Here is a 60,062-nt window from a genome sequence, read left to right on the forward strand (position 1 = left end):
GTATTTTGTAATAACCTATAAGGGAAAAGAAACTGAAAAAAATATATATATGTATGTATAACGGAATCATTTTGCTGTACATCTGAAACTAACACAATATTGTAAATCAACTATACTCCAATAAAAAGTTGTTTGTTTTGAAAAAAAAAAAAAAACCCACTCCCACGTAGTATCAAAGCAAATAATGCTGTTTGAGGTATTCTTGTCTTAAAATAGTTCTCCATAGTGGTGAAGTAAGTTCTGGAGAAAGGACTTCAGACAGATGGTCAGAAAAGCAACTAAATAATGAACAGGATGTGCAAAATATCTTCATCTTGATTACTTTCCTCCAACTAGGGCTGTATTTCATGTCTTCCTAAGTTTCACTAAGTTCAAGTATTAGGACTGTTGAACTGGTTTATTTGGGGAGTGCCTCTTTTGGAATGACACATTTGAGAAACATTTGGCAGATCAGATTTATTGTTTAAGCACCTAGGAGGAGTGGGTGTCATTGAGGAAACACAACGCTATTCCTCAGTGAGTGCATTTTCAGCATTCCTCACCTCGAAAAAGAATTGCATAAGGACAGAGGTTTCATGAGGTTTCATAAGGTTTCGTGAGATCATGCGGCTTTTAGTCTGTGTTTGGGCATGGTTTACCTAACTTATACCTGAAGAAGACCACTGTGGAACAGCCCTCTTTCTCTCCCCAAAGGTTCCACATTTAAGAAAAGAAAATTGTTTGTTTGGAACAGATGCCTAAATACCAACTAATATCAGGAAACTATACTAAGAGTATGTAATAAATGTGAACCCCCCCAAAACAATTATTTCTAAAATCTCAGCTACTCCTTTAGTTGAAAGTAGCCTTATCTGAGTGCCTTTCTGTTCTTGATGGGATGAATGGGGTGTGGCTTGGTGCCTGGTGGACAGAGAGACACTCAGTAACGTTTCAGTCATGTCGGGACTTTGCAATTAACCTTAAATTCCACCTGCAGTTGTTTGAGATAATTTCCATTCCTCTCCTTTTTCTAAATATCATTCATCTTTTTCCCCCTTAATATACCCATTAATTTTCATCACTAAAGTCGAATATTCTATGCTTTTGCTGTTATCTACATGCCTTGAACCCTTTGAAGGAGAGAGATAACATAATTAGTTGAATAAACACACAGTGCATGGCAGAGTAAACCTCGTTTGATAATTCAGTCTAATTGTTTTCTCTTTTAATATGCTGCATAAATGAGGGAAATAACCAGTTCTTTATGTATTGTAAACCCCTGTGAGTTTCAAGTTAGATGTTAAGGGTTTGAGCAGGCAGGCAAATTGGATTGAGAGTAATTACCCACATTTACCTCAGGGTTCAGGGAACACCAGGGAACAATTCTGGTTAATTTCCCTGTTCCTCTGGTTTGTCCTTTGTGGACACCTGTGTTTGTAAGCCACAGGAGGTAGGCTCCATTTAGTCAAGCAGTTCTTGGCTGAAGTGTATTTCTGTGATTGAACTGGATTGGCTTCTGCTGTGGTTGTGCCAAATGTGACTGCAGGCAAAGATGGCAATCTGGCTGCTGTGACTCCCAGTGCATGCTGTGCTTGGGGTGGATCCTGGGTCAGTTTTTCCCCTTTTGTTGCAAGGGTCAGAGGTGAATAGTGATGCAATACCTGCCCCGCATATGGGCTTATTCATTCAACAAATATGTGTTAGATGCCTGCTATGTGCTGAAGATCTCACTTTGGTCCAGAGGAGCCAGCAGGGTCACCACCTTCGAGTGTGTTTCTGTTTTCACTGATTGAGGAGGTGACAATCTTTCAGACTCAGTTGTTTTGGCTTTTCTATCTTCCTGGGCACTGAAAATATCTGTGCCTCAAAGGAAATTTATGGATCCCTGGCCTAGTTATACTGTGGCTTTTCCTACTATTAAATTAGGTACACAAGGAGGACATTAGACTGAGATGGTCCTAATACCTTAGCAGCCTTTGTAAGCAAACCAAAATTTAGATGTGTAAATGCCTCATGGTTAAGAAATAAAAACCTGAGGACAACGCATCAGAAACAGCCAAATAAGCTTTCCCAAACAAGGCAGACACGTAAGCTATAGCCATTCGAATAATTTCCTTCCTTTGCTTCAGCCTTTTCCCTCAAGTCTTTCTCCTTAGCTGCTGTCAGTGGAGCATGCCTAATTCCTTCCAGTTTGGACCTGCCCAAGTGAAATCGATTTTGCTTAAATAAACTCTTAAAATTTTTAATATGCCTCAGTTCGTCTTTTAGCAGTTCTTACTTCGAATCTATGAATTTTGCAGGTGGAAGAATTTGTTCATTCATTCATAAAACAAATATCTATTAAGGGCTGCCATATGCCAGCCTCTGTGCCAAATACTGAGTATACAGCAGTGATCAAAAAAATAAATATCCTGCTCTCACGGAGCACAGTTGGGTGGGGGGGGGTACCAACATTACAAAACAAACAAATACATTTATGGTTATAAATTGTGGTAAGATTTACAAGGTAATGAACAGGGTGATTTCAGAGAGACAATAAAAGGTATTTCCTTAAGATTGAAAGAAGTCTTTGAGAAGCTGAATATGCATGATGGTTGTGTACTGGTGGTTTTCACAATTCCAAAGATAGGAAAGGTGCCCACTGGAGCTGGGCAATATGGAAAAATATGATGCTAAAACCTGGAGGAAAGGAGCAAGCCATGTGAAAATCCAGTGGAAAAAGATTCTATGTAGAGAGAAGAACATGGTAACCCCCACATGAGGACAAGTTCAGGGTACTGGAAATCCGAAAGAAAGTCACTGAGCATGGGATAGTGGACAGAAGGAAGCCAATGGGAGAAGAGATTGATAAGGCAGCAAAGGCCTGACCATTCTGGGCCTTGTAGGTCGTAGTAAAGTTTTGATTTTATTTCAAGTGCAATGAGAAACAATGGAAGAGGTGTTTTTTTGTTTGTTTTTTTTTAAAGGGTGATAAGGTCTTAGGTCTCTCAGTTGTAGTGGGGATAATGACAGACTAGAGACAATTAGAGGTTTATGGACCTAATCTACACAAAAGATGATGAGGGATTAGATTTAGGTGGTGGATTAAAGAAATATTTTTCTTAGTAGAATTGGGAGAATTTACTTACGGGCTGTATATGATGGGCGAGGGAGATTAAGATGTCATGATATAACTTATTAACATTTTAAAAATTTATTTATTTTCTTTAATGTTTTGGCTGTGTTGGGTCTTAGTTGAGGCATGCAGGATCTTTCGTTGTGGCACGGGCTCTTCATTGCAGCACGTGGGCTTCTCTCTAGTTGTGGTGCTTGGGCTCCCAAGTGCGTGGGCTCTGTAGTTTGCAGTACGCAGGCTCTCTCTTTGAGGCGTGTGAGCTCAGTAGTTGTGGCATTTGGGCTTAGTTGCCCCGTGACATGTGGGATCTTAGTTCCCTGACCAGGGATCGAGCCCGTGTCCCCTGCATTGGAAGGCAGATTCTTTACTGCTGGACCACCAGAGGAGTCCCAATTATTAACATTTTAAATTTAAAACCTTAATAAACCAAAGCTTTCATAACTAGTATTCCAAATAATTTTACGTATTTGGCACTTAGTGTTGAACGATGGCAAAATTATTTCCCAAATTACCCTGGGCATGATATGTCCTGGTACTCAGTAAAGGCTCAGTGCTTAAACGATTAAATGATTAGGTAAAATAGGTAGTGTTTCTACTATTCCAGTAACTTATAAAAGTAAATTAACAAATTTTAAAAAAATGCTTCCTCTTTTCTCAAATATTAGTAGAATAATAAAAATTATAATTTCAAACGTTTATGTGAAATGCCTTGGCAAGTCAGTTGCTATCAAATCCAGAACATTTGTTTCTATTGGACTAGAGGAACAGTTTCCACTAGGCTGGGTAGCTGGTGCAATGTGACCCAGGCCTGCTGCTGGTCACCTCTGACCCAACATGGGGAAGAGAGAGAAACAATTTTTAATGAAGTCTTTGAAGCCCTGGGTCCAGGTCCATGAGCTCTACAAATTCCCAAAGGCATGAGATGGTAAGTTTCCCTTTTGTATTTTAAGCTAGTTTGACAGGATTTCTGTCATTTTTCACAGAACATATTTGGACCAAACAAGAACGTCAGTCTTAAACTGGAGGCTGTAACTTAACGAGAAAATAAAAATGAAACCACCATGAAGAAATATATATATATATATATATATATATAATTTATATTAAAAATATATATAAAATGGAAGAGACAGGACACTTGAGACCTAGTTTTGGCTCCCATACTCTTAGCTCTTCTGATCACAGTTTCCTTATCTGGAAAACTAGTGCCCATTCTAGTTCAGTTGATTATACTTATAGGTCAGCAATTATTTTCAACCAATCTGCAAAGTTTTCACCTACTTTACTTGCAAAAACCCCAGTAGCATTATTTAATGTATTTGATGGATATGAACATCAATAGTTTTAAGCAGAGTTAGATGCTTTAGCCTATAATGAGAGCAAACTGACTGTGACCCCTGTCCCTCCATCATCTCCATGATTGCCATGACTGAACTTGCTGGCCATGAGGGGAGCCCTTTCCACCACAGTTTCCATCCCAAAGTTATTTGCTCAGCTGAACAAGATGCCCTTCTAAGAGATGAGCAGTGTGCATGAGTATCTATATTTTATTCATCAAATTAAAATCCTTTCCCATCTATTACTTTCTAACCTGTCATTTTCTTTCATTCCTCAGCCTATGCAATGGAGGTTTCTAATCTATGTCCATAGACTTCTAGGTTGCTCATGAGTGAATTTTACAGGATCCATAGTCTTTTCATATACTATGCAAATTTTTAGGTGAAAGTGTAATGTCTATTATTCTAATGGAAGGTATCCACAGTGTTCATCAGATTCTTATAGGGTTATTTGAACCCAAATGATTAAAGCCACTGTTAACAATTCATGTTAAATTCAGTGGCTCAGATAATCCTGGTATTTCACAGAATTACCTCCAGCACAGGAAACAGTTGAACTGTGAACTGCTAATTCCTTATGATATGATTTATCTTTATTTATTTGTATGTGTGGATCTTGCATGACTTTCCTCTGATCTTTCTACTGAAAAGCCTTTCAGGCTCTGAAAGATTTATTCAATATAAACCACTATCACACCACCAGGGTGAATCCTTGTACACAACCATGTGATCTGGACCCTGGGAGCTGGGATTGATGGTCACCCACCCTTCCATGCCTCCACACATCTTAAGAAATATATTATTTTTTAATAGACCTTTATTGGAGTATAATTGCTTCACAATACTGTGTTAGTTTCTGTTGTACACCAAAGTGAATCAGCCATATGCATACATATGTCCCCATATCCCCTCCCTCTTGAGCCTCCCTCCCATCCTCCCCATCCTACCCCTCTAGGTCATTGCAAAGCACTAAGCTGATCTCCCTGTGCTATGCTGCTGCTTCCCACTAGCTATCTATTTTACATTCAGTAGTGTATATGTCGATGCTACTCTCATTTCGCCCTAGCTTCTCCCTGACACCCATTTTCTTCAAGTCCATTCTCTATGTCTATGTCTTTATTCCTGCCCTGCAACTAGGTTCATCAGTACCATTTTTTAAAATATCTAATCATGAAGATCACTAAAATATTAGCCGTACATTTCCTTTTAATTTTCACTTACATTTGGAATATTAAAAAAAAAGTCAATCTCATTAGAAGCAGAGAGTAGAAAGTGATTACCAAGTGCAGGGAGTGGTACAATTAGGGAGAGTTGGTAAAAAGATACAAACCTTCAGCTGTAAGATGAATAAGGTCTTAGAATCTAATGCATTACATGGTGGATATAGTTGATAACACTGTATTGTATAACTGAAGTTTGCTAAGAGAGTAAAACTTAAATGTTCTTGCACATACAAGAAAAATGGTGTTAACCTGATGGGGGAGAATCCTTTCACAATATCTATGTCTATGTATGTCAAATCATCATATTGTACACTTTAAATATCTTACAATTTTATTTGTCATTTATACCTAAAGGAAGCTGAAAAAATAAAAATTCCTGATGTTGCAGAAATAAACTGTAATATATTACTATTTCACTCATATTTAAATAAAACCCAGAAAATTAAAAATAAAACCCAAACTGAAACAAAGCAAAAATTTTAAAATGGTGAACATCTTACATAATGAAATATGCATCTCAGCATTAACAGTTAAATAGAGAATGAACTGCTTTAATTTAAAAAAATCCTACAAAAGAAAAATGTATAAATGATTTAAATCTAAAACTGCTGTTTGTTCAAAAAACGACAAATGTTATAATGATTGTCACCTCTGAAGAGCTAGATTCAGTGTCAGTGAACCTGTTTCTGCCAAATCTTATTGGAAAACAAGATGCCACATTGTCACCTGGAGTTGCTTGTTCATATCTGGCCCTGAGGATGTCATTTCTGTCTCTGAATGGCATAGAGGTAGTCCCTCCGGGCCAGAGTCAAGACTCATTTGTAGGTGATATGTGCAGAAAACCACACCTGCCCCGACCACCTGCAAAGATGGCTGGAGAGTAGATGACTTAGGCAGGCCTTAGAAAGGACTTCAGAGAGGCCACAAAACCCTGTAGGACACATTCAGTGGATGACTGCTGAGTACCATTGTTCCATTTGTACTACTGCATGGAAGTATCCCAAACTCAGTGGTTCAAAACAACTCTTTTTTCAAGCTCAAGGATTCCATGGGTCAGTAATTTAGGAAGGACTTGTCTAGATAGTTCTCCCCGGGGATTTCTCATGCAGTTGTGCTCAAGTATTGGGCTTGGGCTTTAGTATCTGAAGGATTGACTGGGCCAGACGTGGCTGTTAGTTGATGCTATTGGGTGGTGCTCTCCTGGGACTGTCATATTTGTCTATACCTGGCCTCTCCATGTGGTTTGAGTGTCTAAACTTGGCCTCTCTATGTGGCTTGGCTTCCTCACAGAATGGGAGGCTCAGGGAAGCTGGACTACTTAGGCTGTAGCTCAGGACTCCAAAATCCAGTAAGCAAAGGAAACTGTATTGCCTTGGAAGTCATACAGCACTGCTTTTCTGGATTTTGTTGATTATGAGTTAAGTCACTAAGGCCAGTTCACATTCAGGGAGGAAGGACAAAGATCCCATCTCTTGGTGGGGGAGTTTTAAAGAGTGTGTAGACATGTAAAGCTGCTGCAACCAGTCTCAATGATAGCCCTCTCTATTGATTGGAAGCCTAGTTCTTGCTACCTGAAATGGAGACCTAATATTTTCTTATTTCTTTATTTAGTTATTTATTTTAAAAACTTGTTTCCAAATTTGTCAATAAGAGAGCCACACTGGCTGGAATGTTAACAACATTCCCAGGGATATCAGAAGTCTCCACAGAGCTACTGATATAGTTTTACAGCTTGTCAATGATCCTAGTCTTTTTTTTTTTTTTGCGGTACGCGGGCCTCTCACCGCCGTGGCCTCTGCCGCCGCGGAGCACAGGCTCCGGACGCGCAGGCTCAGCGGCCATGGCCCACGGGCCCAGCTGCTCCGCAGCATGTGGGATCCTCCCGGACCGGGGCACGAACCCGTGTCCCCTGACATCGGCAGGCGGACTCCCAACCACTGCGCCACCAGGGAAGCCCAGGTCTTAGTCTTTAAATGACATTTTGTGGATCTGGTCAGAGTGATAATTCTCTGGGGACAATTCCTTTCTAATATATTGATTGACACTAGTTTCAATGTGCATCTTCTTAACGTATCTCTTTTCTTTCCAAAGAGAATTCCAACTTGACCAGAGGGATTTCAATTAGTGATCAAGCTGGTGGTGGAAGCGGAAAATTGCAGCACAAAGTGACTGAGGAGAAAGCGGGAGGAGGGTGGAAAAGTAACTGATGAGAGGCCAGATAGAATAATGAAGATGTAAAAGAGGAAAATCAGGATGGGAAATTGCTCAGGGCAGGTGGTTTGGCCTTTATGATAGTTTCTACATCCTATTTTCATATTTATAAAGCTTATAGATTTTGTGACTCTGCAGCAATCCAAAATGTCATCAAAACTCCTAACATCAGCTCTTGTGAGACATATGGGATGAAATCACTAAGAATGATATGGTCTGATAAAGTCACATATATTCCTCAGCAATTCTATTCCCCACATATTAGTATTAATGCCTCCGTTTGTGAAAGGGAAGAGAAAATGACTCACAATGACTGAAATGCATCAAACAATAAGGAGAATTTTGTCTGCTGCTGAAACTAAGACAAAACAGGGTGGAACTGCAATCGTGTCCTTCTCATATAGCTACGTCTTACCTGTGAGATCTGACATTGACAGCATTTTTCAAGTGGTAGGCTAAAAGTTACTACTAATGAAACCCCTCAAATCTGATCATCACCAAGTCTTTCTTCACTCTGCAAATATTTATTTCCCTTTCTCAATGTCTTATTACATTGCTGCCATGCCAATGGTTAACTCAACTCCTCCACTATCCAGCAAGTTAGCCTTAGCCCAAACTCACCCAGATTCAAAATGGTCATTTCCATTTACTCTCAGCATTCCTAAAGCATTGCAACAAACAAAAGGACGGCATTTTTTTTCTCTCAGATATTCGCCAAATATCCTGAGAACTGCAATTGCTAATTTTGAATCCCCTAGCACCGCAAATTCTCCTGACTGCAAAATTTTCTTAGAGATTTAACGGGTTCCTGCCCACGGAGAGACTGATAAAGTACTTTCGAACCTTTGAGAATGACGCTAAAGGGAGCTGGATGAAGGGGGGTGGGGGCATGGCTGGAAGTCGGCACCAGCGCACAGGCAGGATTGGCTGCAGACTGAGAGCAATTCTGGGTATAGAATTCACTGGAATACAATGTTCCAAGACCAACTGTAGCAAATTATACAGGTGGAAATATGACAGATTGATGAAATACTGCTGGGAGGAGGGTGGGAAAGGGATGGTAGGGAGCCTCAGCTTCGATCACTTAGAAAAAGAAATACATTTTTGTCTCATTGTTTTCTATGTTGCTTTATGTACCTGATTTGTTGGCCTCGTTTTCTAGCATACGTAATGTTTTTCAAATGTCCATATTCTCCAGTGTGGACCAGTTGCCTGAGGTAAGACAGAGAAGTCAGATGCCAGCAACACTTAAAAAGCTGTAAGTTCAAGGCAAGTTCTTCAAATTGCAGAGCGTGTATCCCCTTCTCTAATAGGGGCACATTTTACAGTACTTGCCTCATGAGGTTATAGGAAATTCGTCTCTATTCACACAATGGTTACACTCGGTGGCTAGGGAAAGGGTTTGGGGGATTGGAAGCTTCATTGCTTATATGGAGGGAACAAGAGAAGTATCATCAGCCTGTGGCCTTGTGGCGCATGAAGGGCCCCCACGCATGTCATGCAGAGGTGGGTGGGAAGGGCTTAGTCTGAGAATCAACTTTCTCTAAGTTGCCTCTTTCCTATCAGCATCTTTGCTCTCAACCCTTAAAGAAGCCCAGAATTTGACCCCCATCCTCACGCACCCCCACTGTAGACACCATGGGTGAAAATGTAAAATGTAGATGTCTCCTGGCATCCAGGCCTCAGAGTGGAAGACAGCAGTTGCATGCAGGGGCAGGAACAAGTCAGGGAGGATGCTTTCCAGACCAGAGGCCATACGTGGGAAGCGGGATCCCTGGGTCCAGCTGATGGATCTGCACCGGAGCCCTGCACCAGCTGCTCCCCGCTGCCATCAGAACTGGGGTGTGGCCTAGGCTTCTCGCACAGCTGAGAGGCTAGGCACTTGGCTTTCTTTCTGGCGGTATGAGCTGCTGTTTATCCTTATGCTTAAACATTCCTATCACTAAAATTATGAAAATGTTCTACAAAAAAATTTCTGAAATTTTGCAGAAAAATTGATTTACTTCTTGGTCTTTGTGCCTAATTCTAGTTACCAGTATATGTATATTCTCTGTAAATATTCTCACTTGAAGAACTTTCAAATATGGATATATGTTTAATTTTTAAACTATAGCAAACACAGATTTTTCTATTTAGGAATTTTTTATTTTTGAAGAAAGCACTAGAGCAGTGTTTGTCACTTTTTCTTTTTCTGGGTAGCTCTCTGCACCAGTTCTACTGAAGTTTTATAGAGAATCCATATCTTGTAAACCGAACCTGTGATTTATGCTTCTGAATGAATAAAATACAACTAATGGAGTTACTTTCTTCTCAGGCAAAGTATGAAGAAACTGCAAGAAAGAGAGGTATACTTTTTATTTAAAGAAAGTTGTAAGAAAATTAGTTATAAGTGGTAGCCTTAATAACAAATGTAACACTACCTGCATCTATGGAATATGATTTGGAATTATGTAGCTTTCCCAAGCCTACCAGATCAAAGTGTATTAGAAAAAAATATGGTATTTTCCACCATATGTGGTCCATGTTGGCTATGTACAGCTCTGGATTTTTGTGGACCTAGGGAAGGGATGGACGGTTAAAAAATAAAGCAGACTCTCAGTATTTGGGCCTGTGGAGAATCATGGGAAAGCAAAATACTTTTAATAGATTTGATTTTTAAAAGAACAAAAATAAGAATAGGAAAAGTACCATAGTGTTAATTAAAATTAATGTCTAAGGCAAGGTGAAGAATGAGACATAAATGTGGAAGCAAGATGTGGAAGCTTCTGGAAGAAAAAGAAATGCTTTGTTTCAGGGTTGGCTTGCTGCGTTTCCAGTCGGTCTGCAATTCATGAAGTGAAGCGTGGCTTAGTTTTGTGTGATCTAGATAATATAACATGACTCCTATTTCCCTCAGTAACTTCCTTTTAACATTTATGATTTTATGCATTTCAGGCCCCTCACTGGGTTATAAGATTGGAATGTAACTGTTAATTTTAGTTCGATGTCTTTGTGAAATGCATTCGGCTATCCACACAACATTTCTTATTTCTTGTTCCTTCAGCTTGGTATACGCATAAAACACACCATAGTGGAATTGCCTGTTGAATGCCAGCACATTCATCTGTACCTGGGGAAGGAAAGAAAAAACATGGACCATCAACTCTTCTGGAACATACTACTTTAATTAAATAATATTAAGCTACAGACTGGTTTGTGCTTGTGCAGTGCTTATCTGTATTTAAATAGACAATTTCTAAATTGTGTCAAAGAAAGGAAAGCAGTAGGAAATTCAGCAAGTCTAAAGGGAGAGCGTCACTCTGCAGAGAAAGGCAGACAACAGTAGTGTAAAAAGTAAGTTTGTAAAATCATAAGACAAGCTCCAAATCTCAGCAGCACTGCTAGCACCAAGATTCCTAGGAGGACTTTGGAGTGTGTGTGTGTGTGACTTTGTAGTGATATTTATTTGGCTTCTAGCTAGTAGGCTGGTCTCATTTAGATAAAGTATTTTTCCTTGGCCACAATTTTTTAAATTTTAAGGTGGTTTTTAGGCTATTGAACTCCCTTTCAGGGTAATGGCACAGGCCTCTGGAATTTGGACCAGGTGATATTATGAGTTTCCTTAGGATGCTCTGCAGCAACTTAACATGCAGTTGAATAGTGTTTTTCTGCAGAAGGCAGATCAGTAAAAGAAAATTTTCAAAAAACATTTTTTTAACTGGGGTACAGTCTAAAATGGAACAATTCCTTTATTCTTTTCCATTTAGAAAAAAGGAGAAGAGGTACTGAGTCCCACACGTAATTCTGAAAACCTCAAGCAAAGCAGTCAGGTAGGGGAGGCCCCCTGCTCTTAGAAACCGTCACACATTTTTCCTGGCAAGGGCAGCTCCTTTAACAGCTGTCTTTGCAGCAGAAGGGCAATAGTGTAGAATTTTAAAATACCCCTACTATATGGGAATACTTGCATTGCTTTTACTTCTTTCTAGAGAATTGTTGGAAAATGCCTAGAGTAGGACTTACAGGAAGACCCCCATACTGCTTTCTCAAGCCAGTTTAACCCTAAAGTGTGGGTGAATTTCAGGGTTCTCTGTTAATTCCAATCAGACTGAGATGGAAGGACCAGTGGTTTTAGGGAAATGGATAAAGTACACTAGAAAAAAGTCTCCAGATTTGGGGGACTTTACCTGGCTACACTTCCCTGAAGTCCTCTTGTTGCACACTTCAGTAGCTCAGGAATTGGCTATAAATGGATCAAGTATTCTTCTGCCTTTTCAGGGAAAGAGAATAATCTAGACGGGATGGATTTCCATGCAAATAATTCCTAAGTGTTCTAATTGTGCGCAGGAGTGATAAATCCTTCTTGAAAAAGGGATAGATTCGAGTGGGATGCACTTAACAGGGTGTGCTCCCTGGGGACAGTCAATATGTGATCATGAGAACATCCTAGCTTTGTTTCTCTAGATAATTACAGAATGGCTGCCTTACTTCCAGAGCTTTGCTATGTGCACATCTGTCTGGATATGACAATCCCACAAGAAGCCATCATATGTGAACCACAGTGCCTTGACTCTCCAAGGCAGAGATACTAACTAATACCCATTCAAACTATGAATGTATATAATCAATTGGCCTGATCAACTGTAAAAAGAAAACTGTAAAAAGAAAACCCAAATAAAAAAAAAAAAAGAAATACTAAGACCCAGAGTATGAGAAAAAGAGTGCATAAGCTAGCAGCATTTCCATTTACATCATACCTCACGCTCATAAAACACATCCTCCAATGTCTTTCTCCCACTGCCATCACCTACAGCCTCAAACAAAGCCTTGTATACCTGAAAAACAAAGACAAGAAATTGCTTTTTTAACAAATTTTCATTTTTTATAAGTATAAAAACTATATTTTTCCAGCAATATAGAAACTGTGCACCCATCTTAGAAAATCTATCCAGAAGGCCACAATTTTTCTTGTAGGATCTTTGGCTTCTTGAGGAAATACCAAAAAATCCAAACAACGAGAGTACAGATGGCATTCCATTCTATTGGCTTGTTCAGGCCTACAAGGCAAGAGGCAAAAGCAGTTCTACTTTCAGTGTATACTGAGCTGATTTCCACATTTGATTCTTAGGGCTAGTTAGACACATTATAGAGGCTAAAGGAGTGCTTGTGGTTTAATCAGTATGGCTTCATGGGTTCTTTGAGATGAAAACTGATTAAAATTCATTATGGAATTTCAAGTGAGGAATGGGTGGAAATTGGGGAGAAACTCAAATTTTAATATTATGCTAAAGAACCTCTTGCAGTGACACAAGAGATGTCACAAAGGTTCACGCATTGTCTGCTGGCTTATCTTTCCTGGAGGGTTTCGGAAATCCATAGGCAAAGATAAGAGGGGTGTCATCCCAGTTCTAGAAAAGCTACCTGGAGGGTCTGTATGTTACTGTCTGCAGGTCAGAAGGAACGGTACCAGGGGATGAGGTTATAACCTTGAGCTAAGAAGCTTCAGGCTCTCTAAGAGCAATTGGGTGCTGGAGTGGGAGAGGACATAGCAGCCCTCCTTTCTTTCCCGAATCCTGGACACTGAGCAAAGGGAGTGGTATAAACAGTATGTCCATATTTTCCGCTGTCCTTCAGGTAGACAGTCTGTACCTAACACTGTTTGCCCAATGGGCACTTGAAAGAATGGCTGGGTCAGGCTCTTTTACATAACTCTGGCATGAGCTCACATTTCCAGAACACTGCACCAGTCTCTTGGGGAACTTGCTTTATCAAGCACTGCAAAAAAAAAAGGGGGTCAAATGACCGTTCCTTGGAGATTTAAACAAGTACTTGCTTGGCAGGGACCTTAAAAAACACCAATAGCTTGGGTTAGAAACTCAGCGTATTTCTTTGGGAGAGACATTACAGCAAGAGATACTGCTTTCTATTGCACAAACATTATAAATGTTTTAGATAGATAGGAAGTGTAAATGTGATATGCGGGCTTCTAAAGTACAGGTGATGAAACCACACAAGACATTTCGGGAACCCGGGATAAACACATACTCCATGGTCCGCTACCCTCTTCATTTGCTCGAAGTCCTCTGCTTGGGCCAGCAGGCGCAGTCCCTCGGGATAGAGCTTGCCACAGGTCGGGTAGAGGGTCTCGCGGTCCTCTTTGCTCAACTCGGTGCCAAAGGAGTTAAGCGTGATGATAAAAGCACGTCTGTCTGCCTCAAACTGAATTTGCAAGACATAAAATCAGTGAAATTGAACCATCTACTAGACGCTCTAGACAAATTCATTTCCAAAATGATTTGCTTTCCTTTCCTGATCTATGTCTAATTATAATACAGACATGCATTATTAATGTTCCCGTAGTCTCTTCCTGTAACGGAGTAACTCTGCTTGCCAGAGAAGGATCACACAGCAGTGACAACAGCCCAGGAGCCCAGGACCTCCCACTAAACTTCAGTTCCCAGGCTCTCTGTTACTAGTTACTCATGTGTCTCTCTCATGTAGGCCACTAGAGTCTCAAATGTGTCTTCCATAATAATTGGAATAATACCTACTTGCTGGGGTCGATTCAGAGATAGAACAAGGTAATGTAAATAGAAGGGCTTAGCAGAGTGTTTAGCACAAAATGTGCATATCATGCATGTTAAACATCCCTTTCTGATTGTTGATGTCAGTAGGATTTTTTACGTAATGAAACTGTGCTACTTACAATTCGTTTGTACTTTCCTGGTTTTGTTTTTCTTCTTTAAAGTTCTAGGTTAGATATCAATAAATTTAAGTCTGTAGCTAAGGATTACAGGGCTCGGGACAAGTGATCTTCCTCTCAGGGCCTCAGTTTTCTTATTTGTAAATGGTGGGGTTTGGCTACACGATCTCTCAAGTGGGTCACATGTACTCCCGGCCTGTCTTCTCTGTGTTGAGCACCACTAGGCACCCAAGCTCCCAGCCCGTCAGGCCTCTCTGTCTTATCTAACCACGGAGTCCTTCTTGAAATTGCCTTCTCTTCCTTTGGACTCCTCTTAGTTTTCCTTTTACCTACTCTGACTATTTCATCTCAGTCTGTCCTCCATGGGCATCTCCTCTGCCCACCATGGGAGTTTGCCATGATATCCTTGGGCTAAGAAAGCCTTCTCCATCCACCCAAAGCAACCTGCACTTACCACATTATTTTAAAATCTGTGCATGTGTCTTTCACCCCACCACACTCTAAAATCTTTGAGAGATCATGTCTCTCTCATTGATTGTTCAATTTTAAATATCCAGTGCCTGACACAGGAAGATCTTAACTGTTTACTAAATCCAATGGAATGGTCCACGGTTCTACTATGGTTCTACTATTTTAAAAATTCTCTATTATTCTCTACAATGTTGCTATCCAAGGTGTGTTTCAAGGATTAGTAGCTTTGACATCACCTGGAAGCTCGTTAGAAGTTCAGAATCTTAGACGGTAGTCCAGACCTAGTAAACCAGAATCTGCATTTTAACAAGATTCCGAGCTTATTCATATGCACACGAAAGTTGAAATGAATTGCTCTACAATACTATTTTTGACTAATTAATAACAAATCCAGACTTGCACCAGATTTTACTGGAACTCTTTTGTTAGAACAGGTGTTTCCTATCAGTACAGTGAGAGTTGGTTCCTTCTGATCCTTTTGATTGCTCTCATGGAAATTGTGGGTGCGCCAGAAGCGAGGAGTGGGCTTATTCGGAAGCAAAGGCAGCTGCCTCTGGCTACTGAATATATCCAGTCCTGTCGGTAATTTCAGACTGTCCAAGAATAAAAGAAGAAATGCAAGAGGGAGATTTCATGGCAATAAAAAAACCTTGAAATAATAGGGCAGGGGGAGCAACAATGGAGTTAATTGTCCCAGATGACCTTCAACGTCCTTTCTAGTTCTAGAATGGTAAAATAATAAGGAGAGAAATAGGGCCAGGTAGGCAGCACTGCAGGTATGCAAGGCAGGGGAGGCAGCTGCATGGAGTAGAGCATGACATTTTGGAGGAATGGCCATAGCTCAAACCCTGGGGAAGCAGCTGGAGAGGCAGGATGGACAGGTAGCTGGGAAGAGAATAGGAAAGGCTTCACAAGCCATGCCAAGAAGAGAGGACTTTGACTGATGCGGCTGGTTATCTGAACACGCCACACACTTTCCAACTTCTTGTCCTGGTTAACACTTGTTCCCTTTGCCTACAGAGCACATACTCCATCCCATGACTCTCCAGGTTGAAATCCTACCTGCATTTGAGGGTTCCATCAAATGTAATCTTTTTCTTAAGAAGCCCTTCTCTTTCCTCTCTAATTAGATATGATTTCCTTTGACTCCTTATTATACTATAATTTCCGTTTTATTATAACTGTCTATCTACTTTACTACTTCTAGCCTAGGGGCTCTGTGTGTGTGTGTGTGTGTGTGTGTGTGTGTGTGTGTGTATGTGTATTCTCTTAGTGAAAAGAACTGTAATTTTTGAATTGTAAAGGAGCTATGCTGTCTTTGACCATCCCTAAGCAGACAGTTTGCTATGACATCTGATTATGGAGGACAGTAGATGGGGTGGTACTAGTTTCCTGTAAGCCCTGTATCATTTTCAGAGGGCAGCCAGCCTGTGTGGCACAGTGTACGTCGGATGTCTTTCCTTTCACTCTACTCTTCAAACACTCACGCATTTTAAAACCATAACTTATTTTTTGTTGTTGTTGCAAAAGATAACCATGCAGTGTTGATGTATTCAAAACCATTATCCGTTGCTCATGATGGAGTTGGGCTCATCGAGTCAAAAATTCTGGCCAGTTCCTTACAGGAGGAAGGGTCTCCCTGGTGGGAGCCTTATTAGCATGTGTACTGACCGAGGGAGATGAAACAAACATATTCTGTGCTTATTTTTCACTGCTGCGTTAACCTTACAAACCGTCAGAAGAGCAGGAATAAGAGGCAAACAGTACACTGCAGCACATTTGTCTGCACCATAAAAAATTTCTTTTTTTAAATATGAAGCTACAGTCTTGTGATTAGGTCACATTTTAACCTGCAAACCTAGGTTAATGCCCTCTTCCACTGTATTCAGTCTTTTAAAGTCTCCTATCAAATGAGATCAAATGAGAATATGGAAGAACTTCAGAAACTCTAAGTGCTCTATAGTTGCACAAATAAAAGGGGAAGTAATTACATGATCTGGTATATTTATATAAAACTGACAAGCCTCTTCCAATCATATCATTAGAAATGTTATAACTGCATAACATACATAACTGATATTTTTATATAAATGTACAAAGATAGTTAAATGGATTTTTATTTTTAACACAGCTTGAAAAAAATCTAATCTAATAAGGTAGTATCATGGGTATAGGAAAGGGACAAAGAGAACACAGGGTATATAGTATTTTGACCAAATCCTCCTGGTGATAAGCATTCTGCTAATACTGTGCTATCCTTTTTACATTTACAAAGACATAATTCTCATTTACTTCTGATTTTTGTAGCACGTGCAGTATGATCTTTTTTTTCAGTTTTTTCTTTTTTTTTTTTTTCAGTACGCGGGCCTCTCACTGTGTGGCCTCTCCCATTGCGGAGCACACGCGCCGGACGCTCAGGCTCAGCGGCCATGGCTCACGGGCCCAGCCGCTCCGCGGCATGTGGGATCCTCCCGGACCAGGGCACAAACCCGTGTCCCCTGCATTGGCAGGCGGACTCTCAACCACTGCGCCACCAGGGAAGCCCGTGCAGTATGATCTTGCTTAAGAATTAGCACAGAAGAGCAGTTTTTATACAAAAGAACTGTGCAGGTGAATTTGATGTAGACATAATTTAACATAGATAAACATATAAGAACTGGAGCCAGACTACCTGTATTCAAATCCTGACACTACCACTTACTAGACATCAGGCAACTTACTAGCCTTCTCTGCACCTCAGTTGTCCCTTCTGAAAATGAGGTACTAAACTACCCATCTCATTGTGCTATTTTGAAGTCCAAGTGAATTTGTGTATATAAAGCACTTAGGATAGTATCTGGTATATAATAAGTGTTAGCTATTAATAGTGCCATTGTATACCTCTGCAAGGTTATTATTTTTTCTTTTTTTATTGAATGAAAGATTCTTTAAATACTAAGTGCTTTACAATTTTGAAGTTTCACATTTCATATAATCCCAGAATAACCTTTTTGTCCCCCTTATCCCTATATTACCCCTGCCCCCTTCCCTCTCCCCACTGGTAACCACTAGTTTGTTCTCTATATCTGTGAGTAGGCTTTTTGTTTGTTCATTTGTTTTATTCACTGGTTTGTTCTATTTTTTAGATTCCACATGTAAGTGATATCATACAATATTTGTCTTTCTCTGTCTTATTTCACTTAGCATAATGCCCTCCAATTCCATCCATGTTGCTGCAAATGGCAAAATTTCATCCTTTTTTATGGCCAAGTAGTATTCCATTGTATATGTGTAACACATCTTCTTTACCCATTCATCTGTTGATGAACACTTAAGTTACTTCCACACCTTGGCAATTGTAAGTAATACTGCTATGCACATTAGGGTGCATGTATCTTTTCAAATTAGTATTTTTGTTTCTTTTGGCTATGTACCCAGTAGTGGAATTGCTGGGTTATGTGGTAGTTCTATTTTCCGTTTTTTGAGAAACCTCCATACTATTTTCCACAGTGGCTGCACCAATTTACATTCCCAACGACAGTGTATCAGGGTTCCCTTTTCTCCACATCCTTGCCAACAATTGTTATTTGTATTCCTTTTGGTGATAGCCATTCTGACAGGTGTGAAGGTTATTAATTTTAACATTAATATTTTCCTACATATTTTGTAGGTATAAAGTACATGAACCATTTCTAAACCACAGGAATTATGCCATGTACAAACTACTTTTTTTTTTTTTTTTTTTTTTTTGCGGTACATGGGCCTCTCACTGTTGTGGCCTCTCCCATTGCGGTGCACAGGCTCCGGACGCGCAGGCTCAACGGCCATGGCTCACGGGCCTAGCCGCTCCATGGCATGTGGGATCTTCCTGGACCAGGGCACGAACCTGTGTCCCCTGCATCGGCAGGCGGGCTCTCAACTACTGCGCCACCAGGGAAGCCCCAAACTACATTTTTGAGCCAGAGATAATGTGGCTTTTTATAGTGTGGCTAGTAGTTAAATTTATGAAAAGAAATGGGGGAGCTTCATAGAGTCACTAGGCTGCTTGTGTTATGTTATCAGCATGTCTGGAAGAGACTAACTCACTTTCTGACAATTAGCATGCCATGAAAAAAAATGTTATTTATCGATGTGCACCGTCTGTATAATATAGATAAAGACAAAAAATATTTTTTGGAGTTCTCCAAGGAGTTCTGACTTCAAGGACTGCTTTGACCTTAAAGTTTTAACAGTAGCTTTAACTGTAAGATGTTAATAATTAGGTATTTGAGGGGAGCTAATTTTATCAAATGCAGTTTCAGAACATTTGGTTGAAATATATGCAGATGAGGTTATTTCAGGTTTTTTTCTCTTCAAACCCAAAGGGTAGTTCTTATCAGGCTTTTCTTGAAATCAGAAGTCACTGAACAGCTTAATTATCTACCCACCAGTGTAGAAGCCACTGTAACAGATAATCTAATGGTTAAAGATATTCTTTAGATAAAACTTTGTTTCACAGGGCAAAGTGAGAGCTTTTTCAGCCCAGAATGGTTTTTTTTTTTTTTTTTTTTTTTAAGATCCAAGCGAAATAGGAAGCCAGCAAGAGTGATCTATGTCAAATACTCAGTGCAAACTACGCCCAGAATTCCCCTCAGACCATTCTGATCTCTGGCCTGGGTCCCTCATGCATGTGCAGATTGACATTGCAAGCAAGAGGTCCTGTGGGCACAGATGAAATCTGTGATGATAAAGAGGAATTAAAGAGAATATAATTATTCTCTTTTAGAGAGGTTGGAACCAATGGTGGCATCTGACACATTGTGAGGTTTAAGTGGGCATGCCAACTGTGAATCACTACCCATAGAATCTTCTTGCCAAGAGTGGGGATGCTCAATGGTTGTTTGGGGCAACCTTTATTTTAGGATTTATATAAGGAACCATGCCCACAGTAGACTTTGTTGCCAAGTTGTGGGGGTCCCCAGCTGCCCAATTTTGGGAGGGAAGTTGGTGATTATTATAAGAGTACTTATAGTGCACCAACTGTCCAAAGCATACTAAATTTTTAACTAATTATAATCTGCTTTCTTCATACTACATCAAAGTGAATCATGATCAAACTTCTATCAAAAACATTCTTTTCTAATTCCAAAGTAACTCTTCTATGTAGAAAACTAAGAAAATACCTCTTTTAACTGAAGACATCAAATGATATATGTACAATAAAATATACTGCTATTTTATTTCTAAATAAAAGAACTTCTAAGATTTTAAAAATTGGTAGGATTATATAAATAAAAAGTGTATAAGCACATTATTTGACATAAAAAAATTCAAGGACTCTTTCTTACCTCAAGAATGGGGCACATAATTTCTGCTGTGACATCACCATGATTCTTACAGAATTTATAGAATGCCTCGATGTAAGACTTAAAAAGAAGAAAGATCATAAGGCAAGAAAATGAATATATTTTCCTTTTGGAAATTTCTAGATCAGCTTTCCATGGGTTATTAAACTCTTTAATGGAAATTGAATTACTTCTCCCCTAGGGAGATATTTTATAATAAATTTGGTGTAAACTTTCACCTTGAAGCACATTGCACAGCCTAAAAAAGGAACTCCACAAAAGAACAAAATTGTACTTATCATAACTTATAATTACTCAACAAGCACTTTTTTGCATGCCTCTTGGATTATTTCTCACTGTTAATTCTTGCTATTCTAACAAGAGTGCCAAACTCTCTTAGGAGCTCTGCAAATAAGTCTAGATTTGGTCCTATGCTGATATTTAATGTGCTCAGGAGACACATTTGGGATGGCATTGAGCATGGAAGATACACTGGAAAGGCAGAGTCTAGGCTGTAGAGGCAGCCCTGTGTTTGAGTCTCAAATCTGTTACTTACTAGCTAACTGACTTCTGCCAAGTAAATTTACCTCTCCGTGCTTCAGTTTTCTCATCTGAGGAATGAGGATGGCACATAGTTTTGCTGGGTGGATTAAGTGATCTAATGCCTTTAAATGCTTAAAACAGCACCTTCTGTTAGCTATATCTCAGGGATGCTTCCTCTAAGCCCATAAGTCTTTATATAAAAAGGAAAACTGCTGCAATGCAATGCTTTTGAGAGGCCCACATGTTTCAGCATAAGAAGCTAGATATACAGCATGGCAATGTATACATATATATATATATTCATTCAGGTACTCTATGAGAGTGTCCAAAGATGCTGTAGTGGTGTGAGTGAAAATGGATATATTTTGCTCAGCCCTTATTACACAGAATGACTCAAATGGCGGCAGCGTAGTCCAGACAGACAGCTGGTCAGATTATACAAAGTGGTGCCTATGATGTTGTGTCCACAGATGGTCATCTTGGTATGCTGCACACTGTCAGTAGATTAAAATTGTGTGGACAGATTAACTGTGAAATTCAGGGACTCTGGTAACAGGATTGAGGACAGAGATGGACATACATAACACAAGGTTCACTATGTATGCTGGTTCTTTTGAAATGGATTCATATGGTTCACCACACTCATCTGTCCACCCACCCATCATCCATCCATCCATCCATCCATCCATCCATCCATCCATCCATCCATCCAATTGACACCTTTTATGTTCCAGGCACCATGTAAAGAGTTAAGGATACAGAGATGCATGGGATCCTCTCAAGGATCTTGCTGGCTGGGAGAAGTTGACATACATGTATTTAACTAGAAGACAGGCCAGGACTAAAAGATCTTTGTCCCCAGTATGCCTAGCTTCATAATTCAGCAGCTGGCTAACAGGCAAGTAACATTTAATAAAGAACTCTGGTTATGATGCATTATGTAATAAAGAAGAACATAATATTGGGGGAAACAGTTACCTTGTACAGTTTATTGCGCAGTATTTCAATATTCAGTTCGTCTAGAGTATTTTCAGACATACAGTCTTGAAAGAATGGAGCTGAAAGCAGAAATTATTGTACAAAATAAATTAATCAAAACATGATTATAAACTGTAGAAAATGTCTCCTGAACGCACCACCCTCTGCTCACCCCTAACTAGGACACTGTGGAGTGGCAATCCACAGACTCGGTGAGGCTAACAGTGATGGTGACAAGAAGGGTGATTACTTAGGAAGCATTTGCTCTGTGCAAGCTGTCACTAAACACTGGATATACCTGAACTTATTTAATCCCCACAACCTGGAACTACTCACTTTATGGTTTACTTTTTGAAGCCCCCCCGACACCCGCCTTTAGATAACAGTAATATTTACCATTTGCAACCTTACTATGTGCCAATCATTGAGTTGTATTAAAACCGTCTTAGTTTTCAAAACTCTGTTATAGTAAGATATTATTGTTTTTAAAATGAAGAAACTGGAGTGAAATGAATTGTTCCAAGTCACCTGGCTGGTGGTGGGCAGAGCCTGTCATGCTTAGGGATATCTGCTTTCAGACTCACCCTCTTTCTGCCATGCTATGCTCCATTAGCACTGGACACTTAATAAAGATGTAATTTTTTTCTTTTTAAAATTTGTTTTAAACAGCAACTATTTTGATGAATGATCAACAGTGAATAACTATAATCCAGGTTTCCTGACAATAACTGTATAAAATTATCCCATTAGTATTTTAAATGCTACAGCTGTTGTCAGTGCCAAATTATAATGAAATTATTATTTATTTCATCATTGCTTCAGGTCATTAGACAGACACTCCTGAGCATCTCAGAAAAATGGCATTCTTAAATTTCCTAAAACAAAATGTTTCCTATATGCAGCCTTATTAAGACAGAAATTTAAAATGAAAAGATAAGGAACTAAACATACAAAACCCAGCTAGAAAATTAATTTTTTGAAAAATTATAAGTTCTATTATTTATTTGCTATGGTCAGGAACAAAGTACAGGGGTTTGGAGGTTGGGAGATGAGCCCTAACTCCTTCTCAGCTACAAATGGTTTGCATGTGATCTGGTATACTTCATTGTCTTGATCTGAAAAATGAGGGAGCTGGACCAGATGATTCTTTAATGTCCATTTCACTTCTAGGAATCTGTATAGTACGACACTATATTCATGGAGAAAACTGTGAATTGAAAGTGCATTTTCTAATACTGTGATAACATACACAAGCAGCTGTGCAATGATTTATGCATTCATACCTAATGGTGTTTCAACCAGAATGGCATTAAAGAGATCAGAAGGTGTCTCTGCAATGTTGACTGCTTCCATTTCTGTGAAACGGCCCAATGGGTGGCACTTCACCAGAATTTCTTTCACAGATTTTTTTTGCAATGCACCGTTCATCAGTAGAATCACATTATCTATCATGTAACTGCACCTGGTGTAGAAGAGGGCTCAATCGTTAGGAAAACAGTTGCATGAGAACAAGAAGCATCCCTCAGGTAAAAAACAAAAAACAAAACAACCCCCCCCCCCCCCACATTTCAGGCACACACGCTTTCGTTAAGGAAATATATATCTCCTTTTATTTTAAACTCTGGGTTTTGAGAGATGTAGGTGAGGTAAAATATCTGACTCTCAGAGGGTACCATAGTTTGAAAAACCATGTTCACAGTTATAACACCTGACTGGTGGGACCACACAGAAGATGACCCTTACACAGTAAATGCCAAATGTGGTGGGTGGGGCAGACAGTAGTGAGGGTGTTAAATTGTTTGGTTTCTCATAATGGACTATGGGCTTAAAAAGTTGAGAAACACAGACCTAAAGCGTTTCATTATACTTCAAAAACTGACTATTTAAATCTTTGATGAAGCTCATTGTTGAGTATTCGATGTTTTAAATATTTAAAAATAAATAAAAATATTTAGTAATTTTAATATTAAAATGTTTTATATATTAAAAATTAAAGTATTCTGGTTTTTTTTTCCTCCTATGAGAGCAGATAGTCAACTTTCTAGCCTTTTCCCCTCCCAGAACCCCAAGAGCCCATAGGTTCACACTTTATGTGATTTCTCTATTCAATATAAGCTCTACCCAGGATATTCCAAGCAATGAGGTCAAGAAGTAAGAGAGACATAGTTGCTTCCTTCACAGAAAATACAGCTTAAGGGAGGCACTGGTACATTGCAGTGCAGCATACAGTCTGCATAAAGGAGATTACAGGGTGTGGGGATTCAGAGCTGGGCACTAAACCAGTCTGGGATCAGAATTCCTAGGGAGTGACATTCAGGCTGCAACTTGCAGAATGATTAGGAGCTGTCCAGGCAAAAGCAGTGGCTGGGAAAGAGTGCTTCCGGGCAGAAGGGAGAGCATGTGAAAAGCCCCAGAGACAAGAGGGCCAGGAACAAGGACGTTCTTTTGCCTGCTGAGCACTGGAGGTGGGGCCCAGTCTGAACATGCAGGGTCCTGAAAGACAAGATGAGGAATTTGGATTGAGGGCAATGGGAGATGCTGAATACGTCAAGGATAAGGGGAATTATGATCTATGTAGATAGAATATGCATTAAAACAGGATAAGAAGTAAGCCAACACTTATATAGTAAAGTGCTCTACAAAAGTTATTTTATTTAATCACGATAATTACTGTGATGATGATAGGTACTATTATTACCTCCGTTTTATAGATGAGGAACTGGCAGCCCAGACAGGTAAAAATCTCACCCATAACGACACAGCTAACAAATGAAGAGGGCTGAGAATCAAACTCAGACAGCCTGCTTCTGAAACTTTTCTCTTAACGCTCAGATTATGCTGTGTTTAGTTGTCAAGGATGACACATAGGTTTCTAGGTTTAACAGTTAGAAGCTGGAGCCATTTATTGAGATGAGAGCACTGGAGGAAGAACGGCTTGTAGTGGGAGCTGATGTTTGGACCGAATGAGTTTAGATGCCCAGGAGGAGATACCCAATAGGCCTCGGACGTCTAAGTCCTGAAGAGACAGCTGTGGACCAGAGACATTTAGGGAGCGTGGGCAGGGGGTGCTAGTTTAAAGGTGGAAGCAGATGTCTTGGGAATGCTTGAGACCACATTCTAGAGTGTATGTCAAGAGTTCTGTCCTGAGAACTCTGGGGAACCCCAACATTTAAGGACCTTGATAGAACCTGAGAAGGAATGACCAGATGGTAGGAAGAAAACCAGGGAAGAGAATTCTAGGAAGAGGTTAAAGGCCACAGGAAAGTCAGGGTAGACATTGAAGCAAGATGTTCTCAGGATGCAGCCACTAAGAGGTCATCTGGCACCACAAAACATGTTCAGTGGAGTTTGCTTGTGGAAGGGAAAGGGGAGAAGCCAAACCTGACCACTGTGTGTTTAAAATGAGTGGGAAGTACAGAGGGTTTTGGAATGTTTAATTGTTTTGTTTTTTAAAAGAGTTTAAACTATAAAGCAGGGGAAGGCAACTGTATGGAGACCCGGGGGCCAGAGGAGCTTTGGACTTTCAGTTTGGGTGTATTTTTCGGTTTTTTTGTTGTTTTTTAAGGTGGGAGAGAAGAGAACACATTTAAGAGCTGAGGGGAAAGAGGCGGCCAAGAGGCTGAGGTGGCGGCTCAGAAGATGGAAGGGACAGCCAAGCGATGAGACAAGGTCCTCCACGTTTGGCAGTGATGGGACTCAACTACTGCACAATTAAGGCTTGAAAAGAACACCTTTCACTGGATGAAAATGAACCTGGCCACTTAGAAGCCCTGTCACTGGAGTCTGGCGGCAAGGGTTACTGACTTCCTGTGCAAGAATGCATTTCCAGGGCTTCCCTGGTGGCGCAGTGGTTGAGAGTCCGCCTGCCGGTGCAGGGGACTCGGGTTCGTGCCCTGGTCCGGGAGGGTCCCACATGCCGCGGGGCGGCTGGGCGCGTGAGCCATGGCCGCTGAGCCTGCGCGTCCGGGGCCTGTGCTCTGCGGCGGCAGAGGCCGCAGCGGTAAGAGGCCCGCGTAACGCAAAAAAAAAAAAAAAAAGAATGCATTTCCAGCAGGATAAGAATCTCCTGCATTGCAACTGAGCTTCCGCAATGTACCCCAATAAAATTTTTACCTAAAGAAGTTTAGAAGAAGGCAATTATCCCTTTATAAAAAGCACATGACTATAAAGTTTCTTCACTCCCCCAAACAGCAGTACCAAATTTGGACATTATGGAATTTTAGAACCCTTTTTATCTCTTGAAAATGATATTAAAATGGAAGTGCTTATTTAACTGTCCCCTTATGGCTCAAAAGCTATTACCTGAGAGGGGAATTGCCAGCACTTAATAATCCTTAGCAGACTCCAGATGTTTAATTGCTCCCCCTCAGCACCCCTGTAATGTAACAGCATATGAGCCGCCAACATTCCCAACGTGCAGAGGACAATGAGACCAACGCTGACAGGGGAAACCAAAGTCAATGCTGTGAGAATTTAGCCCACACGTAACACTCAAGCCTATGCCTGTACATGTGTATGTGTGCACATGTGTGTCTGGAGTGCTTTTTTTTTTTAAAATTAATAGAGAGGCTAGGCCCTCTATTGCAAAGAGCAAGGGCTATGGAGATTGAATTGTTTTATTTCAACTCATTTAAGTGGCCTTGTTTCTAAGATGGGACAACAGTAGCAGTTCTCATAGTTTTGTTCAGAAAATGAAATGAGACTTAGGATTTGGCCCATGGCAGGGGAGAGGGGTATCTTTCCTGTCCCTCCCTCATCTCTGTCACATAGGCACCAGGTATATAATTATTATTGGCTGTTTGGGATGGCGGGGGGATAATGTGCCCAGAAGACAGCTTGCTCTTTCCAGAGTATAATCTTGATAGAACTCTAGGGCCCTGCCTCCAGTGGTTAGGAAGGAAATCTCTACTGGCGTTGTTTGAGTAATGTTTGAGTTTAAAGACATCTGGGTGCTCACCTAGCTCAAACTCCTAATGTTTTAAATAACTGTGCTTATTAGTAGCAACAGAGCCAAAACTAGTGCCCACTCTGTTGGGCTAATTTTTCTCCCACTCATGGTCTAGACAAACATCTTCACTTCTAGCCCCTTCTAAATATTTTCTTCTGTGACTTTGATATTGGCACATGTGAAAATCATGAAGTCACCTTAAATTGTAACAGTAAATGACTCTATTTCAAAAATTTTAGGTTGTAAAAATAATAATTTTTAAAAATGCCAATGCTTCTTGAGGTTGTTGCTATGTGCCAGGCATTACATGCATTACACTACATTACATTACATACATGCAGTACCTTATATGCATTACATGCATGTTCCCATTTAAGCCTCCCCACAAGTCAGTGCTCTAAGGACCATTATTACCACCACTTTACACATAAGAAACTGAGGCGGGCTTCCCTGGTGGCGCAGTGGTTGAGAGTCCGCCTGCCGATGCAGGGGATGCGGGTTCGTGCCCCGGTCCAGGAAGATCCCACATGCCACGGAGCAGCTGGGCCTGTGAGCCATGGCCTCTGAGCCTGTGCGTCTGGAGCCTGTGCTCCGCAACGGGAGAGGCCACAACAGTGAGAGGCCCGCATACCACAAAAACAAAAACAAACAAACAAAAACTTTTATTATAAGTTTAAATACTGCAAAAATATTTCTGGTATATTGTGAATGTCAGTATTTAAAATGAACCTGTTAAATCAGTCAAATTAAATTATCCAATGAAGAATCTGAATACCCACTTGCTAAAGACAGATTTTCGTCCCCCTAAAATTCATGTTGAAGCCCTAACCCCCAATGTGATGGTATATGGAGATGGGGCCTTTGGGGCTATTAATTAGGTTTAAGTGAGGCCATGAGCGTGGGACCTACATGATGGGATTAGTGTCCTTATAGGAGTAGACACGAGAGATCTTGTTCTCTCTCCCTCTGCTACGTGAGGACATAATGAGAAGGCAGTTGTCTACACGTGAGGAAGAGAGCCTTCCCCAGGGAACCAAATTGGATGGCACCCTGATTTTGGACTTCCATGCCTCCAAAACTGTAAGAAATCAATTCCTGTTGTTCAAGTCACCCAGTCTATACCATTTTGTTACAGAAACCCGAGCTCACTAAGACACTACCACTATTCAATTACAAATACATAAACAGAAGGAAATTATGTTGTTCCTTATTTTTTTTTTCTGGAAATGTTATTTCTATTCCAATTCTCTGATGAAATTTTACCCTAATATGGCATTTATGTCTTTATATTGAAAGTCTTTTATGGCTCTCTATAACTCTATGTACATATAATTGAATATTATTTTTCATTTCCTGTGATCACAGGCTTCAAATGTTAGAAGAAATTTTATGAGTTATTATTATGATTACTACTATGTGGGCACACCAGCATGGCATAAATTTTTAAAGCTTTTTATCTTGAAATAATTAGGTTGACAGGAAGTTGCAAAAATAATACAGAGGGGTCCTATGTACTCTTCACCCAGTTTCCACCAGGGGTTACATCTATATAGCTATAGTGAAACATTAGAATTAGACAAGTGACACTGGTACTCTGTGTGTGTGTAGTTCTGTGTTAGTTTATCCCATGTGCCTATTTGTGTAACCACCACCACAGTCAAGGTAAAGAACTATTGTATCATCCAAAGATCTCCAATGTGCTACCCCCTTCACAGTCACATCCTTCTCTTCCCACCCACTATCTCTTAACCTCTGGCAAATACTAATCTGTTCTTTCTGTAACTTTGCCATTTTGTGAATAATATTTAACAGGAATTGTATATTATGTGACATTTTGAGACTGGCTGTTTTAATTCAGCTTAATTCCCTTGAGACATATATAATACATACAAGTTGTTGCATGTAAATAATTTGTCCCTTTATTGGTGAGTAGTATTCCACTGTATGTGTATACTTGTTTATTTAACCACTCACCTATTTAAGGCATTTGGTTTGGGGGTTTTTCCCCCAGTTTTTGGCTATTATAAATAAAAACTGTTATGGAAACTTGTGTCAGTTTTTATATGGAAATAAATTTTAATTTATCTCAGATAAATGCCTAGAAGTGCAATTTGAGTTGCGTGGTAAGGGTATGTTTAGTTTTTTAAGAAAGTGACAAACTGTTTTCCAGAGTGGCTGTACAACTTTTAGTGAAGTGTATAAACCTTTCTTCTTTTAAAATCTCCTTACCTTCCCTATTTATAATAGAATTGTCTTAAATATTTCCTCTGCATACAGAAAGGGCCACATCAGACAAGTATTAATTTTTGCTTCAACTGTCAAATATAATTTACAAAATCAAGAGGAGAAAGTCTATTGTATTTACCCATATTTTCCTCCTTTTTTTATTGTTCTTTTCCTGTTGTTTCAGACTCCTTCTTTTATCATTTCTTTTCTGTTTCAAGAACTTTGTTCAGCCATTATTTTAGGGTAGGTCTATGGGCACAAATTCTTAGTTTTCATTCATCTGAGACTGTTTTGAGTTGCTCTTCATTCTTGAAAGATATCTTCATTGTATATAGAATTTGAGTGGACATCTCTTTCCTTTTAGCATTAAAAAAATGTTACACTGGGCTTCCCTGGTGGCGCAGTGGTTGAGAGTCCGCCTGCCGATGCAGGGATCACGGGTTCGTGCCCCGGTCTGGGAAGATCCCACACACCGCGGAGCGGCTGGGCCCGTGAGCCATGGCTGCTGAGCCTGTGCGTCTGGAGCCTGTGCTCCGCAACAGGAGAGGCCACAACAGTGAGAGGCCCACGTACCTCAAAAAAAAAAAAAAAAAGTTACACCCCTTCCTTCTGAACGCCATCGTTTCTAATGAAAAATCCACCATTGTTCACGTTGCTTTTCCCCCACAAGTGTCACAGCTTTCAGGCATTTTTGTCTTTGTCTTTCAGAAGTTTGACTATGATGTGTCGTGGCTTGGATTTCATTGGGTTGTTCTTGTTTGGGGTTCACTCAGCTTCTTGACTCAGTAGGTTTGTGTTTTGCCAAATTTGGAAAATTTTTAATTACTGTTTCTTTGAATACATTTTCAGCCTTTCCCCTTTTCTCCTCTCCTCCTGGGACTCATTGCTGCTGTGTATTTTGAGTCCCAGGAGTGAGGGAGAGAATGGAGTTGGAGGAGTCTTAATCTTAAAGGATGTAGTGGGAAGAACTGGAAGTTTGAAATCCAGAAGCTTGGAGAAGGGCTCTGTTCCCACCTCACCCCCCCATCCCCCCCAGTCACCCCTGCAGACTACTTCTGTACTTCCACAAGCTAAGTAGAAGGAGCCATTTGCATCCCATCATATCAAAGGTACATACTATTAGCATAGTTTATGACTGTGCTGATCTTGATCACCTGGCTGAGGCAGTGTTTGCCAGATGTCTCCACACTGCGAAGGTACTGCCCCCTCTTTCCACATTGTACCCTTTGGAAGAAGTCACTGTGTACAGCCTATCCTTAAGAAGTAGGGAATATGGTTCCCCTCCTTGAGGATGGAGTATCTACACAAATTATTCTACAAGGGAGATTTGTCTCTTCTCCCTCATTTATTAAGTTATCCAATCATTTATTTAGACCAGGATGGTCTCATAAATATTTATTTTACATTTATTTTTATTTGGGGTGATAATTCAGTACAACTTCCTTTATTTTGTTGCTCAGATTGTTCCAGCTTTAGCCACTAAGGGCTCTTGCAGTTGGCTCCTGTGTGCTCCTTTAACATACCCAACCATTGCAGGTTTTTTGTTTTGTTTGTTTCGTTTTTCATGTCCTCATATTCTGGCATTCCAAGACAGTTTAAGTTCATCTTATATATTTCTTGCCCCAGTCCTAAAATTAGCTTTTTCTCCAAGGAACGCTGATTCCCTTTATGGGAGAATGGTATTAGAAACCAAGATCTGGGCATTAGGTGGGGTATTTACCAGTGTGGTTTTTATTGTAGGCATTCTCAGCTAAGAGCAAAGAAATATACACATACCTAATAAGCAAGGATTCCATCAGAGTATTATTCTCACTCAGTAGGTCCCACTTCAAAAACCTTATCCATGGCCACACTTCCTTCTGCCACATAGAAGTATACTATTTGCAAATCTTCAGCTCCAGGCAAAACCTCTTTCTCCAGCCTCAGATCCATATTCTTTCACTTCCTTTCTGTGAATATGACTACTGATTTTCTCATAGGCACCTCAGTCACACTATCTCAAAAATCTTATTGCCCCTAATCTTTCTCCTTCTTCTGGAATCTCTATCTTTATCAGCAACCTCACTACTCTTATTCCTAAAAATCTCTCAATGGCTTCCTTCTGCCTTTAGAATGAAACACAAGTTTCTCATAATTGTATTCAAGGCCCTTCATTCGTTGGTTTCTGATTACTTCTCCGGCTATTGATGTGAATGATAGCATTAAAAAGAAAGTATATATTTTAGAAGAGAGAATAGAACAGACCCCAAAAACTTTTAAAGGGCGAGAAGAAGACTTTGTAAGAAGAATGAGGAAAGGCCAGGATGGTTAAAGGAGCCCAAAAAGAAAGTGTCATCACAGAATGCACAGGATGAGGACATCTACTGTGGTGAGTTATGAAAAAGCTGAAAATATATCCATTAGACTTAGCAACTAGAGTGGTTTTGAGGGCCTGGTGGGGTAGAAAATAAGACTGGAGTGGGTTGAGTAAATAAGTGAGAATATAGCAGTAGAGACTATCCTTTTTAAGAAGCTTGGCATCAAGGGGGTGGGAAAGGGTAGAATACCATTATCTTCACGTGGTTGCTGTGTAAATTAAATCAAATCACACATATGAAAACAGTTTGGAATCATAAATTGTCACAGTAAAAGGAGTCCAAGCTTTGAAACAGATAAGCCTAATTCTAAGCCCAGCTCTGTTACTTAAAAACCAGTTTAACAAGAGCTTCATTTCCTCATCTTAAATGGAAATATTTATTCAACTTGAATGGTTGGCACCAGGATTAGTCATACATATGAAAGCATTACTGCAGTGCCTCCTGCAAAGAAGGAGGGTCATACATCCTTAGAGGAAGTTAATTCTCTATAAACCAGACCTTGGAGGAAGAGGAGGAGAAAATTATAAGCCACATACATAATCTTTAGAGTAAAAAAATTGCAATGTTCATACTCTTTCATCAAGTCTGAGATTTCTACATCTCTGCACTTTTACACTTAGTTCTAGTTAACAGAATCCTTTCTAAATTTACCTATTGCTCTTAGAAGATAAGGGTTTAGGGACTTCCCTGGTGGCGCAGTGGTTAAGAGTCCGCCTGCCAATGCAGTGGACACGGGTTTGATCCCTGGTCTGGGAAAAGCCCACATGCCACGGAGCAACTAAGCCCGTGCGCCACAACTACTGAGCCTGTGCTCTAGAGCCCGCGAGCCACAATTACTGACCCCGTGTGCAACAACTACTGAAGCCCGTGCACCTAGAACCCATGCTCCCCAACGAGAGAAGCCACTGCAATGAGAAGCCCGCGCACCGCAACGAAGAGTAGCCCCCGCTCGCCGCAACTAGAGAAAGCCTGAGTGCGGCAATGAAGACCCAACGCAGCCAAAGATAAATAAAATAAACCAATTAAAAAAAAAAAAGAAGGGTTTAACTCCTGGTATGGCATGGAGACAAGAAGCTGAGTGGTACAGTCATTTGGAAGACAGAACATCCACAAGACCATAAATCATAATACCTGTTGGGATACTCACCCTCAGGTCTAGATTTATACCTTTCATAAAATCTGTTACCATCCTGTTCTACATCTTATAACCCTAGAATTATCCTTGTGTGGCCATTATTTTATATGATGTTTCCTTTAAGATATCTGAGCTTCAAAATATTTAATGTTGGCTTCCCTGGTGGCGCAGTGGTTGGGAATCCGCCTGCCAATGCCAATGGGTTCAAGCCCTGGTCCTAGAAGATCCCAAATGCCACGGAGCAACTAAGCCCGTGAGCCACAACTACTGAGCCTGTGCTCTAGAGCCCATGAGCCACAACTACTGAGCCCACGTGCCGCAACTACTGAAGCCTGTGCACCTAGGGCCTGTGCTCTGCAACAAGAGAAGCCACTGCAATGAGAAGCCCGTGTGCTGCAATGAAGAGTAGCCCCCGCTCACCGCAACTAGAGGAACTCATTTTCTTTTCCTTCCAGGAAAATAAAATACTGAGAAACTACTAAGAAGTCAGCATTGCTGTAACAGCACATTTAGAACAAAAATGTTTATCACTATGCATTTCCCAAACCCTTGGTAGCTCTGGAATCTTTAGAAAACTCTTTTCTCCAGTACTTAAGATTCTCTACAATCTTGGTTTAACGCATTTGTTTGGATTAAAAATTCTTCAAGCTTGTTTGTCCTTTTCTCTATCAGTGTCTTTGTTCCTACTCTTCTCTATATGGATAAAGCATCCCTTCCCCACCAATTGCTAAAAGCTGAGATCTTTCCCATCCTTTAAGGCCAATATTCAAATATTCATTTTAAGCTTTTAAACTGTCTCTAACTAGAAGTGATATCTTTCTTTTTCTCTCTAAATTTCTGTATTTATATTGGTGTGAAATTAATTTTTAATATACATTGGCAGTAGCAATGGTGAACATGAGCAACAGTTAGCTCATCCATTCACAAATAGTTATTATATATCTAAAGATCTAAGACCTGGATTCCTGCACTAATTTTGCCACTAATCAATTGTTCTTGGGTAAGTGATTTTACATGTTCAAGTGTAATTATTTACAGATAATTCCTACCTATCTTTATTACTTATAGTATCCTTAAAGATAAGGACTTTGTTCAGTACAATTTTTGTACTGAGGCCTGAACCATACTTGCACAGAACAGGGACACACACTGATGATTTTTTTCAATTGATGAATACATTTTTCTCTATGTTCAGACAAATATGTTAATTCTGATATTCCCTGAGTAAACAGAATCAAGAAGATAACTGGCATTTTTTTCTAGAGGTCATAGCTGCTTATTCCTTGCTTTTTCTGTACTTTTCTACTGAGGAGAATAACATTAGTGAGATTGCTCCAGTGTCGCCCCTTCTCTAGCACTGTATGTAAATATTACAGAAATTCATAGGAAAACACCAATGGAGTGATACTTCTTGCTCATTAGGCAGTTAGACATGCTGTGTCTATAATAGCTTGTTCTCCACCTAGTCAAGAACAGTGACTGGTGAATCTCATCTTTATTATATTCAAAACACCAGTCACAATAAATTTTGGAGAATCTTATTTCTTCCAATGAGGAAAGAAAAAAAGAAACAGCTGAGAGGACAGGGTAGATGAGAAAAATTTTCATACATTGTTGGAGCATGAGGGAGCAATCTGCTAATATCTATCAAAATCTAGAACTTGCACAGCTGTTGACAAAGCAGTTTCACTTCTGGGAATCCAACGTAAGGAAATTCTGGCATGAGGAAGCAAATATATGCGTACAATGATGTCTGTTGTAGCATTACTTGAAATAGCAAAGAAATAAACTATATGGACAAAAGGGGGATGATTAAATAAATCTTGGTACACCCAACACAATGCAATACAATATATGCTTTAAAATAAGTTAGATCTATATACACTTATGTAGAAAAATCTTAATAGATTACACAAAAAAGACAAATTGTAGGCAATACATAGTATAATCTCACTGTTCTAAAAAAATAAAACCAACTATGTGTATTCATATTTATTGGTTTAGATATAAATGTATGCATACACATAAAATGTTTTTCAAATAGAAAGAAATTTGGAAAGGCATGCATAAAACATAAGTGTTTGCCTCTGGGCTTTGGGAAATGGGTACTGGAATATACTCTTTACTTAGAAAACCTCTGTTTTGTATTTCTAAAAAGCCATCTCATAGGATTGTTGTGAGAATTAAATAAATTTAATACATGTAAAGTGATTATAAAATTGCTGGCTTGTAGTAAGCACTAAATAAATTTTTGAATAAAAACTTAAAAAAATATACACACGTGCCTCATTTTCAATTAAAAAAAACAAAATACATGAGACAAAATAAAATACAACTAAGGCAGTGGTTATCTGGATAAGTACCACAATGGATTTCAATCTCTCCAGGTTATGGGACAAGTCTTTTACTAAGTCTTTTACTAAACAATTGCTGGGGAAGGAGCAATACTTTGGAAAACAGGTTGCTGGGATCAATCATGCCCCCTGGTGGTTGATTGCTGCCTAGCCAGAAAGTTGGCAAAGCAAAGGATAGAACCCGTTCACCTTGGCCCTGATGTATCAATATTATACGTTCTGTGGCATCCATTACCTTAACATCGTTAACCCTCAGACACCACTTTTGCCGATGTCAGGCGGCATCGGCAACCCAACAGCCATACTGGTTAAGCCTGTGTTTCTGCTCTCTCTGCTGGATGTGCCTCCTGTTCACGTACAAACGGGGTCATTCTTCAGGCCTCCTTTATGCAAACTTTTCTCACTTTCACAGGTGACTAGACCCCAATGCATAAAGTTAGCTACATTTTTTGTGTATATGTGGATATGTTGTATGTGTAGATTTATTTGTGTATTATATATGTGCATAATTTTCAATCAGCCAGTTTCATGGATGTACGATTTGTATAGTCACACAGGATTCCACACTTAGAAGGGCCCTGTGCTTGGTTTAATTCTCTGCTGTTTTTCTCCTGAAATTACTAAAAATTTTTTTTTTTTTTTTTGCGGTACGCGCGCCTGTCACTGCTGTGGCCTCTCCCGTTGCGGAGCACAGGCTCCGGACACGCAGGTTCAGCGGCCATGGCTCACGGGCCCAGCCGCTCCGCGGCATGTGGGATCCTCCCGGACAAGGGCACGAACCCGTGTCCCCTGAGTCGGCAGGCGGACTCTCAACCACTGCGCCACCAGGGAAGCCCTACTAAACATTTTTTAACAAGGACCCTGTATTTCATTTCACTGGCCTCACAAAATAATGTTCTACTTTCAATTAAACTCACAACTCTAAATTTAATATAATAATTATTATCTTAGATGAGGAAACCAAGGTTTTGACTGATTCAGGAACTCTTTTCAGGGTCTCACAACTGGTGTATTGTAGACAGAGAACCTACCTACTGGCTGTAAGAATTTCTCACGTGCATCAGGGTCACCTGATTGAAAGGCTTATTGAAAGTGCAGATTCCTAGATCGCAGTCCAGAACCTACTAAAACATACTTTTTAGAGGAATGGTCTTAGAATCTGTACCTTAAGTAACTCTTCTACTGGCTTAGAGAACAAAGTCTATATTCAATTCATCTCTAATCTTAGAACCTAGCATAGGCCTTCACTCATAGCAGTAACTTAATAAACATTATGCTGATTAAGTATCATTCAGTTATAGCTCGACCAAGCATCACTTTTGCAGAAGAGCACCAGTGTTTTACCATTCAAGTGCTTGAGAGTTTTATACGAGGAAGGCTTTATCAGCAGCTAGAGTTGAGACATTTTTGTCCTGCACTTGTTCCCCATTGAACATTCACATGGATAGAAAGCCTTTAAGTTGGTGCAATCTTTATATTTCAGAACATTTCTGGCCAAAGAGTCAGAATCACAAGTGCATAGTGATGTCAAATAGTCAGTCTCATAATATTATTGGGAATTTGATTCTTGAAATCAGAATTTAACAAATTAAATACTATACAGACTTGGAGGTAAGGAAGACACAAAACATCTAGAATATTCATGACCAGATGGAAGGCTATATAAACATTTAAAAATATTAGAGGGGGAAGGGGGTGAGGGGAGGAGAGGAGGTGAAGGAGGGGGCATGGGCTCACGCCGCTGAAGTCCACTCACTCGCTGGTCACCTCCTGACAAGTGGAGGGGATCCGCTGCGGACCAAGGAAAGCGGAGGAGCCTGGTGGCAGCCACCCCCTCTTCTGCACTTCCCTGCACTCTCATCTCTCTCGGCCAAGGTTTTCAGTGAAAGAAACAAACTTTACAGAGGGAAACTGAAAATCGAAAATTGGCCTTCAGGCTAAGAGAACTAAAAAACCTCCAAGGAACTTAGAGAACTATGTATGTCAACCTGCCATAAAAACAACTATCAAGCACCCAAGAAAAGCGCTTAAAAATGGGAAGATGACAGATGAAAAGAATGAACACTGTCATTTCAGTGGTGTCCTCTGATGCACAAACGTTTTCAATTTTGATGAACTCCAATTTGTCTGTTTTTTCTTCTATTGCCTGTGCTTTGGTGTCATAGCCAAGATATCACTGGGAAATCTAACATCATGAAGGTTTTCCCCTATGTTTTCTTCTAAGGGCTATAGTTCTGGCTCTTATGTTTAGGTCTTTGAGAGATTTTCAGGTATCCATCTTACTCTGAACTTGCTCCCTGAGTTCAGAAACTGATTAAGATAGCATGGCATACTTTGGACATAGGAAATTGTTATAAAAAAACGTAATGTATGGGCTTCCCTGGTGGCGCAGTGGTTGAGGGTCCGCCTGCCGATGCAGGGGACACGGGTTCCCGGTCCGGGAAGATCCCACATGCCGCGGAGCGGCTGGTCCCGTGAGCCATGGCCGCTGAGCCTGCGCGTCCGGAGCCTGTGCTCCGCAACGGGAGAGGCCACAACAGTGAGGGGTCCGCGTATCGCAAAAAAAAAAAAAAAAAAAAAAAAAAAAAGTATAAGCTATGGATATTGGACTAGCAACTATTAGTTTGATTAGGTAGTACACTCCTATGATTCAGAATTTAAAAGATAAAAAAGGAAACAATAAAACATTGTTACCATCATTACCCTTCTCTCCCCTGAGTACTCATATCCATTTCGGAATCTCCTTTTAGGCAATCATGTGATAACCCCCTACTAACTGTGATAGCTAGTTCAGCAGAACAACAACAACAATTTCTCAACCCAAATGAAGAAAAGTGTTCTGTATATTGAAATTGTCTTACTTGGAAAATAAATCAAAATAAATTGTTTGGAACCAAAATTGTGCAAAGAAACTTCCAGGAGCGTAACTCCATCAGTGCCTTTGATATCTCCCATATATATATATATATATATATATATATATATATATATATACACAAACAAGCAAATACATGCAAAACCCCCCATTTAAAAATATAAATGGTACCATACTGTAAAAAAAAATTAGAAAAACTTACTTGAAAAAAATGCTAATAGATATTTTAAATTAATTAAATTATTTTTACATGATTTTCTTTTAAAATGTATAGAAAGAGTATAAAAATATGTCAAATCATGGTGAGATTAAGAATGATTAATTTATTCATATAATTTTATCTAACTTAAATGGGCTTATTCTTTTTGAGGAGAAATAACAAAATCCTTCTTCCAACTTGCAAATTCTTTCTTCCCTTAGCTTAGAATTCCCAGAAATCATTGACTGTTTTCTCTCATTCGTCATAAATCAAGACACTAAATTCTGTTGTCTTCCTCTCAGATGCATCTAACCACTGTCCCCTCCTTCTTAACTCTACTATCAATATTTCCACTCTAAACTTTAAAAATAGCTTCCTCTATGGTTTCTCTGCTTCAAGCCTCATTTCTTCAAAACATCTTTCACAATACCAACAGAATCATTTTCCTAAAATATGTATCAGATCATTAACCCTCACTTTTCAAGGCAATAAGAGTTGAAAAGTAAAAACAAACAAAAAAGTAAAAGTAGCAGCTTTGAAATGCTATTTGGAGAGCCCTGATGTCGCATCTTAGCATTTCTACTACTTACTGGCTACAAGGACTTGGGCACTTGAAGCATGAAATGGTAGCACCCTTTCTGAAAAGCCTTCCTTGATTGTTACTTATAGAGACTTAGGCCAGAGCCCTAAATCAGGCCAGGCTCTTGACTCTCGTTCCCCAATCCATGCTCCTGCTCTTGTGTGGGCTCCAGCCATACCTGAGATGACTTATCTCAAGATACACAAGATACACAATCTTATCATGCCTCACATGTATTCCTTTAATCAGATGCCCACTGAAATACTGGTTCAAATTCTACTTTCTCTGCAAAATCTTTTAAAACCAGATTTAGTTATTTCATCCTCCAGACTCCTCTAATTGAATGTTCAAGTCTCTATTATAGCTGTTGCTTAATTCTGTCATCTTTTCACCCTTTGGGAACACATATGCTTGCTCCATCAGAATGGAAGTTCTTAGTGACTCAGAATTAGGTTATTTGTGTTTTGACTAACAAGTGATTGGGTAACCAACTCATCCAGTTTGCTGAGGTTTTTCCTGGTTTGAGCATCAAAAGACCTCATCCTGAGAAACCCTTTAGGGCAAACCAAGGTATACAGCCTCCTAATGTACAGCACAGTTCAACGCCTACAGCAGGGTTATAAAGTGTCACTGGAATAGTCAAGAACTTTGGTTAGCTTTCATAAATGAATCTCTAAAGATTTCTTCACTGTGTGGTCCTTAACCTACGATTCTTGGTCGATGTTACTGTGAAGTATTGAATATTATATTTCCTTGGTCATCCTATATTGAGAAAATTTGATTATTTCAAGAGATTAAAACAATCTTAAAATAAAATTAGTATTTTGAATATTAAAATGTTATTCTAGTCAGATGGCTAATCTCAAAAGATAGGAGAAATTGAAATGCTGCTGGAAAGTGTTGAGTAGGAGGGAAGAAAAATAAAACAATCCAAGCCTACATTACATAGTCTCTTCATTAAAATGTTATTGGATTCATTCCTTTGTTTCATACCACTGTGTATAATTATAGTACATAAAACCTCCAGATCTTCCTGCTATTAGGCATTTAAAAATATCCATTCCAGATTTTCAAAACAAGTTTTACATATACAGTAATTATATCACACGCATGTGCAATGCTTAGATTATATTTATCATACCACCTTAAATTTAGACCATCTCTATTAGGGTTGACTTAATCATTTTCATAATGATGCCCTGGGCATTTCCTAATAGGGCAGGAAGTAATCCTATTTGATGGGAGTTCACAGGCGCTAGACAGACACTTGACTTTGCAACATGTTCTAAAAGAAAAATAAGAAAAATAGTTTCAGAACTATTGGACAACTGTCCTGCACACATACCTTTGTTACCTTTTGTTATGGTGACACATCTTTAGGTTCTACAGAGCACAGCTGGATGCTGCCAGTGTTGGCAAGTCACACGACATGGTTGAACAAACCACGGATTGAGATTCAGAAGCCCTAGGTTTCAGTGCAGTTGAGCTCTCTGGTCTCTGACAAGGAGATAATCCTATCCATGTAATTAACTGTGGTGGAAAAACTCATAAGAATAATTGTGAAAGTGACTTCCAAGTCATAAAGTTGAGGCACCATAATGGGACATTTTTAATTAGGGGTGCACATCAGATTAACCTGCATGCCTTCCAAAATACAGGTGGGCCCCACTCCAAGGCCAACTGGATCAGAATCTCCTGGGATAGGGATCAGAAATATACTTATTGTTTAAAGGCCCACAGATATTTCTGATTTACTTGCCTTTTAATAAACTATTGGGCCAGTACAAGATCATTAGTTTTCTAGAATGATGGACCTGAAATCAAATCTCTTCCAAATCTCTTAATAATGTTGTGATCTTGAAATATACATTAATATGTTGAGCCTCAGTTTCTCTAGTTTGAAAACTGGAGATATAAACACTTCTTTGTGTAGAGATGTAGGTAAAACATCTAGGTCAGATGTCTGATAAGTAAACTAAATACCTGAAGATCATAAGACAAAAGGGAGTGCTGGCAACTGTGGCTAATTGGATAAAGCCTTAATTAAATATATTTTTAAAAATTACTGTAAAGACTGACCTGGTCACACAAAATGTACCTGCAGGCATGACATTTGGTTTTTACCCCTAACATACTGGCCAGTAAATAACCAATTCTCAAGTACTATATAAAATATAAAACCTGAACTGTCTGAAAGTATGTTTCTATATGTATGTGTAAGATACTGCTAAATACAGGATTATATATTGATTCAGCAAATATTCAGTGCCCATTATATACTTGTAAGTCCAGAGAGAGATACTAAAAGAACTAATTCAAAGAGTTTACAGCTGAGAGAGAGACAGAGAGACAGAGAGAGGCAGAAGATAAATTAAAACATGCCCATTACTAACAATACTGATTCTACCAAAACTACATTTCCACGTCTTATTTTTTATTAACATTCTACCCAGGTATTTGTGACTGTCTGAATTCTTATATACAGTTTTTAAATATCGCTAATGACTAGAAATATTTGGAATTTTAAGTAATTGTTTTTAGAAACAGAGTATATTTTAACTAGATTGACATGGTAGTTTGTTGTGAAATAAGAAGGCTAATTAATGCTAAGGCTCCTTCCAGGTTTAAGAGTCTATAATTAGGAAGCAATAAATCGTGGAATCATCACGTAAGAGGAACCACTGACCAAATGACTCAGAGTTATTCTTAGAGCTGGAGCATCTCTTCACAGATCTGGGGAAAATTTTCATCATGTGAGATCGTCTTGCAACCTAAAAAGTACAAAGCCTGGCAGCTTTCTCATTCAGTTAAAATTGGACTGTCCCCTGTCATCACAGGTCAGATTTTCCGAACTCATCTAAAATCTGAGCAAAATAATTTTACAAAGCCTACTGCTAACATTTATTTCAAATCATGACTCCTCCACTTTTTAGATCTGTGACTTAGGCAAGTTATTGCACTTAAGTTTTCGTTTCCTCATCCTTAAAATGGTGATGATCAGAACTGAATAAGACTTGTCATGAGGGTTTAATGAGACAATATTTGTAAAGTACTTAGCAGAGTCTTGGCATATAGAAATAGTTCATAAATGGTGTCTAGCATTTGGATTATCATTTTTGCTGTTACATAACTATGGCCATGTTGTCTTAAAGCTCAGGAATCTTTAACGTCTTCATAATTACCCATGCCAGACATTTTTGCAAGAGGCTTCCCTGCTTGCAAATCCTCTCTCACAGGCAGCCATTCAAGATTAGATATAAACTCGGACCTGACTCAGTCCAAAGCTCAAGTGCATTCTACTTCACCCCAACTGTTATGGAGAGGAATAAGTCTTGGGACACACACACACACAAAATACTCTGATGTGATAAAGGCCAGCTTCATTAGCCTGGCCACTGAAGACTCCATTATCTGGTTGGAATTTACTTCTCTAGCCTCCCTTCCCCATTTCTCTCCTTCCTTTTCTGCACAGCCTACTCCAGCCCAAACTGACCAGTTATTCCTCATGCAGGCAGAATCCTTCCCTCTTCATGCGTCAACCCCAGATGTTCAGCCTTCTCCCGAATCTCCAAATTCTACTCCATTTCCAGGCTTGGCAACAATGTCGGCCCTTCCAGAATTCTCAAAAAAAGTGCTTGGGCTTTAGACTGAGTCAGACCCAAGTTCATATCTAATCTTCATCCCTGACTAGTTGTATACTGTTGGAGTCTTTAAAAATGTCAGCATCTGTGTCTTGCCTATAAATAAAATTCTATACTATTTAGTGATAGGAGGATTGACTGCACAAACAAGGAACACAGGCACTAACAACATGTCTCAGGGACGTCAGTGGTTACTTCCTGCCTGGAATTATGATCATTTCTTCTACTTGCTTATTTACGGAAATGGTACAGAACAACTGGATCACTATGTGTGAAGAACAATTTGAGCTGGATCTCTAGTCTCATTCCTTACACCAAAATAAATTTTAGATGAATCAAAGTTTTAAATGTAAAAAATGAAACATCAACAACAACAGCAAAAAAATGGAAGAAAAGACAGGCGAGTTTATTGATGAGTTGGAGTGCAGAAGGCCTTTCTAAGCAGGACACAATAATCAAAAGATTGTACAATGAAAAGACTGCCGAATAGCTAATTAAAATTTTTCAATGTTCCTACAGCAAACAATATAAAAATAAAAATATATTATATCAAACTGAGAAAATAAATTTTCAACCCATATGATGAAAGGTTAACTTTCTTAATTTAAAAAGAGCTTTTATATATAAACAAAAAATGCTGAATACCTCAATTAAAAAAAATAGACAAAGTATTTGGTCACGTAGCAAATAAAAGTATTTGATCGGGTAGCAAATACACATGACTAGTTAAGTGTGAAAAGATGTTCCCTTTTGCTAATAAAAATATATAAATTAAAGCAGAGATACAGTTTTTAACCTATTGGAAGGGCAAAACTTAAGAAGGTAGTATGTGATGTTGGTAATGGTTAGGGCTGCAGGCCTTCTCATGTGCTGTTGGGATGGTTCAACTTAGCAAATTTTGTTAAGATAAAAACGGGGCATTCCTGTTAAAAAAACAAAAAAACAAAACAAAACAAAAAAGAACGGGGCATTCCTTTGATTCATTACTCACACTGCTAGAAATTTAGCTTAGAAATAAATTCAAGACCTACACAGTAATAAGCTAGCTGCAAAACATTTTGTAATTTAAAAAAAGTTAGTTAGTTGTTAATAAATGCCTGATAAATGGAGTCATGATATGTACCAAACACGGACTTCTACGCAGTTATTTAATAAAGTATGACATTGATGAGGATATTTCTAACAAATATTAAGTGGGGAAAAACTGATTCCGTTTGTATAAATTGAAAATGTGGGGGTAGGGTGGGTTGAGTGTGCATCAATATACATACACAATGTACATTTTTTTTTAGAAAAATAATAAGAAACTGAGAAGTACCTACATTTAGGGAATCGAACTGAGTGGGGAAGGAGGGGACATGTGGAATAAAGGGATATTTTTATTTTATGCCTTTCTCAACCAGTCGAGGCCCTGGATCTAGTAATCATAACTTTGTATATTACATCTAAATTGTATATACATGATAAACAGCTCATCCATTGCGGGCGTTTGTTCCCAGTTTGTCAGCTAAGACAACTAGAGAGGCCCAAAGTTTTGAGCGCTGGATATAATCTATTAACTGGATTAAGAAATACAATTTGCTATTGTGTAGAAGTTCAAACGTTTTTTAAAAAGAAGGGCCTTCACACTGAAAGATTGGAACCACTGGTGATGGGGAGGGATTAAAAATAAAACACATATAACTGTGATGGGAACTCCTTATGTTGTTGAAGAGGAATCAGGAAAGGGTAGGTGTGGCTTTAAGAACGATTTGTGATATTTCAACCCCACCCTGACAAGTGATCTGAAAATGTCGCATATCTACCTTCACGCATCAGCAGTACTTATTTTTTAGAATGAAAACTGAAAACACTGCTTTACACGGAGGCCATTGCCACCTATCTAATCATGTTTATAAATAAATGAAATCTATATTCTAACAGTGAAAATGCAGCTCTGTGAACTTATCAGTCGCTCAAATTTGAATGTATTCAAACTCTCAAACAGTAGAAGAGGTCTTAAGCCTCATGTCAGCCTAACACCCCACCTGTTAACTGTTCGGGGTTCTTTGCACAATCACACTGGGGAGGAGTAGGGCCTCCTGCTATCACTTACGTCATGTATGTGAAAAAGGTGCTCAGGGGCTCCAGGGAATGATTCCGGAAATACTCAAATTCTCTGCATAGCTTTTTTCTCATCTCTGTGTCAATAATGGAAACAGTAAGAGGATTTGTTTGGTTAGCCAAGAAGTTGCCATAATCAGTGGTCTGGAGATGAATTTTCAGATCTGAAATTAAATGAAACCTCAAATCAGGTTAAATTTTGAACATGCATGAATAACCTTTACAACATTAATTGAAAGTACGGTAACTTTATGACAAATGCATATTTAATTATTATCTTATTAGACCTTAACATAAGGTCTACATGTGATTTAGATTTGAGCATCAATCTCTAAAGCAATAAAAAATTCATGTTAACACAGTCTAGTACGATATAACAATTTTTAATTACCTGAAAAATTCTAGAATTATTTAGCACAGCTCAAAAGAACATAAAAGACCACCTAGTCCAGAGATTGCAAATTGGTTTTACCTGAGCCAACTTAGTCATTTGAAAATAGTGCTAGGAAAACTGTTTGAGGATACTAAGCCTCCATCTCAGCTTGATGAAAAAGAAAAGTTTATTACTAATATTTACCATGGGTATGGGAGGGCAGCCACCAATATCCTTTGACTACAGATGAAGAAGTTGAGTTTCAGCAGGTCTAAATGGGAGTTATATAGTAGTGGAGCTTAAACTAGGAGATGGGTCTCCTTACTCTTGAATTCCAACATCATTTCCATGGGACCATGTTAGATGTCCTTTAAATGGCAATGTTTTTGGTTGCCAGATAATTTAATTGATTTCATTTATTGTCACTTCATCCTGAACAAACCATTTGTTTTCCAGTCCTACACTTCTGTTAATACTGATCCCATCTAACTCTATAGAGTTGGCCCCCTCCCCTTTTCAGATTGCTCATTATAATGTATCCTTCAGCATTAAAATAATAGTTACCAGTGATTGAGCGCTTATTGCATATCAGGCATTGTATCAAGTGTGTATTATCTCATTTACTATTCATGGCAACCCTATGAGTTAGGAATGATTTTTAGCCCCTTTTACAGATAAGAACCCTGAAGCTCAGAGAGCTTAATAGCTTGCTCAAAATCACGTTGATAAATGGACTCAAAGCCAGCCTCATATCTTAAAAGTCTGTAATTTATTGCCAATCAGTTAAATCAGATTATCAGTTGTTCTGTAAAGCCTTAATTCTGTCTGGCAGAATTATTCAATCTCACGCTGAATTTCAAAGTACTTGGATAATATTTCTAGCACAGCTCCTGTCCCAGAATATTATAAAGTCTTAATATGTTAACTCCAAAAATGCAGTTCTGCTTTCTTCGTTATATCTTTTAGTTATATCTTTTATCTTTTGGTTCCTTGTGCAGTACCCAACGTATAAGTGTTCTTAAATATCTGAATATCAAAAATGTCTTTGGGGGCTTCCCTGGTGGCGCAGTGGTTGAGAGTCCGCCTGCCGATGCAGGGGACACGGGTTCGTGCCCCGGTCTGGGAAGATCCCACATGCCGCGGAGCGGCTGGGCCTGTGAGCCGTGACCACTGAGCCTGCGCGTCCGGAGCCTGCGCTCCGCAACGGGAGAGGCCACAACAGTGAGAGGCCTGTGTATCGCAAAAAAAAAAAAAAAAAAGTCTTTGGCACCATCTAGCACACAACTGGAGATAATATAGCATCCTGGATCTTACTGTATTTTTCATTCAAACATTTATTAAGCATCTGTTATGTGCTGTTACCACAGGAGGCCCAAAATGGACAAGACATATTCCTCATCTTCAAGGAAACTCACAATCTGGTGGAGGTAGAGGCATGACAAACAGATGATGCAAACAACTAAATTCAGTGATAAAGATAAGAACCTTGATATATGGGAACATAGAAAATAAGAGCAAGATGCATAGGGATGAGAGCAAAAAAACCTAGGAGAGTTTCCAGAAGATGGTTAAACCAGAGGTGAGCCTTAAGGTGCTATGTAAGAGCGCAAGGAAGGCATTCCATGAATTAGTATGGGTATGGTGGGTGCAAGAAACTCAAAACAGTTCAGTTTGGTGGTTTGAAGCACTTAGTAGGAGAGAAGGAGGGGTAAGAAGTGAAGACAGAGAAATAGCAGGGGCTGCCCCCAGGAAGGCTTGGTGTGACTTCCTTGATCCTGAGGATAACAGGGAGCCCCTGTGGGCTATGAACTAATTGCTCTGTAAACTGATGGGAGGGTGGATTTGCAGTTAGGCACTCAAGTGGCTCTTGAGTCTCTGAGATTCAGCAGACAGGCATTCTTCCTCAGTGTCTGGAGTAAGTCATGCAACAGAAATGCTCTTCATCTGATTGACTGCAGAATTTAATTGCTCAATTACCTATTTAATTAAGTTAATTAAAAAAAATCATACTCTTTTGCTATGTCTTCTTTGGCTTTTATTTTGACAGTCAGACTTTTATACAGTTTGACAGTTTGCCTTCTCAGCACTGAGGAATATTTGCCAACAGAAGTGACACAAATGGTATTTCTTCCAAAACCATGGTATATTGCTCATGTGACATATGGTTCTTTTAAGCAAAATAACTTCCAAACCTTTCAGCTGCCAGTGAGATTCTGAAATTAAATGCCTCAAGTGTTTCAGGGCTTCTCTGGTGGTGCAGTGGTTAAGAATCCGTCTGCCAATGCAGGGGACACAGGTTCAATCCCTCGTCCGGGAAGATCCCACGTGAGGTGGAGCAACTAAGCCCGTGTGCCACAACTACTGAGCCTGCGCTCTAGAGCCCAAGAGCCACAACTACTAAGCCCGCGTGCCACAACTACTGAAGCCCGCGTGCCTAGAGCCCGTGTTCCACAACAGAGTAGCCCCCACTCCCAGCAACTAGAGAAAGCCCGAGTGCAGCAATGAAGACCCAATGCAGCCAAAAATAAATACGAAAAATAAATAAATTTATATAAAAAAAATGTCTCAAGTGTTTCAGACCCTGTAAGCAATCTTGTAATACTGTGCTTGGTGGAGAGACAGTTGAGATAGAAGGAGCCCTGTCTCACCAGCCCCAAGATGATCCAAGGGACACTTGCAATCAGATCCTAAGAAAAGCTTATGACCTGAAATATTTGCTCAGACAATATCATTAGCTGTCAGTAATGACAATAATGCTTATAGTTTTATAGTTTTTAAAATAGGATCACATATTTTTCCTCACATTTCCCTAAATGCTTACCTAAATAGGTATGTGATGAATAGAGCTTTGTGGTCAAATACATTTGGAATAAAAAGGCTTCTTAACTGCAGGAACTGAAAGCCTTTAATACATTAATTTGAATGATTTCTTTGGAAAGAGTATGGTACAGAACCTCCCAAGCCACCAGAAATCAACGGAGACACCCACAGAGCACACTTTGGAAAATTACACCCTTTTCTTATCCAGAGTAGTGTGTCAAGTGGCTTTTTTTATTCAAATGAAGAACTGTGAGATCACTACCAACTAAATCAATTTTATAGGTCCCAGATGTAATAACATAAAGAGAACAGATTGAGCTATTATAACAAATATCTGAGTATATCATCCAAAGTAGTGTATATGAAATGTGCCCGCATGTGTGTACACAGGGTCATAAAGTAAAAATGCATCTTCTGTGGGTTGCAGTCCACAGGGTTCAGGGAATTATCTGAGATCTCTTGGCCAGTGAGGCAGGACAACAATCTGGTTGTTACCTCTTCTTTATTAATTTGTTGGACAGGTCTTTTTTTTTTCTTCTGTGCAGCTTCCTGTTGATACTCTATAAAAATGAATGTCCAGATCTTTCACACTCCAGGTAGGTTATGCCAAGGAAGCACCTTCAGAGGTACCTGTGAAGGGTGCTATCTTTGAGCAGCCCCCTGCCTCTTCACCACACTCTGCTGGCACTGAACTTATGAAAGTTATTTGACCTTTCTGAACTCAGTTTCCTCATCTACAAAATAGGTATAAAAACTATGCTTTTGGGTTGTTGTGGAGATTTTAAAAGATGATGTAGGTGAAGAGACTTTTTTCCCTCACTTGTACCCATCTACTTCCAAAGTAATTCGATTCAGTTGGCTAAGACTTTGATTTTTATTCTCTAAACCAGAATTTTCTTAAATAATATATTGGAATCTACCATCATATAATTACTCAGATTTTAATAAATATATCAGGATCTATAAAACCAGACGCTTCTTCCTCAATTTTTGCTAATGTACTGCCATTCTCATGGTGATAAAACTTCAAGTCCTCTTTGATGCTTTATTAACTCCAAATCCCCTGCATTGTTCCTTAATATCTTCCTATATTTCCTCTCCTTATATCCCCCATTTAGAATGACCATATCATAAACCTAGCTCACCGTGGCAATCTCTTAATAGATTCTCCCAGACTTGTTTCTCTCCAGGTATTCCATGCCTCAAAGAATATTTCCTAAGAAATATTTTGATCTTATAATGATCCTATAAGTAGCTTGGAACTACTGAGTTTTAGGCAGATTAAAAGCAACTTGCATAATATTTGCAGAGTATTTTACCACTGACAATGATTTTAATATACATTATCTCTCAACCTTAACAATAATCCCCATCTCATAGATGAAGAAACCGGACTTCCCTGACGGCGCAGTGGTTGAGAGTCTCCCTGCCGATACAAGGGACACGGGTTCGTGCCCCGGGCCGGGAGGATCCCACATGCCGTGAAGTGGCTGGGCTCGTGAGCTGTGGCCGCTGAGCCTGCGCGTCCGGAGCCTGTGCTCCACAACGGGAGAGGCCACAACAGTGAGAGGCCCGTGTACCGCAAAAAAAACAAACCAAAACAAAACAAAAACATGGATGAAGAAACCGATGCTCAGAGAAATAACTTGTTCATGTTTTCTATGCTTACAAGTATTTGACTGAAGATTCAAACGTACCTCCTCATCCGATATTTTGAAGTTCCATAATTAGACTTTCAAGGGCCTTCAAACAATTTCCCAACCTAAATTCTTGCCTTATTCTCCAAGTATGCTAGTATTGCAGCCAAACTGCTTTACTCCTCATCCATATGCTTTTATTGTTTTCTATCTATAGTTCATTAATTCTTCCCAAGAACCTAGAATGTCTTGTCATATCAACTCCCCTCCACCCACCTCCTATGCCTTATCTCACTGGCATTTTCCCAACCTACTGTCTTTCAAGATTCGGTTCACTTTCAAATAGATTTTCTATCTATAGGTTTAAACTCTTCTTGTATTTTTAATTGTTTTATTTATAGAATGAATATTTCCGAAACAAACCAGTGCTTTTGAAGGCAAATAGAATCAGCTACTTAGAATCATATACCAAACACCATTAACCATAACCAAGAAATGGAAGGATTATTTTAGGAATTCCAAGGTCCAGCAGAAGAGGGTAAATTAATTCTTGTTGTATATACACTGCGGTTCAGGGGGTGTTCTTATGACTTCCCAGGAATTCTTATGGTTTACAGTTTACAAAACATCTTCAGAAATTTCTAACTCCCCTGGTAACTGGGAGTTAGGCCAGGGAGATACCATCTAAGCATCAGATAAGAAAGCACCATGACTAAAAGTTAAGCAGCTGGCTTAACACCCCAGAGCCAGAAAGTAGAAGAGCCAGGACTTAAACTCAAACGTGCAGACATTTCTAATGTGTATTTTCAGATTCTTACTATGTGCAAAACATAGCCTTGGGCTAGAGAAGCTAGGAGACAAAAAAGTATATGGTGTGGTTTCAACCCTTAAAAAAAAGTCTTTTTTTAAAAAAAAATCAGTTTTATTGAAGTATAACCAACAAATAAAATGGTAAGACATTTAAAGTGTACATTGTGGTGATCTGATATACATTTACATTGTGAAAGGATTCTCCCACCTAGTTAATTAACACCTCTGTCACCAGACATATTTATAGTTTCTGCCCTTAAGGCTTAAATTTAGGAGGGGATAGATTCATTTATTCATTCAGGAGGTAAGCCCTTAACTGATAGTTCAGGGGACTAGATAGATAAACGAGACAAATGTCCTGCCCCAGGGTGACATACTTATGCAAATATCACAGATGCTACACAGAATTAGGTCCATTACAAGGCACAATAGAACACTAAATTGAGAGTAGTCAATTCTGTCCCAATAGGGATACAGTAGAAAAGGGTTTATAGAGAAATTGACTCGGAAGTGGAGACTTTAAAGAGGAATGGGTGTTCTCCAGGAAAGCAGGATGGTGAATGGAATTTGTGGCTGAAGGAATAACTGTAGAAGGGCAGAAGGGTTCTGAGGAAATGCTTACCAGGTAGAGATAGGACAGAGTGTTCCAGCCTTTAAACTGAGTGAAGTTTATTCTGCCTGATGAAAGTATTTTTGAACAGAAAAGTGATGGTATTGTATATGCATTTTTAATACAAGGCAGAGAAAATAAGTACTATAATTAGAGGTACAAATAATGTCTAAAGGAGCTTGGTGAAAGTCCTTTGAAATAAGAGTCTTCCTTCTATATGAATTTTTTAATTTAAAAATAGGTAGTAAGGGGACTTCCCTGGTGGCACAGTGGTTAAGAATCCGCCTGCCAATGCAGGGGACACGGGTCCGAGCCCTGGTCGGGGAAGATCCCACATGCCACAGAGCAACTAAGCCCGTGCGCCACAGCTACTGAGCCTGCATGCCACAACTACTGAAGCCTGTGTGCCTAGAGCCCGTGCTCCGCAACAAGAGAAGCCACCGCAATGAGAAGCCTGCACACCGCAACGAAGAGTAGCCCCTGCTCGCCACAACTAGAGAAAGCCTGCGCGCAGCAATGAAGACCCAACGCAGCCATAAATAAATAAAATTTAAAAAAAAAATAGGTAGCAGGTATAAATACAGGTAAACAATGAAAGGTCTCCTACTTGTCACCTACCTATCCACCACCCCCACCACTCATTACTAGCCCCAGTAAATTACTAGTTTTAGTTTCATTTGAATCCTTTCACAGTTTCTTTGTATCGAGACAATCATATAGAAAATATATTTTAAATGTATCTGCCTTTTCCAGTAAAGAGTATGCGTATGCTACAGTTCTTCCCCTTGCTTTCCTCACTTAATACATCTCACCTATCTTTCCATATCAGCCCTCTTAGAGTGTGTGTGTGTGTCCTCATGCTTTTTTCTTTTCTTTCTTTCTTTTTCTTTCTTTCTTTTTGTAGCTGCAGAATATCCCATTACATGACTGTTCCATAATTTATCTAACCAGTTCCCTGCCAATGGACATTTTATTTGTTTTTCATTTTCTGCTATTCCCAACAATGCTACATGAAGTACCAGGTCAAATGTACATGCATTTGGAATTTTGAGGCCCAACTGCTATCATTAAGGGATTCTTATTTTTTCAATATTTTTATTCTCTAGAGTTGGAGCCCTTTTAGGGCAGGGACTATTTCTTTTCCATCTTTACTTCCTCGGCTCTAAAGGGAAAGTGCTTAATATATGATTTAATTCCCATATGAAGACACAGTTGGAAAGTAATGAAGGTCATGTCCCTTGAAAAGGAAATAATTGTTCATGAGCTATAATCACCTCCTCTCATCCCCTTCCCAAAAATGATGGCAAAGAGGATGAGGTAAATGCTGGGTCCAGAGCGTTCTTACCACACCCTGAGAGCCAGAGATCACTTTCACCATAAATTTTAGAAAAGGCTATTTCTTACTAAATTCTAAAGCTCTGAAGTATTCATTTTACCACTTTGTCCTTTTTCTGAAGAAGAAAGAATACTTACAAAGTCTTGTTTGTAATTAAAAAAAAAATCTGATGAAAATAGCAATGTTGCCATGAAAAGACATGGAGGGTCTTCAAAGGTATAGCACTAAGTGAAAGAAGCCAGTCTGGAAAGGCTACATACATACTGTATGATTCCAATTATGTGACATTCTGGAAAAGGCCAAACTAAGGAAGCAGTAAAGTTATCAGTGGTTGCCGGGCTGGGGGTCAGGGAGGGGGAGAATAGTCAGAGTATAGAGGAATTTTAGGGCAGTGAAAATACTATGTATAATACAATAGTGGTGGATACACGTTATCCATTTGTCCAAACCCATAGAATGTACAACACCAGGAGTGACTGAATTGTCAACTCTGGACTCTGGGTGATTACCATGTATCAGTGTAGGTTCACTGATTATAACAAATGCACGGGATGTTGACAAGGGGGAGGCTATGCGTGTGTGGGAGTAGGGGTTATATAGGAAATCTCTGTCTTTCCTCCTTAATTTTGTTGTGAACCTACAGCAGCTCTAAAAAAAGTTTTAATTAAAAAAATTAGCAGTGTTAATTCTTCTAAAGACTATTCCATGTCCCTTTAACATTATTATTTTGGTTCAAGTTAATTTTAAAGAACTTGTTTTAAAAGTTACTTTTAAGAATTTTCTATGTGAATATAGCCTCCAAGCAGTACCATTGACACAGGCCATGTGAACTGGCTTCCTCTCCTGTCCCCTGGAAGGACTGAGTCACAGAGGGTCCTAGTGACTGGTTCAGGTCATTGTTAGTCAGGGTCAGGCCTTGGAGTGGATGAGTATTTCTGACCACACTCACACAATCATAAATACTAGGATTTTTCAAAGCTTTTCTGGACAATTTTCATGTTTCTCTCTTCCAAATTTACCTGAAACCTTATATGTTCCTGGTAAGTGGTTCTAAAACAACTTGTTGGTATCAGGACACTTTTCTTTTAAAGACTAGAGGACTTCAAAAGACTAAAGGCAAATATAAGCTTTGCCAAGTTAGCTTTCCTTTACAGAAAATGCTTCAACACATAATACTATCCTGACACTGTTTTACCTACTCTTCTTTACCCATAATTTGTATGGTGCATATTATGTAAGAAAGTAAACAAATCCTAAAATCCTTAACTTCTGTCTCAATGAGTGTCGTTGAGTTCTTCTCTTCATGTCTTAAGCCAGCTCGGAAGGTGGCTGGGTTTCTCTCCGTACATTCACACATGCAACAGTTGCACTGCTTTTCACAAGTGATTTATTTCGCAACATCTTATAAAATAAACAGGCAGGACAGACATTATTTTCTATATCAAAATGGAGCTGAGGGCTTCCCTGGTGGCGCAGTGGTTGAGAGTTCGCCTGCCGATGCAGGGGACACGGGTTCGTGCCCTGGTCTGGGAAGATCCCACATGCCGTGGAGCGGCTGGGCCCGTGAGCCATGGCCACTGAGCCTGTGTGTCCAGAGCCTGTGGTCTGCAATGGGAGAGGCCACAACAGTGAGAGGTCCGCGTACCACAAAAAAAAAAAAAAAAATGGAGCTGAGAGCAACATGGACCTATTCATGTATCTTCCATTCATGCTCAGGAGGCAGACATTTTAGTGGAAAAGCAGATGCAGATGTCTGCATACCCCTCCCCTGACAAGGTGGTTAGATTAGTCACAGCCACTCTAAGCCTCAGAGTCCTCAACAGTTAACTGAGGAGATGAAACCCTTACTTTATTTAGATTGATTTTCTCCTGCATCATTATAACCTATAGTTTGATGGCTCATATTCAATATTCCTAAGAGTCTCCGAACAGATTGGCAACAGATTCAAACACAGTTGTAAAACGAATGGTTGAAAAAAATATATATATTAATGGGAGGAAAGAAAGGTAGAAACCATGAGATACAATGACAATAAAGCAATGGTGTATATAAGAGAGTTTCTTACTCGGGGTGCAGGATGACTTCAGGTGGTCCATGACCGCCTGATGTTATATGGAAAATTCTAAATGTATGCACCTGTGTGTATTTTTCTAAGAAGTTCATTCTTCGGGTCTTCAAAAGGGTCTGAAACCTTTCCTTCTCCCCCAAACTGAAGCTGAGGGTGGTTTTTCTCTGAATTCTTTAGTGAGCTGGCTAAACCTTGCTTTGTATCATGAAGACATTTCACATATTGTTTATGTTTAAATTTGCATTCCTCAGCCCATTTAAAAGCTTGACTGAAAACTATTGAGAATTCATTCAAATGGCTTCTCTCAGAAGCATTCATTATGCTCTGTGTTCACTAATTTTTTCTACCTTAATTTATGCTGATTTTATATATATGATTAACATTCTCCGGACACCAAACTCCTAATTAAATATGCTGAAGTGATTTAGGATTTGAGATTATATTGCAATTATTTGTAGCCAACAGAATTAGTTATCATCTACAAGATTTGTCTAGCTGTTTCCATTCCTAATGAAAGGAGAGGGTCTCCCTCAACTTGGGCAGTTCTGCCTTAACTCTGGCTCTAACTGGTCAGAACCATAAGGTGACCTCAGGAACATCGGCCCTACTTGAGAAGCTTGCAAAGTCACCTCTGAGTTTTTGTTTCATTTTGCCTTCTAATACTCTTCCTGGCAGTCTTGATCCTTAGTGCTTTCTTGTTTTTTCTAGAATAATCTAGAAGTTTTAAAGTACCCTATTATTGACATTATTATATTAATTTTATAAGCATGTTTCAAAGTAAACAAATGTAGTGTTTTTAATAATAAAAATACTATATATTTAAATGTGAAATCTTTGGTAAGCCTTTGAAAATACTGTAGCTTAAAGATAATTTCCAGGGACTTCCCTGGTATTCCAGTGGTTGAGAATCCATCTTGCAATGCAGGGGATGCTTGTTCAATCCCTGGTTGGGGAACTAAGGTCCCACACGCAGCAGGGCAACTAAGCCTTTGTGCTGCAACTACTGAGCCCATGTGCTCTGGAGTCTGTGCGCCACAACTAGAGAAGCACACATACCACAACTAAGACCCCACGCAGCCAAAAAAATAATAAATAAATAAATATTTAAAATAAATACTTTTTTTTAAGAAAAAGATAATTTCCAGAATGGGGGGGGGGAATGAGGAGACGGATACGAAGTGTTGATTATACAAGATGAATAAGTCCTAGAAATCTACTGTAGCGCTCTACTGTACAGCATAGAGCCTGTAGTTTACACACACACACACACACACACACACACACACACACACACAGAGTAATAACAGAGGGCAGGAGGAAACCTCTGGAGGTGATGGATGGGTTTATGGCATAGATTGTGGTGATTTCCCAGGTGTATTCCTATCTCTAAACTCATCAGGTTGTATACGTTAAATATATACAGCTTTTTGCATGTCAATCATACCTCATAAAGTGGTTAAAAGAAAGAGATCATTTCCATTTGTAGAGTGCTTCACAGTTCTTAACACATTCTCTCATGTCCTGCCTTATTTATTTCTCCAAACAACTCAGCAAAGCAGGCGTTACCATCAAGTTTTACAAATAAGGAATCAGGCTCAGAGGCTTTCAGCCCCAAGTCACCTACCTATTCTTGGCAGAGGTCAAAGTCAGGACTTTTGAATCTAGGATGGCCTCACCACATACCATGCCTCTTGATTTTTTTCTTAAGCTCCATTAAAGACAAACCTCAAATATGCATACTCTCGTGTTAATAGATACTGGTAAGTAGAATAGAATAAAATTCTCTAGACCAAGGTTTAAGGTATTATTATTTTTTTTTTTTGGCCATGGATCCCTGGACAGTTTGGTGATATCCTTCTCCAGATAATATTTATAAATATGTAGAACGAGGGACTTCCCTGGTGACGCAGTGGCTGGGAATCCGCCTGCCAATGTAGGTGACACGGGTTTGAGCCCTGGTCCGGGAAGATCCCACATGCCGCGGAGCAACTAAGCCCGTGAGCCACAACTACTGAGCCCACATGCCACAACTACTGAAGCCCACGTGCCTAGAGCCAGGGCTCCGCAACAAGAGAAGCCACCGCAATAAGAAGCCCACTCACAGCAACGAAGAGTAGCCCCCGCTCGCCGCAGCTAGAGAAAGCCTACATGCAGCAACGAAGACCCAAGGCAGCCAAAAATAAATAAATATGTAGAACGAAAATACATAGTATTACAAAGGAAACCAAATATTTTAAAATATAGCTATTAAGATATTTTAAAATGTGCAATAACATGATTCTTTATTAAGACATTAAATATCAAGGATGAGTGCAATATCTAGTATAATTTTGAAATAGTGAAAACATAAATGATATCGCAATGTATCTGTAAGAACTGTATGAGGATATGAAAACACTGAATTTCTGTTGGTGACAAAGTACTAACCGCCGTGATTTGTTGCCTACATTCATAATGAAAGGAAATGCTACATTTTACTTAGAGAATACTGAAAATAGAGGTGTAATATTTTTTCCTCGTCCAAGTTCATTGACCCCTGAAGTCTGGACCCTGGGCCTAAGAACCCGCCCTGGACTCCCAGGCCCCTGGTCCATGCTTCCAGTGGGCAGCATCAATCCCTTTTTTCCTTTTTAAACGGCGAGAAGAGCGGCGCTTACCTTCCAGGGTCTCACACTGGACCAGGTTGATGTAGTCCCGCTGGGTCAGGAGGCCGGCTTTGCATCCTCGCACCAGGCCCTCCAGGTAGCCATGGTCCGCGTTGAAGTACAGCTCGGCGCCCTCAAGCATGGGGGAAGCAGTCGCGGCCGGGAGAGGCTGAAAACAGCTCTGCGTCCCTGGCAGACCCCGAGGACGTGCACCAGTCTGGAAAGAGTGCTAGCAGTTCTCCGGAGTTACCGGGAAGCGATCTCTCAGCTGATAGTCGGGGTTTCGTGACTAGTTTCCTGGGGTTTCGTGACTAGTTTCCTCCGCTTTCAGTGGCTTTCAACATCGCCTGCCCAGCCCTGTTTTTACATCAACAGTGAATCAGCTAGATAACCCGAGTGCACCCGGGAGCAAACCCTTGCTGGGAGAGGAGGGTCGTGAGAAGGCGGGGGGCAGGGCTCTTTCCCTGCGAGAGCAAATGGCCCCTTCCCCGCTTTGCTATTGGAACCCTTGCTACAGCAGAATGTTGTGTAAACATTCCTTCCCCATCTGAGCTTCTGAGCTTTCAATTGTAAATTACATTTGTCCTAAGTGTCCTGAGGACTATCAATAAGAAGAAAGAGAGGACTTCTTTTTTTTTAATTAACTTATATGTAAATAGAGCAAACGTGAGCAGGTAGTTTGGAGAACCCTGAGAAGCTAATTCATCAGCATCGTGTTTGTAAAACCAGTGACTAGTAATGCCTTAACCTGGTCAAAGGTTCGTAGCTGCTTCCCTCCCTGCCCCCAGTCGTTAGAGGCAGAGACCAGAAAACAATCCTGGGAGCTGATACACAGTGTTGTGATTCTTAATAATAAGCCACTACCTTTGCAAAATCTGACCCTTTACAAGGCAATCGTCATTTTCTTTTTCCCATTTGGATCTCAGGATACTCAGACGAGTATCTGGACTGATAGTATTATTACTCAAATCACAAATAAGGAACCAGCTCTCAGAAGTCGGGAGGCAGCTCAAAATGCACAGCTTAATTAAGCCAGGACGTAATTGTGGTTTCATGCTCCCAAAAGGAATGCTTGTTCTCCCTTACACTTAGCTCTAAAATTGTATCAAATATCCTGAACACTATTTTACATATGTAGTATTTCACTTTCATACATATTGTGTCAAATTCTTAATTGAAGTTAAGGTGCCAGAAATTCTCCAGTCTCTTCTCAGTATTTCCAAGACTGTGAGCCACGTGGCAGAGCACTTCTCCCGGGTTCCCTTACCCTGCTACTCTCCGCCCAGGTGCCTCTTCCCAATAAAATCTTTTGCTTTGTCAGTACGTGTGTCTCCTCGGACAATCCATTTCCGAGTATTAGACAAGAGCTCACTTTCTGGCCCTGGAAGGGGCCCCGTCCCCCTTCCTGTTACAGTTACATTGTGAATTGCAAAAAATTTGAAGAAATAGTCTTTCAGTATTCAAAAAACTGTTTTATTCAGCAAAGAAGCCACACACATTACATATGACTTCATTGTTTCATTTTTGTCCTACTCATTAATGTAAATAAAAATATCAACCAACAGTCATCGGAACTACACTTGTTTGTCGATTGCAACCATAGGTTGGCTACAGATTCTAGAGTTGAACAAAGATAAATGAAAGCATACTGTGAAAATCAATGAAATATATGGGATTTGTAAGAAAGAGTATTATTTTATTGTTATTTGTAAATTGGGTAATATGCATCCTTTATATCATAAAATTTATGATAAACATATATACATATTTTGGGGAGAGAGCCAGTTGTTAAATATTTAGAGCACAACACAGTCTTCATGGTTTTGCTGAGAACTAGCCCTGAATGTCCACATGCTCAAAAAAGAATGGATTTTGTGTGAGTGTGTGTGAAAAACTTCAGTTTGCCATGTTTTATATTTATAAGCAGACAAGTTCCAATGTTTCTTTAAAATGATAGACATCTACTTTCTCCACTATTATGAAATTAGTGGATGAAGCAGGCAAAGTATTTCCTTTTCTTCACATTACTCTTCTAACCTAGCAAAAGCAAAAATGTCCCTTTCCTGCTGCAGGTACCTAACAAAAATGAGATCAAACTCATGGGATATGAGAGGAAACGCAGCACAGTGACAATAATCTGGAGCTTCTTTGTAAATGAGTCCTTCTTGTGAAAATGTAATAAAAATGTTCATTTCAGTGTTTAAACTACCAATGATGTTTAGGAGAGTGGGCTTTGGAGTTCGACAGAGTATGAGTTTAAATGACTTCCTCTCTCTGAGTGCCAGTGTTTTCATGTGTAAAATGAAGATAATAACACTCACCTCAGTTTGTTGTAAATATTAAATGAGATACAATCCTTAATATGCTTAGCAGGTGTGGGCTTGTGTGCTAAGAAGCTACTGCAATGGCTTCCCTTCTTCCTCCTGTTACTACAAACTGTAATCCTAATTCTTTAACTACACGGAGTTCCTGAAAGCCAGGAAGAGTATCTTATCATCTTTCTGTCTCTCAAGTGCCTAGTAGCATGCCTTGAGGGCGGGCAGAGACTCAAATAGCTGTTTGCTGGATAAAATTGCTCTTACAGAGTCTTTAGTTCCACGTTTCTCTAGGAAACACTATATTTGGTAATTGTATCCAAAGAATGAAGGTATTGTGGTTTTGTAGCATGCTATACAAATAAATGTATATGTGTATGTATGCTTATCTATGTAGAATATATAGGACTTATTACAAGTTTCTGTCAATTTTAAGAGCTCCCAAGAGTCATTAGCTTCGTAGCCATTCCCAGCCAAACAGTCCCTCGGAGTGTCTTTAGAGGCAGTGTTGTGTAGGATACAGTGCTGTGTAGGCCCTCTACACAGTGTTGTGTAGGCCCCCTGGAGTGGGCCCAGGATGCCATACTCAGTGACAAAGTCAAAGGCCAAGTCAAAGTCCTTTTCTAAAGCTATCAGCACTTCAAACAAATAAACTTTAAACCCTTTTATTATGGGACATTTCAAGCATATATAAATGGAAACAATACTTTATAATTAACCCCCATGTATCCATCACCCTGCTTCAATAATTATTCACTCACGGCCAGTCTTAGTTCAGCTTTACCAGGGATCACGAAGGTTTTTCCCCATAGGGCCAACTAGTAAATATTTTAGCCTTTGTGGGCCATACAGTCTCTGTTGTGACTACTCAACTCTGCCTTTGTAGCAAGAAAGCAGTCATAGATCACATAAACAAATGAGCCTGACTGTATTCCGATAAAATTTTATTTACCAAAAACATTGGATTTCCCTGGTAGTCCAGTGGTTAAGAATCCGCCTTCCAGTGCAGGGGACATGGGTTCAATCCCTGGTTGGGAAACTAAGGTCCCACATGCTGTGGGGCAACTAAGACCACGCACTCTGGAGCCCTCCCGCCAAAACTAGAGAGAAGCCCACGTGCCGCAACTAAGACCCGATCAGCCAAATAAATAAATAAATATTTAAACAAACAAACAAAACAGGTGGTGGGC

General features: G+C 39.6%; 1 protein-coding gene across 2 annotated transcripts; it reads right to left on the reverse strand.

The window, feature by feature from the left end:
• Nucleotides 1-10,205: 10,205 nt before the first annotated feature.
• ATP6V0D2 (ATPase H+ transporting V0 subunit d2) lies at nt 10,206-56,858 on the reverse strand. 2 transcript variants are annotated; one of them, XM_067711943.1, is made up of 8 exons: nt 56,570-56,858; nt 44,250-44,421; nt 23,123-23,301; nt 21,840-21,919; nt 20,322-20,399; nt 13,887-14,060; nt 12,599-12,676; nt 10,206-10,974 (listed from the first exon to the last, which is right to left on the reverse strand). In XM_067711943.1, the coding sequence occupies exons 1-8, from the start codon at nt 56,697-56,699 to the stop codon at nt 10,813-10,815; spliced, it is 1,053 nt and encodes a 350-aa protein (XP_067568044.1). In that variant the 5' UTR covers nt 56,700-56,858; the 3' UTR covers nt 10,206-10,812. The 2 variants fall into 2 exon arrangements, with proteins under 2 accessions (XP_067568044.1, XP_067568045.1); XM_067711944.1 differs by lacking the exons at nt 44,250-44,421; nt 56,570-56,858 and adding an exon at nt 27,202-27,431.
• Between the last annotated feature and the right edge of the window lie 3,204 nt (nt 56,859-60,062).

This window comes from Pseudorca crassidens, chromosome 17 (assembly GCF_039906515.1).
Source record: "Pseudorca crassidens isolate mPseCra1 chromosome 17, mPseCra1.hap1, whole genome shotgun sequence".
In the NCBI taxonomy this organism is placed as follows: domain Eukaryota; kingdom Metazoa; phylum Chordata; class Mammalia; order Artiodactyla; family Delphinidae; genus Pseudorca; species Pseudorca crassidens.

Coding starts and splice junctions, on each gene's coding strand:
- ATP6V0D2 (XM_067711943.1), bottom strand. CDS start 56,699: ATGCTTGAGGGCGCCGAGCTGTACTTCAACGCGGACCATGGCTACCTG. Junction 44,422..56,569: donor CCAGTGTGAGACCCTGGAAG/GTAAGCGCCGCT, acceptor ATTTAATTTCAG/ATCTGAAAATTCATCTCCAG. Junction 21,920..23,122: donor TCTGGTTGAAACACCATTAG/GTATGAATGCAT, acceptor TTCTGCTTTCAG/CTCCATTCTTTCAAGACTGT.